At 42.8% G+C, this 59,626-nt stretch overlaps 6 protein-coding genes across 7 annotated transcripts in view; 2 read left to right on the top strand and 4 right to left on the bottom strand.

Annotated features, from left to right (window-relative positions):
• gabbr1a (gamma-aminobutyric acid (GABA) B receptor, 1a) overlaps positions 1-14,446 on the top strand; it is a 65,418-nt gene extending 50,972 nt beyond the window's left edge. Inside the window, 8 exon segments of the mRNA XM_053433012.1 lie at positions 2,956-3,088; positions 5,325-5,441; positions 6,470-6,580; positions 7,516-7,609; positions 8,770-8,897; positions 10,904-11,032; positions 12,352-12,495; positions 14,162-14,446. Of these exon segments, the coding sequence (XP_053288987.1) occupies positions 2,956-3,088; positions 5,325-5,441; positions 6,470-6,580; positions 7,516-7,609; positions 8,770-8,897; positions 10,904-11,032; positions 12,352-12,495; positions 14,162-14,446 (1,141 nt within the window).
• Positions 14,447-18,062: 3,616 nt separating this feature from the next.
• tnfb (tumor necrosis factor b (TNF superfamily, member 2)) lies at positions 18,063-20,063 on the bottom strand. Its single transcript, XM_053432674.1, has 4 exons — positions 19,499-20,063; positions 19,333-19,387; positions 19,164-19,220; positions 18,063-18,884 (listed from the first exon to the last, which is right to left on the bottom strand). Exons 1-4 carry the CDS (start codon positions 19,682-19,684, stop codon positions 18,415-18,417), a joined length of 768 nt encoding a protein of 255 aa, XP_053288649.1. The 5' UTR covers positions 19,685-20,063; the 3' UTR covers positions 18,063-18,414.
• Positions 20,064-31,839: 11,776 nt separating this feature from the next.
• Positions 31,840-38,872, bottom strand: LOC128449274 (uncharacterized). The gene is made up of 6 exons (XM_053432347.1): positions 38,603-38,872; positions 36,777-36,900; positions 35,486-35,528; positions 35,336-35,374; positions 35,208-35,240; positions 31,840-33,360 (listed from the first exon to the last, which is right to left on the bottom strand). The coding sequence occupies exons 1-6, from the start codon at positions 38,644-38,646 to the stop codon at positions 33,014-33,016; spliced, it is 630 nt and encodes a 209-aa protein (XP_053288322.1). The 5' UTR covers positions 38,647-38,872; the 3' UTR covers positions 31,840-33,013.
• Positions 38,873-41,922: 3,050 nt separating this feature from the next.
• Positions 41,923-45,075, bottom strand: apom (apolipoprotein M). Its single transcript, XM_053432346.1, has 7 exons — positions 44,840-45,075; positions 44,384-44,523; positions 43,686-43,756; positions 42,998-43,132; positions 42,493-42,591; positions 42,362-42,389; positions 41,923-42,269 (listed from the first exon to the last, which is right to left on the bottom strand). Exons 1-6 carry the CDS (start codon positions 44,951-44,953, stop codon positions 42,376-42,378), a joined length of 573 nt encoding a protein of 190 aa, XP_053288321.1. The 5' UTR covers positions 44,954-45,075; the 3' UTR covers positions 41,923-42,269; positions 42,362-42,375.
• A 1,287-nt stretch (positions 45,076-46,362) lies between these two features.
• Positions 46,363-47,831, bottom strand: glrx3 (glutaredoxin 3). The gene has a single exon (XM_053432345.1). The coding sequence runs from the start codon at positions 47,776-47,778 to the stop codon at positions 46,801-46,803; it is 978 nt and encodes a 325-aa protein (XP_053288320.1). The 5' UTR covers positions 47,779-47,831; the 3' UTR covers positions 46,363-46,800.
• bag6 (BCL2 associated athanogene 6) lies at positions 47,787-59,148 on the top strand. Of its 2 annotated transcripts, none has more exons than XM_053432344.1 (25): positions 47,787-47,946; positions 49,586-49,673; positions 49,769-49,886; positions 50,244-50,458; positions 50,578-50,640; positions 50,723-50,845; positions 50,939-51,177; positions 51,352-51,484; positions 51,985-52,185; positions 52,274-52,364; positions 52,793-52,843; positions 53,137-53,483; positions 53,582-53,654; positions 53,785-54,152; positions 54,358-54,616; positions 54,698-54,867; positions 54,960-55,013; positions 55,266-55,374; positions 55,617-55,741; positions 56,181-56,315; positions 56,638-56,694; positions 56,804-57,028; positions 57,808-57,915; positions 58,008-58,154; positions 58,585-59,148. In XM_053432344.1, the coding sequence occupies exons 2-25, from the start codon at positions 49,593-49,595 to the stop codon at positions 58,678-58,680; spliced, it is 3,588 nt and encodes a 1,195-aa protein (XP_053288319.1). In that variant the 5' UTR covers positions 47,787-47,946; positions 49,586-49,592; the 3' UTR covers positions 58,681-59,148. The 2 variants fall into 2 exon arrangements, with proteins under 2 accessions (XP_053288319.1, XP_053288318.1); XM_053432343.1 differs by having other exon boundaries at positions 52,274-52,496.
• Positions 59,149-59,626: the final 478 nt, after the last annotated feature.

Raw genomic sequence — 59,626 nt, 5'->3', positions numbered from 1 at the left:
TTCGTGGGAGCCCAGTAAAGAAATCAGTCACGACCGGCAGTGAAGGCAAAAGCTCGTAAACACTGTGAGTCAAAGTCCCAACAAGTAAATAAATACCTGCTCTCACTCTCCACCATGGTTCCCCATTGAGTAAACGATCTGCTTCCTGTTTACACCGGCCCGCACATGCCCTGTGCACGTGATCGGTCACATGATGTGCCTTTTCAGGTGCGTTGGTATGGACGGAGATTATAACTGATTTGGTATTATCAGATTGTTTTAGTTTTAAAATAACGATTTGTTTATTATTAGTATGGATGCAGGCTGAATTTGAATATTGGTGTTATTTGTGGGACAGTTGATGGTTAGTGGCTCTGAAGGTTCTGGATTCTAACCTGATGGTCGACTGGGGTCTTTCTGTGGGGGGGGGGGGGAGTGAACATGTTCTCCTCGTATCTGCCTGGGTTTGCTCCGGCTTCATCCCCCAGTCCAGAGACATGATGGTTCGAGTCACTGGAGACTCTTAATGTCCAGTAGATGTGAGTGTGAGTGTGAATGGTTTGATGTCTTTGTGTGTTCGGGGTTCCTGGGATTGGCTGCATCCGCCCAACGACCCACAGAGGATAAGCTGTGTATAGATAATGATGCATGTGAGTGGGAGGGGAAAGAAACTTGCATGTTTAATGCAGTGAGAAAGCTGAATGGCTCTTCTACCTGTTAAGTTAGTGTTACTTCCTTTCTGGTTTCATTGTCACTGCCCTGGAATATAAATCCTTCCTTTTAAACTGTGTCTTTTGATTGAGGTTTTTCCAGCTTAATACACACGTCTGTGAACCGAGCACAGCTCTGATGTCCTGACACCGGGTCAAACGGATATAAATGAGCTTATCATTTTGTGCAGAAAGCAGCCGAGGTGTGTTCCTCTGTGGACCTCGGGCTCCTGTTTGCTGCTCAGACCTCCTCCGGCTCTGATTATATTTCAAACACAATTGCACCGAAGGCTCCTCTCAGCAGCCGGAACTCCGAGTCAGTTCAAATCTAATCACATTTATTCATCAAGAGATTTCTTTTACGAAACAAGTTGGCTAGCAGCTGCCTGGCTCGGAGGTAAAATACTCAAATACAAACAGGAAAGAGTCAAACTGTGGAAACAGAAACACACTGACACTTAAAATATCGGCTGTTGCAGAATATCAAATCAAGTTTTATTTGAATAGCCCATATTCACAAATCACAATTTTTAACAGGGAAAAGGTAGAAACCTCAGAGATGCCACATGTAAAGGAGAACATCAGAGAGATCTGAGTGTTTGCAGAATTGATTAGAACAGACAGTTTGTAGCATAGTGGAAGTTCAAGAATTGATGGATTATTGTCAGTAACGGTTGAGTATCTAAGGAGACATATTATATATCAAGCTGTTGTGATCACAGTCCACCATCATGATCCACTGCCGCCATCAGGATCCACCATCAGCTGCCACCTCCATCATGTTCCATCACCACTATCAGGCTCCAACACCATACAGGATCCGCCATTACTATCACGATCTCTGATTCATCATAATCCATGATGTGGCCACAGTTTTCATTCAGATGTGTTGAAATTATGCCAGGGAGCTAATTAACTATGTTTGAAACGTTTATTTTTTGGAGGCGCTGTGGAGTCTAATGTTTATCTTAATGAGTTTACAGAGCTTTCGCCAAGATGGTCGATCTCAGTGGAGCTCGGGTTTTTAAAGAATAACGGTTTAAATATAATTGGAAATATTTCCTTAAATTTAGCTACGGCACTTTCAGGTTTACATCTAGAACATTAGTTTTTTTTATAGGTGGCATGTATTCTGATAATGACAAATCAAAGGTTATTAAATTATGATCTCATAGAATCGGATTATGTTGACTAGATGCATAGTAATGTGAGAAAGAAGCAGAAAACGCCCCGTGCAGCAGAATGAACATCACATCACATTCCTGGTGTGTAACGACATTTAAGATTCGTCAGAGGTTGAGGTGGGGCAGTGTGTTTATGTTAATGTGTGTTTGTATGCAGAGTGGGTGTCTGCTGTACAGTAAATAAGCAGTGTGGCCTCAGGGCAACACAAGGGCACGATGAAACAAACAAAGACACACCTCCTCCTGCAGCGGGGGGGGGGGGGGGGGGATCTGGGTGCTGGCTGGGTGGGTGGGTGGGTGTTGTGGTTCAGTGCAGATTAAACCAAACAAGTGAAGCTTAACCCTGAAGAATTTAGATTTTCTGTTTATGTACCACATAACCAGGCCATTGTTTGGTCTTTTCTTTTTAGCACAACATTGCTTATATGAACAATCAAGGAACAGGGCGCAAAATCTGATTCGGGAAATTATGTGTTGTTGTTTTTGTCATTCTATAAAAACCACAAAAATGTTCAACAAAGCATTTTGAAAGTTGAAAATGTTAAATACAGGTGGAAAATGTGAAGATATAAGTGTAAAGCTGATGTAACATAAATGTATATACACCTACTAGATATATAAACCTATTAGCAATAGAAAAGCAACTATTTAAAATATCTTAAAAAATGAAACAATTATATATATGAAAAAATACATAAGTACAACCAACTACATAGAACTTGAATAAGAAAGTAGAAGAATCGTTTTACTCAAACTATAAAAACTTCGACAGGTCTTTTGTTTATTGTGTATCCTGTAAAATGAAAGTCTTATATTGATTTGATTGATTGGATAATATAAACGCAGATACCAATATAAGGTACTGAAGACGTTTCACTTATCATCACTGATTACATTAATGACTGTCAGACGCACAATACCATCGATCGTCTGCACCAGTAAATAAAAAGATCCATTAAAACCCAGGATGAGACCAGTAAACAGCGATCGATGATGTTCCTGAGACGACAACAGGCAGATGTGTGTTTTTTCTAACTGTGTTTGTTTTTCTCTCTCTTTGTGAATCCGTCCTTGTTTCTAAGTTACATCCAGAACTCGCAGCCCTACCTCAACAACATGACGGCGGTGGGCTGCATGATGGCGCTGGCCGCAGTCTTCCCTCTGGGGATCGATGGCCACCACGTCCACAGGTCCCAGTTCCCCGTCGTCTGCCAGGTAACAGGGCCGAGGGCTCGGGGGGGGGGGATGGAGTTTCACACATGTCATGCCGACGCTGAAACGGCAGCTTTTACAAGGTCGGAATTCTCAAATCTGAAAGGTGACATTAGTTTTTCATTAGTTTTGTGTCCGTCACAGCAAAAAAATGTATTTAATTTCCCTTTCAAAGGAGACTGGGGTTATGAATGGTTTCAAAAGGGTTGAAATACACAGAGCTTTTTATTTTAGGTGACAACACAAAAACATACCTGGACGGACAACACCTGGATCTGTTCCCTACTGTCTAAGTGCCCCTGAGCAAGGCACCTTACTCCCCCAACACCTGCTCCCCGGGCGCTGTGCATGGCTGCCCACTGCTCTGTGTGTCCTCCTGTGTTCACCAGATGGGACAAAAGCAGAGAACAAATGTCCCCCATTTGCATGTATTGTGTGTGTGCATGTGTGTGGGACCAATAAATGTATCTTATCATCTAAACACAAAAGCAAATCTAGTTTCTCGCAGATCATTTGATTTACAATATGCAGAAAGAAGGTTTTTATGGAATTATTGCTCAATAACTCTTGAGTCTATGTTATCTACCTCAGCTTCACGTCCTATGTCCACGTCTCTGCTCTCAAATCCTAACATTGACTCGTTGTGTTGGATTTGCGTTGCTGCCGGACCTTGCAGTTATTTTCTCTTTACGCTTCACGACTGCAGCTGTCAGATTCACTCACGTCCTCCCCTGCTGGGAAGTTGTGTCCCTACTTTAAGTGAAACACACATCTGGGAGTTGTGACGCCCGCAGAGCCTGTGGCGGGGGGGGGGGGGACGCGAGCAAATCAAGTCCGCGGCTGTTTAAGAGTTTTGATCACGCACATTTAGCAGATGATCAAAGTTTAAACACTGACATTATTCATTATGCAACTGGACCTGTTTTTTAGGGGGGTCTGCTGCCGGTGGTTAGTCTCCAGTAACACAGAGGAAGGGATCCCGACAGTAATGAGGAGTGGGAGGGCTCCTCTGTCAGCCATGTTGAATCTCTGTGTTGTGGAGGCGATGGGGAGATTTTCCATTTCTGTCTTTTCTCTGCTCTTTGTCCCGGCGTCCACTTATTCTCCCTCAGGCTTTGTTCTGTCTCTCGCTCTATTCGGGATATGTTTCATTATTCTCTCCATCTTCCCTAAACTTATCAAAACTTATCTCTCAGCTACTCCTGCTCTGTCTCTCTCTCTCTCGCTCTGTCTCCCTCTCTCCATCCATCCATCATCTCCTCTTCCTCTTACCTCTTATGTGTTTTTCATCCCACACTTCTCTCCTCTCTTCATTATCACGCCTCTCTTCCCCCCTTCTCCTCTATATTTGTCTCTTCACTTACTTGTACTTCTCTCCCCTCTTCTTTCCTCTTTTTCCTCTCCTCTCCTCTCCTCTTTCTCTCCTCTCCTCTCCTCCTTTATTGAACGTGTGACTAAGATAGAAATGGACAAACAGCATGTTTCTATTTTTCTACCTTAATGAAAGTCTGTTTCCCCCCCGTGTGTTTCTTATTCTCCGCTGGAGGAAATATTTAATATCAATAAAAACTTTCCCTCGACCACAAATCGATAACTAGGTAATTAGCTGCGAGTGAAACATGGTGCGTGGGTTCTTGTGCCCTGGGTCTCGCCTCTCAGGCTGCTTGTTGGTGGAGCTTGTCAAAAATGAAAAAGTGCTCCCAGCTCCTCTATGTGGTTTTTATATGAAGTAAAAAAACATTTTTTATTTATTTACAGGGAATATTTTCTTCAAAAATGCTTTTTTATCTGATTTTCTTTCTTTCTTTCAAATGTAATTTCCAGTATTAATCAACATATATAATTAATCACATATTAAGACAGATTCTATATTATTACAATCTATTTTATTATATTTTCATTAATTACCATTTAAACCCCAGTCTGCTAAGAAATTATATTAATAAACATATATTATCAAAACTACTTTACATAGTGTTACAAATAATTTAATAAATGCTTATGAACTGAATGTAGATGCTTGATAAGACGACCTAAAGGAACATGTCTTTATTTACCAGAGAGTTTATTGATAGAATACACAGCTTTTACCTTATGTGCCCCCCCTCCCCCCTCCCCCCCCCCCCCCCCCCCCCAAAACTCAGGCTACACGTCTGAGGACAAAAAGGTTTTTTAAATGAATCTTCTTCTCTCCTCTTATTTCATCTATTTCTTCTATTTCCTTTCCTCCCTGCTTCAGTTCCGCCTATGGCTCCTCGGCCTCGGCTTCAGCCTGGCGTACGGCAGCATGTTCACCAAGATCTGGTGGGTCCACACCCTCTTCACAAAGAAAGAAGAGAAGAAGGAGAAGAAGAAGGTAAGGAGGGCGAGTGGGAGAAAGGGAGGGAGGGAGGGATAAGCCTCTCAGGAGGTGGGAGAGAAGGAAGAGGGAGGCCAGGCCAGGCAGCGTGTGTGGCACTGGCTGATAAAAAAAATAAAGTTAGAAATGTCTGAGTTCATAGTAACATAAGCTTCTCAGCGGCCGGCTCGGCATCGCTCACTGTGGCCGGGTGGTAGTGAGGGGGTGTGGAGATAAAGGTTTCGGACACACACTGACATACATAGTCTACTTTAACACACAAACATGCTAAGCACATGTTCCTACACACATATCTGGGAACATGCAGATTTTGGACGCGCAAAAACTATGTCATCAGATTTATTTGCCTGCTGGTCTGTGTGTGTCTGTGTGTGTGAGACAGAGAGAGAGACAGGGTGTGTGTGTGTGTGTGTGTGTGTGTGTGTGTGTGTGTGTGTGTGTGTGTGTGTGTGTGTGTGTGAGACAGAGAGAGAGAGACAGTACAAATACAAAAAGAAAAAAACGTGTGGAAGGACGGGAGGGGAGCTCGGGCAGGGCTCACTGGTGCTGCTGGTTTTCTGTTACGGGTGAACGGCTTCCATTACAGCTTCAGTTAAGAATAATGGAGTTGATATCAAGTGGCTTTGGAAGCCGTCCACACAAAAGCAGAATCATCTCAGTTTGTATAAACAATGCTTTCAGGTGGCTGCATAAATATAGCCACTGCTGTCCTGTGTGTTTTGCTCGCAGACAGACAGACACACAAACACACAAACACACTCACACGCTAACTCCCGCTGCTCCTAAAATACACTTGTACACACACACACACACACACACGCGCTCAGGTGAGACACAGTGAGAAAGACAATTCGTGCCCAGTCACGCAGAAATCACAAGGACGCCTGTCGGATTATTTGTCCTGGTTGTTTGTCTTTGTTTGCTCACCGGCTCACGGTGCCCTTGGATAGCGATGACTTGTTGTTGCATGTGTGTGTGTTTCATTCATTTTCTCGTTGTGTTCTTTGCCCCCGGAACTCACACAGCAACACTTGGAGCCGTGGAAACTCTACGCAACAGTTGGAGTGCTGCTGGCTATCGACTTCCTGTCACTCATGATTTGGCAGATCGTGGATCCTCTGCACATCACGGTCGAGGTAGAGTCTACGAGAGACGGATGAGATAATTTGTGTGTCATCACCCGTTTGCAGGGAGCGCGCGGCCGCCGTCATCAGTCAGCCGCGCGGTAACGAGACACCGAGCCTCGTCTGCAGAGCTGCTCCTTCATTTTGATTCATCTCACACTTACAATCTCAAACAAGGATAGATACGGTGTCATTTCACGAGGCACAGATGAGGAGCAGCGCTATAACCGTGACATTTATGGCCCGAAGAGTTATATGTGTTTGTGTGATAACGTTTGATTGAGCCCTGAGCACTGGTTAAGGCCCCCCCCCCGTCCCCCCCACCCCCCTGTGGCATTCGTGCAATAAGCAAACATCTCCTCTAATTAAGCATTCGTCAAACAGCCGGGGCCAACGTGTTAAATGAACTTCCTGCTTCGTAAAACCCTTCAGATGTCCATTAAAACTTTGCGTTTGACTTAATCAAAACTGCATTAATCAGTATTTTCATTAATAACATTCAATTTGAGCTCAAAGTGCAGAAAACACAGATTTATCCAACGAAACCCTGTTTGGTGCGTTTCAGCCTCTCAGAGCTCGTGGTTTCTTTTTGTCATACAGACCCTGTAGGAAGCAGAGCTAGATGTTGTTACCTCTCCAGCAGTCACAGCCTTATGTCGAATTTTAAATAGCCCTATTTCATATTTATTGGACATCTGATAGTCTGTTAGTTCAGTCGTGTGTATCTCCGTCTTGTCGGGGGGGCCTATTTACCCGCGGGGATCAATGCCTGTGCTCACTGTGGAGGTTTGCCTCGTTCTCCGCTGTGCACCGCTCATCCTCTCATCCTCTCTTGTTATCTCCCCCCCTCCTCTGTCTATTTCTCCCTCTCCCCCGTCCCTCGATCTCTTTTATCCCCCCCACCCCCCACCCCCCATCCCTCTTTCTCCCGTCTGCCGTGTGAGTAGAAGTTCACCAAGGAGGCCCCGAAAGAAGACTTGGATGTCCTGATTCAGCCCCTGCTGGAGCACTGCAGCTCAGAGAAGATGAACACATGGCTCGGTATCTGAAGTCTCTTCTGTTCTCGGGTTTCTCAGTCTGTCGCTTTTTAACCCTTCGCCGTGCTCTGGTTCTGGATGTCTTTGTCGCACACTTGGACATATGCACACACATATGCGTACAGACACACACACACACAGACACAGACACACATGTCCCCGCCAATCGCTCTGAATTAAACAACCTCCCTCGTCCCTCGCCGCCCCCTTACAATTGATTCCTCTTTCTCTTCCTCTGCTTCTCGCTTCTCCTCTTTTTTGTCGGCCCACGCAGTCCCCTTTCTCTCTCTCTCTCTCTCTCTCTCTCTCTCTCTCTCCCTCTCTCTCTCTCCCTCTCTTGCTGTCTGTCTCTCTGCTGTCTTCCTCAGCGTGGCAGCTCTTATGAAAGTATAATGGTGCTGAAATTCAAATAATGTGGGTCATAAACTGGGCCATTGCCCCATAGCATTTCCTCTCCCGGAGAAGAAGAGATGGCGCTTTGATATCGTGTAAAGAAACAATGGCCAGTCTGAAGAAGTGTCAAACTCTCAGCTCTCTTATCTTTTTCTCCGAAATGCCTTTCTACATATTCAACCTTTTACGCTCGATACTAGGAACATTTTTGGGTTTTATACCTGAACCCACTCATACTCCACTCTAGTCTTTAATAGATTATATCTATGTTATAACCCGTGTCAAAGGTTAACTTGAGATTTCTGTAGCAATAAATTAAAGCTGACTTGCAAGAGAAAGAGTAGAAAGACACATACGTTTTTTGCATGTGACAAAAATGACGTGATTAGTGTTAACACATGCAAAGTGATCTGATCTTCATTATCCTGATAGACACGTGAATGTCGGGATCAAAACTTCACTCCAGTCCAAACTCCAAATGTAAACCTCTCTGGTAGGAGAGGAAAGGTCGGGGGGTCAACCACAGTCGGGGCGGTTCATTGTGTGGGATCCGTGAAAGACCAAGACAACACACACAATAGTTGTTGAGATATTTCACCACAGACCAAAGCACACACAAAGACATCCAGTTTCAAAGAACACCCCATTTTCTTATTGTTTTGCCTTGTACAATTTTTACCCCATTACTTTGAATTACCTCCCTCTCACACGTCTCCGCCGCCATTCACTCCTTTATTCCTTTTTCTCTCTCTCCGGCTGTTTCTCCCACAGGTGTGGTTTACGGCTACAAGGGTCTGCTGCTGCTGCTCGGCATATTCCTGGCTTACGAGACCAAGTCCGTCTCCACAGAGAAGATCAATGACCACCGCGCCGTGGGGATGGCTATTTACAACGTCGCTGTGAGTCACAAGAAAGAAGCCATCAAGCCCGAACTCGGCTTTCTGGGTGTTTCTGTCTGCGGCCGTCTGAATAGCATTAAATTAGCAATAAGTATGATTTTTATTGCCCCGTAGCACAGAATGATCGTAATCTATCTGCGGGGGTCAATCGATGGCGGCGCCCTCGTGATTACCGGGTCTGGCGTTGAGATTTCTGAGCTCAGCTTCCCTGCTTATATCAGAACAAAGAGCAGGCGACCGACAGAAGCCTGGTTCTCAAAGGGGAGCTGGTTGCACTTGCTGCACGTCGTTTATGAAAGTTAATGGAGTTCACAGATAACTTAACGCTCCTTTTAATGCCCCTGCACAGCATCATCTCTTATTTGAGTAGATAACTGCCTCAAGGTTCACTCATTTCCCATCAATCCTCCAAACTCCCAGTGAGAAGAAGTCAGCTGAGGGCCCAGCAGGAGTAGAAACGTTCCCTCTCAAAACGACCTCTGGGGCCTGAGCAGCACAGGATTGATGATGTAGTCTAGAAAAGTACACGCCCGTGTGATGATTGGCTGAAACAATACGAGACAATACGAGGCGTGTTTATAAAATATTCACGTTTTTTCCACAAGTACGTCTTGAGGATTTAATTCTCTTAAAAGCAGATCTCTGGACGCATTCTGTCCAAATGATAATACTGCCGGTGAAAACTGCTTCCTCGTATGAATCATAAATCTGGATGCCTGTGGAGCAGCGATAGTAGCGCTCGGATCTCAGGTCTCTTTTGTCAAATGAAAACCCGCTGGAGCTTCCTGCTGGAATATATGTTAACTTAAATCAATAAAACACCAAAGGTTGCAACTCAAACTTTTATATTTCTCTTTAGGTCTGTAGTAGCTCTATGTCCCTTAGCTGGAGTGTATACATGCACATCGTAGCACAGTGTGGGTTGTGCATCTTCTTTGTGTTGCGTTGCACAGAGCTTTGTACGCAGATGCTCCCCCGTCCTATGATGGGAACAGGTTCAAATGTACTTTGCAGCCATTGGTCATAAAACATTTTTCAGTGGCTGCTAATGGCGAGTGAATCATCTCAAACGGCGGCACCTTGGATGCACATTACACCAAAATAGCTGCCATTATGTTCACTTTAGGCACTTTAGACAAATACTCGCTGCCATTTCCTGACACTCTTGACACTGGGAAACTTTTGAAATGGATGTAAAATGTCTGGTTTAAAGTGGTTCCTGTCACTTCAACTGCCAGAGGAGTTTCTCTGTTTTGATCAAAAGCCGGCAAAACATTTGTTCACTTTTTCTTTTTTTTTTTTTTTCCTTTTTCAAAACTGCCATTTCACTGAATTTCCTGTCCTTGCTCCGATCCCCCATTAATACATAAGAGAGGAGGCGTCCTAACGAGCAGCGGAGCGCTTATCAACTCGTACTTTGTGGATATGTAATTAATAACTGGATTGATCTCGCCTCTTCCATCAAGGGGAGAAGTTATCATTGATCTATCATTCATGGTTATTTATGACGGCTTTAAAAAGTAGCTTGCAGCTCATTTCATCACGAGCCTCTCTCATAACGCCAGACAAGTCCAATGTTATTATTTCATGTTATGATATTCTCATTTTGGTTTTATGATGATGTCAATAGTTAATGTTGTCTGCAGAGGGACCTCCTTCCTCTCTGCTGAGCCGCGAGCTTCAGGCCCTGATGAGATGACAATGTGGTGATTGTCAGATCGCTGCCGCTGCAGTCATGACTTTTTAATGCTGTGTTCACATGGGAGCCCCCCCCCCTGGAATCATAAACAGATGCCTAATGCTTTTATGGATGTGATTTTTTTTCTTCCCTTCTCCTTCTCTCCCCCGCTCCGACTCGACTTCATCCTCCACCTTCTCTCCTTGAACACCGCTCTGCCTCCTGCTTTCTCTTTACTTAAACCTCACCTCTACTTTCCTTTGTTTCCACCCCTCTTTCTGCCCCCCCCCCCCCACCTCTCCCTCTTTCTGTCTCTCTCTCCCTGCAGGTGTTGTGCCTGATCACGGCTCCGGTGACCATGATCTTGTCTTCGCAGCAGGACGCCTCCTTTGCCTTTGCCTCTCTGGCAGTCGTCTTCTCGGCCTACATCACCCTGGTGGTGCTTTTCGTACCCAAGGTGCTGTGACTCATGACCGACACCTTTTTAGTAACTGCCGCTGCACACACACACACACACACACACACACACACACACACCGACAATCACACTCCAAAGGTCAAACGTGTTAGTCTCAGTGACTTTAGGGAAGAGATTCCAACCCGGGCTGCACGGTGTCTGGAGGTCTGTCGCTTTTCAAAGTCACCTGAACACACGTCGAGTGCTGCAACACTAGATATGAAGGCTACTTAAATATGTTTGAATATGTTTTGGCCATAAAGATAATTATAAATTAATTAAACAATTATTTTAGCAAAATCATTTGAAGTTTATAGATGTTATTTTTGTTTATTAGAGCCCGACAGATACATCAGTTGGACAAACAACAACATTATGATTGATGATATGAAAACGAAAAAAAGATTGATGATTTTGTTTTACAGATTGAACTATGCGGGAAAGATGCAATTATGTTAATTAAAAATAGGTTTACTGTATTTTTTTTATAGAGTTTATGGTTAAGCTATAAAACAGCAATCATCCATACATGTATTTGTCCAATGACATCTTTGGAATCATTGCCAATTTTATTTATTTACATGTCAGGTGATTTATCCTCATCAGAAATGTTTTACTCCCTAATATCGACAATGGCTCCCAAATCGGTCCGTCTCTATAATTTCCATTTTTCCAAGAGAGGAAAATCTTGTGTCACACACAAAGTGAAACGCTGAACATCTCTTTATTTTATTCACAACAATATTTCTCTTGTACACAATATTGCTCTGTGCTGTTTGATATATCTGCTGCCATGTTCCAAAAAACAAATGACTTCCAGGGGGGGGGGGGCTCTGAGCTATATAAATAAAACGTATAACTGTTGTTATTATTACATGTCTGGGAGCTATTACATTGATTTGTTTGTGATAAACAGACGAGGAGCCGGGCGGAAGGCTCGTGAGCACTGGTGCAGACAGAGGAGAAGAGCACCACCTACAGAAACTCAAACTTTATTAATTGTGAAAACACACAATCACATTATCATCTGCACTGTTTGATAGTCGAGAAGCTTCTGGCAGCGCGGTGCAGACACGGCCCGGCGGTGAGATCTCAGCCCCCGAAGAAGTCCAAAGAAAATAAACAACACTTAAGATAAACTTCAGTGATAAAAAAACAAAACATTTCTGAGCCTCCGGTAAAGGATGAGAGGTTTGGCTGCAAATATTGAAGCCGCGCTCTCATTAGGTGTCCGCTGCAGATGCATTATTCATCCGGCGCGGTGCCGTCTCAGGACCGACTTTGTTCTTTATTGACTTCCTGCCCCCGGTGTGCTCCAGATGCGGCGCCTCATCACCCGTGGCGAGTGGCAGTCGGAGCAACAGGACACGCTGAAGACCGGCTCGTCCACAAACAACAACGACGAGGAGAAGTCCCGGCAGCTGGAGCGAGAGAACCGGGAGCTGCAGAAGATCATCCAGGAGGTGGAGACATCCCACAAACACACTTTTATCATTATTATTTATCATGTGCATCCACACGCACACGCACACACTGCACATTTCCATATCATTAACATTTTGTCCCGGAGACAGACGCTGTATTATACATATATTCATGGGCTTATTGATAATACATGTTCATGTGCTGTATCTACATGCAGATAGTATGTAAACTGTTGATTTTTGAACATACATATGTGAATTATACAAACCTCTGGACATGCAACGCTGCATATTATGAGGAAATGGAGACGCGATACAATCTTATCACGCTTCCTCTGCAGTTGTGGGTTTATCTGTTGTAGGATTTTCTTGAAATGGCACAAAATTCTTTTTTGTCCGATAACATGTGATGTTTCACCAACAGTCTGTTTATCTGTTGATCCTCACGGGGTCACAGGGGAGCTGGATTATGTTTAAAACAGCAAATCACCACATTTGAGGAGCTAGGAGATCATATTTTGGCAGCTAAAAAGTGACTGTTTATTCAATTCTGTAAAAAAAATGTATTTGTGTAGCACCAAATCAAAAATAGTTGTTTCTAGTCAGTGCTTTTGGTCCATAAATCATCTGTAAAAATAAGTTTTGGGTATTTTACATTCAGGAGAAGATTATCCAGGGTTAATATCGATATGTCCCTCGAGGTAAGAGCCGGGCTGATGCTCTTCAGAATCATTAATGAAGTCAAAGAGTCCTCGTAGTGGACTTTCAGGAAGCTGGAGGCCGACTGGAGGCCATGATGATTTATGTATTGTGGAATCGAGCTAAAGTCCAGGAATTCATGTCGTCTCATTCATTCCTTCAGTTCATTCTGTTCAATTCCTTATCTGTTTAAATATTAGCTTCTACAGTTCTTAAAGGTGTCTACAGTAGGAGGTATAGTTTAGCATTAATGAAAACCTTTATGTGTTTTAATATACGGACCAGACTCTGCTTACAGCTAAGTTAGGGTGCATTATGAAACATTTGTTAAATCTTTAATTACTGCTTGTAAATGATAAATAGGGGGCGGTAGAGTTTAGTGTTACAGTCGCCAGAAATAGAAAATGGAAAGTACAGCCAGAATTACACACTACATATATTACCAAGACCAACAGTCCCTTTATGAAACCACATTTAAATCTGCTAAATCAAGATATTTATTTAGATCTGCACAAATTTGTATCCCACACACTCCAGAACATCAGTCCCCCTCAAGATAACCGATTTTTTTCTTTCATAATTCAAGATTCATGAATTATTCTTTGAGAAACTGAGGAAAATATTGAAAATAGCCCTTTGGCGGAGGTAATAAACTCAAGGATACGAGATTTGATCTTGTGAGTGAATTTTGATCATTTTAAAATATTGAACGAGGTATACATTTACAAAGAAAGAGCAGGATTGGAAGATATGACAAAGATATATGAATATGTCAGTCAAAGTCAACTTTATTATAAATTCTGACATGGAAATGCGGTTTCTCTCTGATCCCAGGTTTAAACATACAAGTAGACAGAACATATCAAGTACTCAAAACATAGCACAACATAGTCTGCAGTCAAAAATACATTTCTCAATTACTGAGCTTTTAAATCTGATTCCTGTTTAATAAAGGAAAGTTGAAGTCCATTGTTAAGTGATCACTCTCCCTTCGTTGTGTTTTCAGAAAGAGGAGCGGGTCTCGGCGCTCCGCAACCAGCTGGCTGAGCGACAGTCCCTCCGCAACCGCCGCCCCCCTACCACGGGCCAGAACCAGAACCACAACGCTCCGCCGCCCTCCTCCCAGCCGGACCCCAAGTCCCTGCTTCCCCCGCCCGGCTACCCCAACCCGGCCACGGACAATCACGCGCTCCCGCCCTCCTTCTCCAACTCGTCCAGCCTCTACCCGGCGGACAGCAAGATGAGCCGCAACCACTGTCACAACAGCCAGATCCCACTGCTGTACAAGTAGGGGGCGAGGCCCGGGGCGGGGGGTGGAGGTGGGTGAGGGGGGCGGGTGTGTGTGGGGGGGGGGGGAGGCAGTCACACGGTGCACACAGGGGACACAAAACACACGGAGACACTGGGACCATCACTTGTTGACTTGAGCACGGCGGTGTGGTGACACCGTTTTGAAATGAAGAACACAGGGGCACTTCACACCTGGCTGCCTCGGTGGTGGTGGTGGTGGTGGTGGTGGTGGGGGGGGGGAGGGGGAGGGGGGGTCCACGCAGGTAACACCCGTCCTCACGCTTTTGATCTCACTGCGTTCAACTCAGCAACCAGGCACCCGAGGTCCTCTGCAGAGGTCACGTGAAAGGACAGATCTTCTTCTTCTTCGTCCCGCTGTGGAGGATCACATCAAAGGAAACATTTGTGTTTGTGTCTTTGCGATGTCGTCTCCATCTTTTGTCTTTCAAGTTCGTGGACTAGACAAGCACATGCAGTAGTGGTTTATATCGTTCTGTAATATCTGATCCGTCTTTTCCGTCATGGAGTCGTCGTTTTTTCCAATGATTTGTTTACTTTTACCGGAGAGCGTTGTGCAAACTGAGATTTTACAAGAAGGGACAAAGCAATGTACAGTTTTCTTTCCTCCGACGTTTCCTCTGAACGATGGCTGAGCTCGACCGTGTTTCCCCGACGAGTGAGAACGTGCATTGTTAAACAGCCATAATTTAGAAGGGCCGAGGAGCTCAGCATGTTTAGATGTTTGTTGTCTGGACGGTGCATTCGAGTTCAGCCTCTCAAACACTGAGTCGTCTGCTGATGTGTGAATATTAGGCCAATTTGAAAGGAGGACGAGATCAAAGCCTGCTGACGTACAAGGACAATTTTGATAGTTTTGCCATTTGAAATGATGTTTGTATTTTTCGAGATTTGTGTTGTATCTCCTCAGCAGTAAAATACAGTTCTAGTCATCGAAGAACTCCCTCATCCGGCACCAAAAAAATCCAAATCTACGAAATACCCAAACTCGGCAGAAGAATACTTTCTACTTCCTGCCTCCAGAAAAAGAAAAATCCTGTTTATATTTGTACAGCAGCGGTGTGTTGAGATGCGAGGCTTCTACGATGACTTTTTCCGTTCAGATTCAGAGAAAGCACAGTTTTTTATACGTGTGAATTTGTTACGTGTTTTTTTTATTTATGAAAAAAAAAAAAGGAAGACAGGATGTCGTTTTATGTTTTTTCCCATAACGGACAATCTGGATGGATGCTCTTTTTATTTTCTACTTTTCTTTCTCATCTTGCCTTTGATCTGTACATGTATCGAAGTGGGATTGAAGTGATGTGACGCACTGTATTTATTCAGCAGTTAATCTGGATATTCTATTTCATTTCTGAGCTATGAGCAAAGGTTTTGAAGGTTTTTAAAAATACTCAGTATGTACTTCAGTGTGCACTTTAAGTAAAACAAACTTCTCACGCTGTCGTTGATAAACATGGTAGCTCAGGGTCCACGGAGCGGGACACTCATAGGTGAATGAAATAGGCCGTATTTATTAACTGTGCAGTTCATGGATCACACAGTGTAACATATGAATGCAGAGATAAACTAGGAAATGTTCTATTATATTGCACATATATGAAAATATACATGGATTTTGGGATATTTGTATTCACTATATCTAAGATCTCTAAATGTTAATATATTTCAGAGTATGTGTATGCAGATATATGGATAGAGTAAATAAAGTAATTGTTTTTTCCACGTGGTGTTATTGCTTTCGCTCAGAGAACACTCACCTCCAGGAACGCCCGAGCTCGCCGTGTGGGCGAAGGGAAATCTCGGCTACACCTGTTCTACCAGATCTGCTGCAAACTTTAACGTGTTGTTTCTTGGGTGGTGCCCCCCCCACACCCACACACACACACACACACACACACACACACAATATTGCAAAGCAAACAGACAACAAGGTACAGACCACCACCGAGAGCCAACTGTCTCCTTAAATTAAATCAAGCTGCAAAGATAAATGATTCTCTGAGAAATGTCACAATAGTGGAAAAGAACATTCCCGGATCCCCCCACTTTGTCCAGATCCACACCGAAACTCTCAGGATTTCTTTTATCCCAATACTTCCTCCAAGTTGCATGGAAATCTGTTGTGTAAAAGTTACATCATCCTGCTCACAGACAAATCAACAAGGCGCTCGGTAAACACGTACCTCTGCCAAGGGTAACGCCCGATCGCGCCATGTTAAAACGAAAGTAAATTCCTGGATCCGCCCATTTATCCGGATCTTCTGCAAACAACTTGTATCGGCACTTTCTTGGCTCATGAAAACAATCAAACAAACGTCAGTGAAAAAACTAGAGTTTCCCTCAGAAGCAGTCTTAGCTCCGCCGAGGCCCAACAGCCACATTACATTCAATCAGGCTGCAGCAAAGGGCTGATCCCTTTTTTTATATCAAGGTCCATGAATGGAAGAGTCGGTGAGAATGTCACTAAAACACCTCATTTCATAACGTTAGTAACCATAACATTCCCGATTCTGCTGCTTTGTCCATTTGGCATTTAGGCCTAAAACATGTCACCGCTTCGGGCCGAGTTTGACTGTCGAGGCTTCTCCGGGGGAACTCTTTCCCTTTAAGCGTCGTTAAATTCAAAATGACATTTTCAAGCATGTTTTTATAAACCTCTTCATTAGACAGCTTCCTAATTATCACAACTCAAGTCTCAACATCCTGTGGCTTGTTTTTCTAAACGCATCCTCCACTAGATGTCACCAGTTGTTGTTGTTGCCTTCACGGCTCCTCTAAGCAGTGAACTCCCGTCAGGTTGAATAATAAACTCCATCATCTTCACCAGGTTGACCCGTGGGAAGTGGGAGGTAGTTTGAGACACGAGCTCCAGCTGCTGGGGCCGGTGGGAACCTCCTCACCCAGACAATGAGTGGAAGTTTGAAGACAAATGAAACAAAAGTTGACAAATTGCTCCGGAGTCAATGTGGATGATGTGCGTTTTTGGATGATGACAATGTCACAAAAACCAGCTGTGGTGCAGTCCCATGACCCCAAAGCACACACAAACACACACACACACACACAAACACACACACACAAACACACAACACACACACACACTCGCTCCCATGTCATGTCTCTTTCCAGCCGACTGAAGATGAAGTATGTGGTAACACAGGGAAAGTGGTTGGCGGTACGGAGGAGGAGGAGGAGGGAGGTTGTAGGGTGCATGTGGGTGAGTGTGTGTCTGTGTGTGTGATTGTGCAAGGGTGGGGGTGTCGGTGGGGAAAACCCGCTCTGGGCTGAGGCTTCTGTGGGCCTCCACCTGACACAGCGCTCAGCGAGACTCACCAGAAAAAGTAGGAAATTCCCCTTGTCTTGTCTGATCTAACAAAGGAAGTATTTGCTGGCTGTGTAGGAATTTCATCTTGACTTTTGCCAAATAATAGACCAGGTCCTCTGTGTGTGTTTGTGTGTGTGTCTGTGTGTGTGTGTGTGTGTGTGTGTGTGTGTGAGCTCCGTCTGGCTGGAGCTCTTTGCCAACTCAGCTGCAACCTTTTCTCTTCGGTATTTCAGCAATGAAATTAGTTCACATTCATTGTTCGGACACAAAATTACAATTCTCTTTCTTTTTAATCAAATTTAATTGAACAAAAAGCATATAAATATAATAATTAACACATAACCCCACCATTTTAAATATAAATAAATATTAATAAATACGGATTGTAATAGATATTATTGTCAGGAGCGTAAACCTCGTAAGCCTGCTGGACGTCTGGTCCACTACAATCTCAGGTCAACATAAATAACATAGAACAAAAAGTGCTTGAAATTCAAATAAGGTTTCAAACTGTTACAGTTCATAGGGATTTAAAAAAAAATCTTCAATAAGTTTGATCTCAATTGAGATTTCGACGTTTCACCCTGAAGATGAATAGTAATAAAGTCTGTGAAGTCTTTTTTTTAAAGTGCAAACACACCGAAGAAGGTCTTGCCGTCTTCGGTCTCCAGCTCCGCGAACATGTTGGTCTCCGTCCACAGTTTGTCTCCTTGGTTCAGCCGGAACACGGCGCCCAGGTAGATGGCGTTGTACCAGCCCTGTCCGTCTCTGAAGGCGTTATCCTGAGTCGGGCCGACATGGCACGCCGACCTCACCGCACTCATCAGGGAGTCTTTGACGCCCATGGATTCAGCGTACCGCCAAATCCTGTGGCTGACAGACGTGAGTCTCCCCCGTGCATCCTTGCCCTCGGCGTCGTCGTCGCTGCAGGAGACACTGAACGACGCCTGGCTGTAGACGAAGTAGAGGCCGGTCTCTGGGATGATGATCTGGTTGTCCACCAGTTCGAAGCCGCCCTGAGCGAACGCTTGGCCTACGTTGTACTTCCACTCCAGCTTCTCTTTGGAGCTCTTGGTCTTTGCCTGGTGGCTACCTGGAAAGACAAGAGGAGGTGGAGGAGTTAGAGCCTTGAAGACTTCAGGGTTCTTCTCTCCAGGGGGTTTAATGGAGGAGTTAAACATTAACAGGTGCTTTATCAGGAGAGTGGAATGAATTACTAGTGCAACAACTTCCTCATCGTGCCCCAGGCTATCACACTTCTGAGAGGAAGCGACACATATCACACAAGTGGAAGACAAGCGGCTGAAAGGCTGTTTGGAAAGCTGAGAAGTTGAGCTCATTGTTTGCTGAGAGCCCAGTGGAGGTGACTCACCTACTAAATGGATGGCCTTGGCTTTGCTGCTGATCTGCTTCAGTGTTTTGTGGTGATCTGAAAAGAGGAGGACACAAGTTAGTTTTTGTCAAATAAAGGATTCAGACTTAAAGACTTAAATTAACACCCTGAGATGGTTTTTAAAACAAGCAGCCGTGTGGGTAATCACCTGTTTTCTCATCGGCTTCCGTCTTGGTCAGAGCTGCTGTTTGACCTGATTTCAGCTGGAAGGGGGGGGGGGGGGACCGATTAGTGGTGCAAACGCAGACATTTGACTTTGCTGGAGTTTTAAAAAAATACTTCTTATCATATTCAGAAAGAGTGCTTCTCCTTACCATGCTTTCAGATCTGTTCCAGTAAAAAGAAAGCATCATGACGCCTCCTAAACAAAGGGCCACGATGAACAGGCCCCCCAGCACCTTGCCCATCCACCCAGTGGACGAGGGCTTCTCCACCAGAACCACCGTCTTCTCAACCAGGCCCGACTCCACGTCAGCCGGTGCACTTGTGTAATTCGCCATCTTGGAAAGTGTAAAAACTCTTGGCTGGATAATGAGTCTCAAAGTGGCTGCAGTGTGGTGGTGCTCCTCTCTTTGTGTTGCTATTCTGTCAGAATGAAGCAGGAGCCTGTAGTATTTATGCAGCGGCAGCCGATTCAGCAGAAGGGAAACTCCAGTGATGTCACAGTGTAAGTGGAGACAGCGGCAGCGGCAGCAGCGAGTGAAACAAACCGGGAGGGAAAGAGAAGTCACAGAACTTTCAGTGGAGTTTTGCCAGAGAGTGGAACAGGGGTTTCGAGGTTTCGGGATTGGAAAGTGGTGGGGTTCTACTTTTGGTTTGAAAAAAAATTAATAAACCACTGTGTTGTAACACACACACACACACACACACACACACACACACACACACACACACTACATGGTTCATTTATTCATACCTCAATTATGTCGATTTATTTTCAGGTATTTTTCACTTTTACTGACATAATGCAATACTACATCAGCAACTATGCGTACTTTCAACTCAGCTATATTTAATTGTGTTACACAGCGTTGCATGTTACATGTTTACATATTTCTCAGAGTAATCAGATTCAGTCAGAGTGAGGTGGTCAGGACTCCTGCAGCCGCCGGTGAAGAAACATCTCGATCAGATTCAGAAGACGAGTCTCAGCCACAATGATGAGGTGATACAACGTCGCATCAGGAGATGTAGTACTTTTAAAAGTACTTTTACTTTTAATGCTTTAGGTCTATTTAAAAGTCCTTGCTTTCTTTTACTCAGGTAGAAAAGTTAATCTGGTATTTTTAACTTTTCCCTCGTACATTTTTGTTTATTAATTTATTTACATAAAGTGATTGACAACTTCCTTCCCTGACACACACTTGTGTTTCCATGACTTCAGAGGACATTACATTGACTCACATTGATTACCTCACACAAACCTTAAACCTAAACTTTACCTGCACATCACCTTAACTTAACTTAACCTGAATCTGAACATTTTGTGATTTACATGATGCAATCTTGCTTTTTTGTCCCTGTAGGGAAGTCAAGTGCCCATAATGTGACTGTGAACAGACTTAGGTCCCCACGAGTAAAACCTGGACCACACACACTCTCTCTCTCACACACACACAAAAACACACACACACACACACACACACACACAGTGTTTAATCCATGAAAAACAAACAGTGTACACACAGACACACACACACACACACACACACACACACACACACACAAACACACACAGTGTTAAATCCATGAAAAACAAACAGTGTACACACAGACACACACACACACACACACGAACACACACACACACACACACACGAACACACATACACACGCACACACACACACAGTCACAGTGTTAAATCCATGAAAAACAAACAGTGTACACACACACACACACACACACACACAGACACATAAACACAATGAGTTCATTAAAGAGCCACCGACAGAATGTGAGCAGCTGAGGTTTTCACTCAAAGCCGAAGCTCCCCAACATTCTGAGGTCACTTCTGACCAGATGTTGAAACGCCACAAAAATGTGAAATCATGGAAACGGTCCAACTCGTTCAGCAGCTATTTAAATCACACTCGACTCCCCCGCCCCCCCGCCCCCCCCCCCCCCCCCCAACCTCCCAACCTCCCCCACGGATAATGACACTTTGAGTGTTTACTAATGTGCAGCATTTGTCAACAATGATAATTTCTCCCATTACATCATTAGTAATGTTTTACTATTTGTCATTCATCATTTGTTTGTGTGGCGTCTGTCTCGAGTGGCTGCTCTCAGGAAACGAATGCTGATCATCTGCTTATAGATGTTATCATCGTGTGTTATCAACGTACACACAGTTAAAGTGCTGCAGCTTTTTTAATCTACTTTTCACCATTTACATAACAAGCAGAATTCAGTAGCCAGAAAAAAACACAAACTCAATCATCTCTTATTCACATGACATGATTTTATATATATATACAAATATTAACCATAACCCTAATTTATCCGAAGAGCCCGTGGAGAGATCACAGCTGATTGTTTCAAATGTCAGTCTGAAAAGAGAAAACTGTGTTAAAGGGAAAACAAAGTTTCAAAGCTCCTCTTTCTGTTTCAGAACTGGGAAAGATGCAAACCGACAAACTGGTTCTTTACACTCGTCTCTGCCTCAGTTCCCCCTTTTTACTTTCTCTCTTGACCTCGTGTGGCGGAGACGGAACTCGCTCGCCCGGGCTTTTCATCACACATGCCTGAAATATCCTCGCAGTTCTGTTCTCATGTCTATAAAGGGAACTCGCCCATCTCCTTCTCATTGGCCTTCACTGATTCCTCATTTGAATTGAAGGGGGACAGGTGCATTTGAAAAAGACGACTGATAAATGTGTTTGCATATTAAATCATATAATGAAAAGTAATGTTTTGTGCCGCTTTGAAGTCATGTGGTCTCTTTTCAGGGTCATCGCTTATGTCTTAAGAATCATTTCTGTCTCTACGTGCTTGCATAGTGTGTCTTATGGTAATTTGTTTATATCTTTGTGTCAATTTATTGTACTCGAGTGATGGTTTTGTGTGTCTGTCGTTGTTTTCTCTCTTTTTTTGGGCTTTTAGGGGCGTCTCTGGATTTTGTCTCTGCTTATTTCTGATCGTTTGTGGTGATTTTTTGTCTCTTCATGGCCATATTGTGTGTCCGATTTAAGTTGTTGTGTCGCCTGGGGCCATTTTATGTCTCTTTACAGATATTCTCTTCCGTATTTGTATGTATTTTATCTTTGTTCTCTTTTTCATCCCTGAGGGATTTTGTTGCCTTGTAGTCATTTGTGTGTCTTTTAGTAATCTCTGTGTGTTTGTGATTTTTTTTTGTATCTTTGTGGTCCCCCTGTGCGTCCTATGGTTCCATTGCAGTGTTAAGCGGATGTTGTGGTGTGGGAGATAAAGTCACACCTCTCGGTTGGTCATGCAATGCATTCCAGGATGCAAATAAAAACCAACCTCAAGTTGTTGCAAGATGACTTCACTGTCACCGTCATCAGATGCCCCCACATGACACACAGACACACACACCTAATTAACACATTACCTCTGTCCAGTTCCTCCTTCTCACTAACCTACTCTTGATTATTCATATGACAGCTCATCAAACCAGCTCATCCGGTGTGTTCAGACAGGAAGCTCATATATGGGCTACGTTCCCAACTGTAATGTTTCACCTTTTATCATAGTAATAATTCCAGTATCAGTCAATTTCATCTATAACATTGTTAATTGTGTGTTTTATAAAAAAAAAAAAATTGCTAATTAATTTGATTTATAATCAAAACACAAGTTGCTTTACAGGTTAGAAATCAATCAATCAATCATTTAATCCAATTTTATTTGTAAAGCCCATATTCACAAATCACAATTCATCACATAGGGTTTGATAATCTGCACAAGGTAACACAATCCTTCGTCCCTCTCCCAGGACGGACAGCAGTGCAGGAGAGGCCGTGTGCAGCCGAGCACAACAACAACACAACACTCATGAAATATCATTCATGAGAAAAGACCGTGTCCAACACCAGAGTCAGAAAGGAAAATGAAGAATTGAAGGTTGAACAATAGGAAACAGTTGAAGGCTATTTACAGCTCACAGGACGGTAGAGAAAAAACACTCAGGAACGAAAACGTAACAGAAAATAAAACGTTTAAAGATGATCGAAATAGTAAGATCAAGAATTAGATTAAACATTAATAACAACATATGTATAAAAGAGTTGAAAGTGAATTCAGACCCCGAGTCGTTTAAAAATGGAATAGAATGACAGATGAGGCCCCGGTCACCTGTGGTCCTCAGGTGTGTCCTAACCTTTTTATTTTTAATCATACCTCACTTTTAAAACAAATCCAAAACAGCCATCTTCAAATTCTATTACTGGCCATATTTTGTGAGGGTGTATCTGCTGCTTGTACAAACATGAAGTTTCTAAAGACAGAATGTTGTTTTAAGAGCAGATCTGTATCACGATAAAATCTGCTTGCTGCAAAAAACAGTGATAACTCAGAACTGGTGTCAAAGGAACTTCAATAAGTTATTTGATGGAATATCTGACATTTTCCTTGAGGAATAAAATGGAAACCCTTCCCGGGAAATGTGAGAAAAAGATATTATGCTGTTAATCACCACACCTGATATTCTGTCTTATCAAGCTGTAGAATCTGTTGAAGACGGCTGAGCTGTATTTTCCAAGTCAGAGGTCGTGTGTAATGTGTAAGTCACAAACTCCCACTGGATTCCTCCAAGAGACAAATGCCTCTTTTCATGAGGTGGGGGAAACTAAACCTCCCTCAGTTTGAGCTCTCATATCTCCGTGGCCTTTCCCCTTCCCCGTGTGCCTGGGGCTCCGCGAGTCCTCCTCTAATCGCATGCTGACATATTCCCCCCACATGTAACTCCCCCTGCAATGAAAGCTTTTGTTCTCCAGCCGAATTTTAGTTGTTTTTTTTTTGCACACGGATTGCATCATTAAATCCCAGGATTGTGTGGTCATCACGCAGCGGAGCTCTGCCACTCTGCTGACGAAGGTCCCCTCGGGGGGGCAGGAAGGAAAGGATTGGAGGAAGGAGGGTCGGGGGGGGGGGGGGGCAAGGACGGAGGAAGCGGAGGAAGGAAGCCATCGTAGGCGATTCAGATGTCCTGTTTAGGCGAAGGGCTCTGTTTTCAGATTGTGACACAATCACAGGTGCAGCTTTTTGTGTATATCACAAAGTGTATATCAATCCACATCAGAGGGTTTGGTTTCGCTCTCAATCGTTAGCTCTTTTTAGTGAAACCATGTGAGGGAGTTGATGTGTGACAGATTAAACTAGGACGGAATGAGGTTTCACCACAAAGGTGGCTTCCGCTGCAGCTACTGTGGAGTCTGGTGGCCCACAAGCCTCCAGCACGTCCCCAGTACGTTACAGTTTACCCACTGTAGGTGTTTCACCTTCTCATTTTCCAACCTGAATTGATTTGAAACCCAGAAGTTTTGTATTTAGATTTTATTTAAATTTTGATTCTGTTTTTTTTTTTATTATCTTTTAGCCATGGAGTGAAGGGATACCAAACTCGGGGGGCGTGTTTACAGCATCAAGAAATCAATTTGACTAAGTTATACCAAATATATATCTGCTGCTGGATTTAGCAGGAGGAAATGCCTCAGAGAAAAAAAGATAATAAGTTAGAAGAGGTTAGAAAGTCGTGTGTGTGTGTTTGAGTGTGTAAGTGCGTCTGTCTGTGTGTGTGTGTGTGTATGTGTGTGTGTATGTTTGTGTGTGTGTATGTTTGTGTGTGTGTGTGTGTGTGTGTGTGTATGTGTGTGTGTACTAACTGAACGTTGCCCGTGAGGCTAATTTGAACTTCCACATCACTTGAGCTGTTACATTTCGGTGGCAGGATGTGAACAAATTCAAATTTAAACTGTGCCTGAATAACTAGGACACATTTTTTAAGAGCAGAAAGTTTTCAAACACAATTTCAAGAACAGACACAAAAGCTTTTGTGAGACCAAAGAAAACCAGACAACAGTCTCCTGTAATTTAAAGATTTTCTTTTTGAATTTGTGTCTTAGCTTTTTAGTTCCTGTCTTTATCTTGTCAGTAATTATAACACTTAATTTATAAATAACACGGTTTCAAGTCAGAGGTTTTAACCGCTCTATTAATATCTCTCTGTAGATCATAGCCATAGATTGTAAATAAAGATGCTTCTCCACTCTGGGTCCTGTCCCCTCTGCTAACATGGAGGAGGGGGGATTCATGAGCTGTGCTGCAGCCGGCCACCAAGCAGTGATCAAGATGCTTTGGCTTCACTTCAGAGGAGAAGTCATGTCATCATGCCTGGTATTTTTAAACTCCACTATCTGACTAGATCAGTGGAGTGAACCGCCCACGAGGGCGTCTCCTGAACACAACACTGATATCATCACATCACCTTATACAGAGGTTTTTGTGAATGTGTATTGTGAATCAGCACTTAGCTGTTCACACAAACAACACAAAGCAACATTTATCTGGATTAATGCTTCAGGACACACGACAAAAGTCCAATAGTCACTTTTCTTTTGGGGATTAAATAAATGCTAAATATTAATCATTAAAATAAATAAGAGAAGTCAAACTATATATGTTATGCATTTCAATCTAATTTCTGAATCTTTTCTGTTGGATGTTGTACCGACAAATAATCTCTTCTTTAAGTTAAAGTTAAACAAATAAATAAAAATCACTTCTCTTATGTCTTTGCCACCTTCCTTACAAAACCTTTCACACTCTTGTTCTTGTACAGTCTGTGAGACAGTAATTGAATTTTGAATCTAGGAGAAGCGTCTTACCTGTGAATCAGTGATTGGTCCCTTTCAGCACAGTTACAGGTGACCCAGGCTACACTCTGGCTGCTGATTGGTCGACTGTGGCTAATGACTTGGTGGCTCCTGTTTTCTTGGGGAGAGAAAAAAAAAACGTGGCTAAATGGATTTTCTGCAAGTCACCGGAAATGTACGATCTGGAAGGCGAAGGGCGGGTGAAGCAGTGGAGGTCATGGAGGTCATAGAGGTCATTGAGGTCATAGAGGTCATGGAGGTCATGGAGGTCGGTTCCAAACCCATACAAAGCCGCGGCTGCAAGACGTCGGTCAGACGTGAACACACAGTGACGAGACACATATTTATAGATTCTGTGTAATTTACCCTTTCCTAAGATACGATTATATCCAATGTCCAATGTTAAATTGAGATATTTATATATTTTTCTGCTGTTTTTATATATATACATTTTATATTTGATTGTACTATCCAATCCCTTCACTGGCTATACTAGCCCCATGCACAGACTGTACCACTACATATTCTTATATATTTAAATATTTATATATATATATAGTTTTCTGCTGTTTTTATATATATATACATTTGATATATCATTGTACTATCCACTCCAGCAGCACAAGAACACTTTTCTACTGGACACTGACACAATCACATCATTGCATTCCATTCCTGTAGCTGTAAATTTGTTCTCAGTGTGTGATTAATGTTTGTATGTCAGTGATGTGTTAAGTGTACAAGCTACTGGATGATCTGAATTTCCCACGGGATTAATAAAGTATCCATCTATCTATCTATCCATCTAAATAAATGTCAATAAACTTAGAAGAGAGACGCTCATGATGAAAATTTAGATAATAATTCAAACCTTACTTTTAATCATCACATTTTGAAATTTTCAAAGTAGTATAGGATACTTTAACGAGCATAGTGTTACGGTTTTTCAGAAGAACTGATGAATTTAATTATCTCTTTGGTTATATTCAGTTCTATGTAAAAAAAATATCCCTTTTAATTTCAATTGTTTTTCACATGTGTCTTACAAAGTCACATTAACTAGAAGTTTTATTTGGAATATACATTATACAAGATGTGATACTTTTCACCAAAATTATTATACTGATAACTAAATAAAATAAAATGATGACGAATGCATTAGTTGTTTATGAAGTCATCCAACCGATACAAATGCTTTAATCAGGGAACTTGATTATTACTTCACAGCCTCTGCAGAATATGATGTATTGATAACTTCAGTCATGTTTCGCACGACTGAGACGAGTAGTATTTACAGAAGTCATTTAAATTCCCTTTAAAATTCCGACTTGTTACTTCCTCTTTCCGTCACTGTCATGCTTCCGGCGTTGTTACTCATGGTCACATTATTCATCAGTGATGTAAAGTGTTGATCAGAGTTTAACATCAATACGAGAGCAGCAGACTCACGATGCAGCACAGAGCGCCCTCGATGCAGATGAGGCTGAGCGGGAGGATTTCAGTTTGTTCGGATGGAGGCTGCTCAGACATGCTGTGACTGTAGGGTTTAAAAAACTCTTCTTCAGTTTCACTTCCATTGTTGGTCTTTTTTAGCAGAAGTCAAAGGAAAAGAACTTTGCTCAAGGACAACAGGACACTGACCGTATTGTTTTCAGATTTTCACATTTGCTGATAATTCAAATTTTTTGGTTTCCAGCCCGAGGTCACTTCTGTAATCTTTAGGCCCGTGTTCTGACACAGTTTGACCCTTTTGTTGCAGCGAAGCAACAACACAAGTTTGTTGACTTTGTGTTTGCAAACAATGGCTGAAATGAGTGAAACTATATCCACATTTCTTCTTCCTTCATCACACTGGAAAATCTAAATATGTAGCTACCTGCTCTCAGACCGTTCAGAGAATCACATGATTCGGCGTCAGCACCCACATGTGACTAAAACTCTACAAAACATAAATATATTTAGAAAAAACACACGGGATTATGGAAAGTACGTCAACATGACTTGAAGTCAGGGGACTGATCTTCACTGACAAGACAGAGGAAGTGATAATTATCGTATTCCCCCCATTTTTACAAGCATAAAGAAAAGCCTTTTCTTTTCTTTTCATTTCCCCATTTATTGGTGGTTTGCATTAAACAGGAAGTGTGAGTGACAGCCTGATTTAGTTATTTATAAATCGTGGGACTTGGTATTTTTCTCTAAATTTTTTTAGGGGAGTTAATGTGACTTGGCTCATAATGTCCTTCACCAAGCAGGTAATGTCGCCCATAGATATATATATAAAGGCTAGATGTCTCGTCCGCGTTGCCGGCCAACGGAGTCGAGTGTCCGCACATGGCGGCCATCTTGCCACAGGCGGCTCGCCCACCCATAACATTGTGTTGGTAGGGGAACATGTACTTTTTAAATCAAATGAAATAAAATAATTCTTGATATTTGTAAAGGGAAATCTTGTACCTATAGAGAACATTATTCTATTTTTTTGAAAATAACATAATTATTCATAGGTTTGCAGTGTCATAACTACATCTCTGACGTTTATAACAAACTAAAAATTGAGCAAGTTATGGTTATTTAAAAAGTACGAACCACCTCCAACACAATGTTATGGGTGAGCGAGCTGACTGTGGCAAGATGGCCGCCATGTGCGGACGTTCGACGCGGTTGGCCGAGACATCTAGCCTTTATATATATATATCTATGATGTCCCCCCCCCCCCCCCCCATCCATTTGTTAACAGGATTACACAAACCATGGTGGAGAGAAGCAGAACGGGTCAGAGAACGTTTTTTGTTTGGATCGGGATCAGAGGGCAGATCCACGATTTATCTTTCACTTTCTTTAACATTACAAAAAAGAACATTTCCATCAAATTTCCCAAAAAATCTGGCAAATCCCACTGATTCATGAGTGTGAGTAATTAGATGAGGCTTGATAGTGTTTAAGTGACTGTTTGTCCTCGGCGGAGGTTTCTGCTCTAATGACTGACCGTCTTGTTTTCCTTTGGGATTAATTAATTGCTCTTCTTTCTACCTAAAAAGACTTTATATACGCATTTACATACACACATAGATTTACATGAGTCGTTAAAATAATGTAAATAACTTACAAAGAGCGATAGTGCTGGAATAGCTATATTTGCTTATGTAATGAAATGCTTAATTTAACATAATGATCTTATAAATGATTAGTTTATTTTTATAAATTAAATCACACAACCGAATGAAAATATTTTTTGGTTGATTGTATAATTCAGTACAATGACACTCTGGTGAGTACTGTTAGGATTTTGTTCTAAAGTATTTGTACCTCGTTATGGATGTGCAACTTTTGAAGTTTCAGTTTATTTTGTTTTGCTGTAAGGAAGTGTTGTGGCTTCTAGCATAGTTAACAGTGTAACGAGTCACAATATTTTGGTGTATAATGTCTAATTTTATGTATGTGTGTATATATATATTTATATATGTACAAGGGCATCTTTACTATCAGACTATTTTGTAAAACACAGATCGACGTAATCATTTACAACAGAAAGTGTTGCTGAATGATTGACACAACATGGAATTATCCCAAGAATTGTTTTATTTTCATACATTACACAATGAATGGGTAATCCTCGTCTCCCACACGAGGAGTGTCTGAACTCGTTTCCCTCTTTTCCCCCTGGCACCTTCCGTGTGTGTTTCCATGGTCTGACTAAGAAGCCGGCAGAAATGACAAACCCCGAAACGACGCCCACATAGTGTAAAGACATGCGAGAACAGAAAACCCCAAGAGAGATCAAGAGTCTGAAGAAGTCAGCCGCTTCAGACACCTGTTCGATTCCTGCTTTCCTCTAAGTGCTGATCTTCAGGGGGCTCACTAGCCCACAGGTGGTGTGCACACTAACAAGGCGAAGGGCAGCCGTGGGCCTTACACAGAGGAAAGGTGTAGCACAAAGTGGAGCCAGTGCTATTTATAAAGTATTGGTAACAAGGTGGATAAATCACTTTTACAGTTAATGAGGTGCCTCTGCATTTCCCACCTGTACTTTATTTGTCCTGACCTCCGGACTTTGCAGATGAGTCTGAACCGAAATACCAGGTGAATGTGAAAGGTGCCTCAGACCACTGTCCAGACCGAGGGACTGAAAGGAAATGCATGAACAAAAATAAATGCTCTCAGTCTGTTCTTCAAGGACCAATTTGCGGGAGGTTGAGAAGGCATTAAACAATAAACAATAAAAGAAGTAGTGTGTCTGATGTTGTAATAATAGAATTTTGAGGACGTAAATTTTTCTAATAAGTACGGCCATAACGATATAACTCGTGACATGGGGCCTTATTATGGAGTTTCTAACCGTGGTGTCTTTGCCGTCTCCTGTACAAAGCCAATAATAGAATTTAACAGGGTTGTCACAGGGGCCTATCTCACTTTGGGCGCCCCAGGAAATTCCCTCTTTGCAGAACTGGTTTCCACGCTCCTGCAGTGTTGCAGGGAGTGGAGCCATTCAATTTGTTTTTTTTACTTCGCTCTCTCCTTCTCCTTCTCCTTTTCTTTTTGTTTTCACATTCACATTTGGTTATGATTTGGTGTGAGAGTGGACTTGACCCCGGGGACTTTTTGATGTGGATAAAAACGAGAACTGTAAGAGCATCAAGTTGAAGCTTCATTCTTTGGAAACTCAAGAGGCTGATCTGTGACTTTCAGTGAAATACCATAATATTGCTTGTATTCACTGCCAAATTGGGACAAACATTCATGCACCTCTCAGGATTGATGTCAAACACTTATTACCCTTAAAAGGTAATTAGACTTAAGTCGGACGTACAGACAGAGAAGTACATCAGCACTGTATATGACGAGCTAGAAGAAGAGCATGAGCTCTGATTGTGTGGGTAGAAGTGAACCGCCCCCGGGGTATCAGTCTGATGACAGCGTTTCACATGTGTGTGTGGATCTGTTGTAAAAAGGGGAAGTATTGTGACGCTGCAGTGAGATGTTGCAACCAATGTGTAGCTTCCTGTTTGTTCTTGTTGAACACAAATGTACAGTATCACCTTGTGTGTGTTTAAACAGTTTGAGCCTCGGGCCTCAGACATGAGTAACACATCACTTTGTGTTGAGCTTTGTCCGGCATCAGTGATTCAGTTTGTTTGAGTTGATCAGGTTTGGTCACAAGTGACGTGTGACAGTGATGCTGAGAGTCGATCTGACAGGAACGTGTGCTGCTGCAGGTGAAGAAGGAAGACAGCACCACCATGTGGTCAAGGTGCGAATCGTAAGTTAAGAAATTGACTCAGAGGATTTTTAAATACATTTATTACAGGCCACACCTCAGAGATAAACCATCACATTATAATATCACATTTCATAAGTTAAACACATAGCAGTCACACATTAAACCGTTACAATCACAGTATTCCATTCATTGAAACGCAGACATCTTAGAAAACTACAATAGCACACAAATCTCAACACTGGGAACCAGCAGGTAAAAGTAACGGCTCTGCTAACGTTGCACAGATCCGGTTAATTTCTTTTTAAAGAGGTTTTCATCCAAAGCCCAGAGGATGTGAAGATGTGACCTTGTGTAAAAAGATCTCAGGTTACATCCATGATACTCTCTGTTCGTTTGAAAACGGCATTTTAACACCAAGACTGTCCTCTTGAGTGTTTTGATTTAAGGCACAGTCACACACAAGCCAATATAAAAGGGAATGTCATGGGAGGTGTTGTCTGTGTGTGTGTGTGTGTCTGTGAAGATGTTTATGGAACTGTACTCTAAACAAATGGAGGAGGGTGGGGGGGGGGGGGGGCAGGGGCAGATTGGTCTGAATAAGTGGGAAATACGTGGCCCTCACATAGTTAACTTTTAGTAAACTTTGCTCCTTGGTGTTAATCTTGAAGTTGGTTAAAATGTGTGTGCGTCACATCGCTGCTCAATCTTGCACCTGTCTGATGATGCCTGTTGTGGTAACTTTGAATCTGTTACATTCAATACACTGCACTTTAACTTGTTCTCATGTATAACTTTTTTTTAGATTGCGCATGTTTACTGAAGACTCACAAAGCGTCGGCCGACACAAAAATCTTTTTCTCAAAACACAAAACCTTTTTATCACAACACAAAACCTTTTTCTCCAAACACAAAATCGCACTGTCATGATATGAAGATTTTCCCGGCTAACGGTCGAAGGAGCGGCGCCTCGTCATTCCCTGATTCGAACCCGGGATGATGGTTCTGCGCTCGATTCCCTTTGTTATTGATCAATCCTGTTCTACCTACTGTTATGAAAGATTACAAACGCTGTCCGTTCTGCTGTTTATCAGTGGCCATAGCTATGCTGTTGACTTTTCATTGCTTCTTAATAAATACTTGTTGAATTAGACCAGACCGGCTCTTCTCATATTTGGGATAAACGAACACGTTGACAGAGGCGAAGGTTTGCCTCTGATGCTTTGGCGTTTCTGTGACCGGGCCCTAGTTCACATAACACAGGATTGATCACTCATTGGGTATGTGTGTGGCCCTGTAAATAGGAATTGCTTGAATGATAGCTCGTCTCTGACACTCGTAAACAACAGGCTTAGTAACGCTTATCATTTATTTTCCATGTTGCGTTCTAGCCCAGGCTCATGCCCGTTGTTTTTCTTCAGCGAAGGCTACGACCACGTCTGGAGTAAAACGTAATATATGGATCTAGCCTTAGATAGAGCGCAAACCTCCTGCAACCTGCCTGATGGAGCTTTTTAGCATTTTAGTGTTTCAGATGATTAAAAGGCGTAACTTCCCTGTAAAAATAAGATTCACATATTGTTGAACATGACAGAATTCTGTGATTTTGCGTATTTTCTGGTATAAAAGTTAAGTTAAATAACGAAGTAATTAAATAAAAAATCCAGGTGATGATCCACTCCTGTTGATAAATGCTGGTATAGGCCTACGATCATCACACCAGTCCAAGGAAGAATATTTCCTCTTGTATAGTAGCAGACTCAAGAGACCTGCAGTGCTAATGGAGTTGATAAGCTCCCCAGAATGTGCTGTCTCGTCGATAATTCTCTGGGATGTCTAAGCTCACTCTGTCTCCCTTCTTGAGATTGACAATCTTGGCCACCCACACAGAACCCTCTGTCGTGCTGGGGAAGGTTCCCTCCACCAGTTTCCTCATGTTCCTACCGAACCTGGCGTCTCTTTTCAAAATCACAGACTGGGCCTGAGTTTTGATTTGGCGCTCGCTGAAGGTGACCTGGGCGTAGATGAGGTAGAGGCTGTCTTTCTCGCAGTGGATGGAGCCGTTGCTGAGGACGAGCGAGCAGGACACACATCCAGGGGATTCCTCCCAAGAATCGCTCAGAGCTGTAGGAGAGACGTCCAACTTTAGTCTCACAGAAGCCTTTTCAACTCATGCATGAAACTTTAGACAGTGATCGATGAGACCTCCAGGATATAAACTGAAGGCGATCTATTATATTCAGGTGCTATTACTTCTAAAGGTTTCCTCACACTGTCATTGCTACAGCTCCTCTTTTCAGCCTCTGTCTAAAACACTGTGTCGCAGCTGCCGTCTCTTTAAGGCCCCCCATCCCTATGAAGCCCACTCTGCTCTGATTGGCCAGCTGGCTCACTCTGCTGTGATTGGTTGACGCTTCCCACCCGTGTAGGAAGTGTCAGCCTTTTGCTAGTGGGCGTGCAAGACTAGCTGCGTAGTTTGCATTATGCAAATTATGTACATATCTGTGATTAGAGCCCAAAGAAGTTGAAGATACATTTATTTAATTAAAGTGAAATATATTGATGCATTCATTTCATTGATGAACCATTAGGGCCTTTGAAACGTTCACACTCAGATGATCGTCACAGGTTGAATAAACAGTTGATCCTCCAAATAACAGCTCGCTTCAGTCCCCTGACTCTCTGAGGCTGTTTGTTTCCATGGGACTGTAATTCTAACCCAAAGCCTCCGTAAGCCACATCACAGCTCTGCCGCTCGTCAGTTGTGGCTGAAGGAACCCGCTTCACACAGGAAAAGTCAGAGTGGGAGGAACACAGCATGAGACTGGAAACATGACAGCGTTCTGTGTGTCTCGGATGAGGCAGTGGTTCAAACTGGGTGGGCTCTCATACTTACACATTAGAGATGTTCCGTGACATTTTCCCTTTCCCGATACCAATTCAGATACAAGTGCTGTTCTGATACCGGTGCATTTCAAAAAGATAACTTGTGCGACTAACCCTGAGCGGAGGTGATGATTGCAATCATTGTTATTTGGCCGGGCTCAAGATAAACCCTGTACATACAGACAGTGAATGCCACAGAACTGTGTTAATAATCTAGTCTGACAGTCAGAACTGAAGCAGAACAAATAAATAATGTAATACACTGGCTACACCCATTGAGGTCCATTTTGGTCGGGGGACTTTCCGGCGTGACAAATAGCCAATATGCTGACATTTAAGTTAGACCGGGCTAACATTCACGACCGGAAACCACCTCTTCTTCACCGCTCTCAAACCACTACTTGCCGGTGGCAGCACAGTGCAACTGCAGTTTTACAGCAGAAGCATGAAGAAAAGAGCAAGAGGCATCAGTCTCAGTGTCTTTTTGTATAACGGTTATAACGGTATAACGAGCTGAATCAATGTCTGTGTAAAAGGGAAAGTATAGGACAAGGCACCAACGCTGTTTCTCACACGTAATGTGCTGTGATTCTGGCCCATTATATAAAAATCACACATGGGGGGGTGGTCTTGTTTAAAGCGATACACTGGATAGATTTATTTTATGATTCCAAACTGAGAAATTTAAATTATAGCAGGATCCCCCAAACTCTGAAACTGCATTTATTTTCCTTCTTAAAAAGCTTAATCTACGTGTGGTTGTAACTTCTTTTAAATCCAATTATTGTTATTATGAGGTACTAAAGTTTATGATTATGATGATGATGATGATTATTATTACATTCGATAAATTAGAGAAAGTCTGACATTGAAGGTTGATGTTTTACAAAAATTATATTGTTCAGTCTCCCCCTGGAAATATGTCAATTTTTTAATGCTTGAGCAGGTTCTCACAGAATCAAACAAAATACAGCGTTGGGAGTTACAGTCTCATCTATAATCAAATCCAAAGGCCTTGCTGCGTCATCAATTTACAACACAAGAAGAAAATGAATCTGAGTATTAATCAGTATAGCTCTACTTACACTTGATCAGCTGGATGAATGAGGGAGAAGATCCTGAAAAACCAAAAATCATTTGTTTGAAGTAAACTCGTATAAAGGTTTGGAAAACTTGCGTCACTGGCAATAAAGTCATTAAATGAATGTCTTACCGACAGACTTCAAAGGGGCTTCTAAAGGTGAAGTGTTGACTGCAAAACAAAAAGAGTTAAATCCAGTTTCATTCGTACCAATGTGTTTTTAACAAAACGCTACAACAAGGCATCGTTTGAAGTGAACACAGTAAAATCTGCTCGACGTACCTGTCGGCATGACGTTGTCTGGCTTCATTGTCGAGACTGTGTCCTGAAGAAGAGAGAAATCCAACCTTCATCATCATGTACATCATTCCTGTTGTACACCGAGTTCAGATCCACAGACTTCTCTCAAAACTTTCAGGCGTGAGGGAAGTTTGTGTTTTGTGACAGAGGAGATTAGAGGAACTTCCTTATTTTTTATTTAATTTACCGGACAACAGTTCTGCGGTAAATGACAATTTGTAATGCTTCTACAGTAAATCTATCGATCCCATCACCAAGAGTCGTACATCGTTGTGAGTTGCATTACATTGTGTCCATGTTGTGTTCTTTTAATCAGCACGTATGTGTACATGTATTCAAACACTGAAGAACGTGTGAGCCATTATGCTGCTGCCACCCAGGGATGCTAAATGGGAGTCTGCACTTGATACAATGAGGTAAAGACCGGAGACGAAAGATGGATGACATGTGTGCTCCTCTTAAGTGAAGCCAGAACATCTCACCTGGAGTTCCTCCTCCTCCATGTTGGTGGATGGGTCATGGGTCAAAGTAAAAGTCAAATTACATGTTAGATACTGTGGAGGAAAAAACTTCCACAGACCATCGCTAAGGTTGTGGAAATCCCCTGACTAGGTGTCTCTCTGCTGTGATATTGGCGAACAGGGTGTTTCCTTCAGTGGACGGACACAGCAGATAGACACAGAGGAGGATTTCATGTCTTTTTTCTCATTACGTTTTATGAAGCACCTCTTTTATAAGTCCTGGCTTTTTTGAACTTGCAGACAGTTGTTCCATTTTGAGCAACCGTGCTTGTTGTGTAACCTCTGCAGAGCTTATTATTATAAAGACTCAACGCCAGTCTGAGAATTTCTTTATTTCAAAGCTCAAGATGAATTTCCATCACAATACCTTTTTTTTTTATCGAATATATATTTAGCGAGTTCTTATCACACAGATTTATGTGGCTGTTTACAGTGAGCTTGGTTTAATTGTTTATTTGACTTTTTAATTTGGTCCATGACCCGTCAACTAACATGGAGGACGTAGGGTTGTATACAGTCTACGATAATGACAGAGATAAGGCAGGAGCTGCTCGGTGTTAGCACTGACACAAAGCATGTAGTGTGACTGCTATTTTCACACGCACAAACTCTATGAGCACAGGTGATGGATTGAGTAAACAATGGCACGTTTACAACATCACGTAATTTCTTGTGTCAGGTGTCAGAGTGAGTTCCGTGTTGGCTGACAGGGATCTGTGAACGTGGATCTGTTTGGAAACAGGGGAACTGACCTCGGGGGACTTTGATTTGATCGACGACAGAAACGCGGCCATGACCACCACAGCCACCGTGAGGAGACCACACCACACCTGGAGCAGCAGGTACTTGTGAGAGGACCTCGAGTGACCCTCCATCCTGTCACACACACACACACACATTGATTACTCATATGGCTTTGGCAGTGATAGAAAGTATACTGGTACATTTGTTGGACAAAAGTCTAAAGCTGGATATACATTTTTTGTTTGGCAAAGCTTAGTTTTTGTTCTTTTAATGAATCATCTCACATCCTTTTAGATTTTTCTCAGATTAATCAGCTTGAATCACAAGGGATTTTTTCTGCCGAACAAGTGCTTTTATTATGATGAATAATGTTTATTTAGCTGAATATACTTTCAGACATGAGTGTGACTTGTAATTGAGTATATCTTCTATTGTGAGGACTTGGATATTTGTGCTGTTTCTCTGATAAAGGATCTTGATACTTCCTCCATCGATGCCATTAGGGCAACAAACACAAAGTCAGTCAGGTGTAAACAGAAATCCCTCCGTTTTTTCTCATTATTTAAACAACATATTTAAAAGAGTAGACAAAGGAGTTCTAAAGTGTAAAGCCCCAGATTGGCTTCAGCCACCACTGTGCTGCGTCTCAGGGATTTCACCTGAGTGGGGGGGTTTGTGGTACTGCAGAGCGGGTGACATGCCTTGGTACACTTTGTGGTTTGGTTGGTAATTTATTCTGACAGAGACTGAAACTTAGAGATTGACATCTATAACACCGCTGACCAGGAACTACGAGAAGTAAAAGGCAGTCAAAGGTGATATGTACCAAAGTACTTTTACTGAGCTACCGTACTTAATTACATTTTGTCATGCATCTGTACTTTACTTAGGTAGACTTAATTTCAGGTACTTTTACTCCACTACATATATCAGCAAACGCGTGTACTTTCTAGGCACATTTTTTCGTCAACAGCCCCTAGATATTTTGGGGGTGAGGATGTTAAACAGCAGTGACTCATTTGGGAGGACACTAATGAGCTTCACGCTCTGATGCAGTAAAAGATATGCTGTGTACACAATGTAGTACGAGTGAATTTACTCACACTGAAGTACTTGATGCCCAGAATGTGTCTGTCAATCCCACACCAGTAGAACAGGAATGTTAAGAGAGTCTAAGCGTAATTTCCGCGAGCACACTTTGTACCTGGTCCAGGCTCTTTGTTCTGATTTACAAATACAGTGCGTGTGATAAGCAGCAGGTGTAATTCAGCTCCAAATAAACTGTGAATTTAGCATTAGCAGCAAGTTTAACCCACAGTCTATACTTATATAAAATTACAAATATGCTGAAATTATATGAAGAAATCCAAATGCGACACTCATCTTCAGGCATGCAGGCAGGAAAAACCTGAACAGGGTTTATTTGATCTTAACGGACTGCAGCACATCATGAGTGACTCGTATTTCCTCATCTATTTTGTTTCTAAACATCCAAGGACACCCGAGTATATGTCACATGAAAATACAATTGAAAATACATGAATAATCAAAGTAAAACCAAACGTTAGAATCAGATTGGGAGACACAAACCCCTGTCATTGCAAAATGTGTGACACAAGAAGAATTAAGAGTTTTTGAAATCAGACAATTCAAACTGATTCAAAAAGCCTGAAAATGTCACTATGGGTTTTGTTTAAAACATGTTGTTATTTCTGTTTGACAGTGAACCACAGAAAAAACAAGAATATTCTCAGAGCTATCACAGGAATATAAAACAATGTTTTGACAGATGTGTAAGAGAAGAACCAATTTCCCTCTCTGAGTCCTGACTCACCCGCCGTGTGTTGCACCCTCAGAGTCCAGATTCATCTGCTGCATCTCTCTGAGAGACAGGTCAGGTTGACAGGGTTTTCCCTTTCTCTTGGGCTCACAGTGAAGATGAGATGACTTGATCTGTGTGGTTATAGAGAGGAGGGAGGAGGCTGCAGCGTAGGTGGCTCAACATGTGGACAACAATGTTCATTGCAGGTTTGGATGAAACTAAGCAGCACCACAGACCTGTGTGAAACATTGAAGTGATTCACAAAACCAACATTTAGTTTCATATGATTTGGCCCAACATTTTTTTTTGGGGGGGGGGGGGGCAAGCTTTCTCCGACTTTTACCGAAATCCTGAGGGAAGTTGCTGTTTGTAAAATGAAAGCTTGGTCTGAAAACAGTAGCGAGAGTTGATATTTGGTTTAGAAGAATGCCTGAGTGAGACAGACAGAGAGACGAGAGACGAGAGAGAGAGTGAGAGGGTCAATTTCCTTTTTCGTTTTACTGGTTCTGGTTTCACAATCCACGCATGGTAGGGGCATCCCCAACCAACTAGCCTGTGCTCCTGGATACTGTAAATGTCACCAGCTCTCTCCCACCTCATTTCTATCAAGCACACATGCACAAACAAGCACACACACACACAAACACACACACACACACACACGCACACACCCACATACATGGCAAGAGAGGTAGAAGGCTAGATGTGGGCTGTGGGGTGCTGTCCCCACAGGACGATAAGGGAACAAAGACATTTTCACTGTTGTGAAAATGCCCGAACAGGATCGCAAGATTATCTCTGGGTGTCAGCATGATGGCTGTGAAGAAAAAGACTTGTACAACAAATTTACAATAACCTAAATTATCTGTAGCAGGGATGAGATCTGCTTTAGAATGGATATTATTGAGACCAGCAATCCCCTTGAATTCAATGAAGCAGCACCACATTGTTAACTCATAGGTTTCCATGAGTTATTCCCCTTTGGAAATTGCTGAAAATGTAAAAAACAAAAACTACCTTGCAATGTGAAAGAAAGTGAATGGATCCGCCTCCTGATCCGCACTGAGCTTTGTTGTTTTCTGAAACATGTGTTTCATCAAGTTTCATGATAATCTGTACAAAAGGTTTTGTGCAATCCTGCTAAAATTCAAACAACATGGTCTCCGGTCAGAGGGGGAGTCAGGGCGGGGGGGGGGGGGGGGGGGGTGCATCATGTTCCGTAACGACTTCATGAAATACACTCACAAAACAGTTGTGTGCACCGGCCTGGCTCTACTGGTGGGTCGCGACTCCAAAAGGTTCAGAACCAATGGAATTTAATTCCAAATTCAAACAGCAACAACAGTCAAATGCTGCTTTCACATTGGTGTATTATTATCATCAATCCAAAATGTCGTATATGATGTATTTTTGCGTAGATCTTGTTGATATGACTTCTGCATTAATACTACATCAGGAGGGTTGAATGTTTACTCATTTCTTTATATATTATGGTTCTGGTAAAAAGATCTGGATCAGTTCAGTTTGAATCCAAACAGTGAATGTACATAAGGATCCCTTGACACTGTAGCAAGACCAATGAAGTGAAACCAGTCTGACAAAAAGAGACAGGGGATTTCATAATTCTGTTTTCTGTTGTTCTGCTGTCATGCATTTGATTTTTTATCTCCATAAGAATGTCCTGCCCTTTAGCTTACCTGCCAAATAATTGTGTTGCTATGTGACCAAGCTTTATTTACGACAGCTCGGTGTGAGTGTACGGGAATGCCACAATCATGCCGACTCGGCACAAAGTGGCGGGGAAAGGAAGTTAAAAGTGACTGGGATATTAGTTACTATGTAAAACAACAAAGGTGTTGTTGGTGAGATGATGAAATATTCATTCTAAGTGAGCTGATGTTGCTCTTGAAATTCAACACTCCCTCAGCGGGAGAGACATTTTTTCTGGAAATACTAATTAGAAACTAAAGCCCTTTATTCATATGAAACAGATCAGTGAGTTACTTAATAAAGCCACTTTCATTTGTTATGTTTCTTTGAGGGTTTGTATGGAAACTCCAGCAGATTGAGTGTAGCTGAGTTTGTTAATGAGAGGACATCATTCATCATCATTCACAAAGGAATCTGTCCTGTTTGTTCTGTTCAGTGGCATCATGGGAAACCATGGGGGATATTTAGAATTAGCTATACTTCAACGGCAAAATGCATTTGTATTATAAATTAAACAGTGTCGAAGTTGACACTACACACAGCAGCTGAGTGCCTGCACTGAGTCTTTTGCTTATGATACTTCAAGTAAGTGATAATACTTCTATACCACATTAGGATACTGAATTTTATTAAACGTTTATTGTAGTAGACGGATGGATGGACAGAGAGAAGAATGGAAGGACGGACTGACTTTATTGAGTCCCCTGCCTCAGTAAAGGATCTGAACACTTCCTCATCACAGGTGGACCCACACGTCCAAACAGTGCATGTAGACAAGGATCAGATGAGACTGAGTTCAGATCACCAAGCAGAGACCAACTAAGGGAAACCAGTCTGAACAGGGAAGTTCACTTTCTGATTTCTGATGTCATCTGTTGGACTGTTTTCACCTCCATGAGAATGTCTTTCCTTTTAGCTTTCCTGACAAATAGTTGTGTTGCTAAGTGATCAAGTTGTGTTTGTCAATACGACATCGGTTGAGATGTGTTATCGTGACGAGACAAAGCAGAAAGTAAACACAACACTCACGCTGTGCTTTTTACAAAGAGTTACAAAGAGGATAGTGGAATGTTAGACACTGTTTAAACAGCTGGATGAACACAAACCTGCTGCTGGTCACCTGATTTTATATTTACCACCTGTCACTCCCTGTGAGTAAATCTGTACGAGGAACAAGTGATGAGAAACTGCGTGAGGAAGAATCAAAATCTGTAATATATCAAATAAAATCACAAGGTTGCAAAAATGATTGATGTTTATGGACCTGATCCTTACTTTCACATGAGTCTCAATGAGCCAATACTTTTCTTGGCAGAGGAAAAAGGAAAACATCTGAGTGTGTTGTTGAATACACAATCATTAATGAATAATCCTTTATGTGAACGGGTACTTCTGTTCAGTGGCCTGATGGGAAATCCCCGATCTTTACTGTGGGGAGGTGGCTGATTCCTCAGTCACAAAGATATGTGTCTTCAGTCAGCTCAAGCCACATGTGCTTCTTCGTACTGACATTGAAAAGGGTAATGTAAAGGTGACCAAAGGTCATTACCTCATATCACTGGTGTTTTATTAGGTTTTTTCTCATATATAGGAAGTGTTTTAAAATGAATAACCAAAACATCTCCAGAGGGGGAAGAATGTCTGTATTCTGTATTTTTACGTTTTTCATTACATTTATTTAACAAGAAATATCAATCAATCAATCAATCAAATTTTATTTGTATAGCCCATATTCACAAATTACAATTCATCTCATAGGGCTTTAACAGGGTGTGACATCCTCTGTCCTTAACCCTCAGCAAGAGTAAGGAAAAACTACTAAAAACCCTTTTAACAGGGTAAAAATACGTAGAAACCTCAGAGAGAGCCACATGTGAGGGATCCCTCTACCAGGACGGACAGAAGGGCAATAGATGCCACGTGAAATAAACGTATTAATATCCTGGGTGTCCGAGGCCACAGCAACATCCTGTAAGAGATTGAAGAGACTGGATTGTAATTTCTGTGATTCCCGAGGAAGGTATGTAAGGTATGAAAGATCATTAACATGCCGATTCTTACCTCAGTGTTAATATTTAGGTGCAAAACTCTGTAAAAAAAAAGATAAAAGTGACGGATTTAAAGAGACATCTTGAGATTCAGAGACATCAACAAATAGGCAGAAATTTGGAAAAACTGTCAAAGTGCCGAACCTTTTGTTTGAGGTAGTATGACATTCGCCAACTGGTTATGACAAGCTGAATTTTTCAGAAATGTCTTCACAACCTCAGGCTCCACATCATTTTGCCGAGCTGCCGTGTAAAGTAATCGACAAAGGTTGGTTTAGTGCAATAATAAGACAGATAACTGACCAAACTACAGCCAATAGGACAGATAACTGATCAAACTACAGGCAATAAGACAGATAACTGATCAAACTACAGCCAATAAGACAGATAACTGACCAAACTACAGCCAATAAGACAGATAACTGATCAAACTACAGCCAATAAGACAGATAACTGATCAAACTACAGCCAATAGGACAGATAACTGATCAAACTACAGCCAATAGGACAGATAGCTGATCAAACTACTGCCAATAAGACAGATAACTGACCGAACCCTGGTGAAACATGAGCTGGGGTTTTAATGTGACAGTTTTATAGAGGGCTTATTGATAGTTCTTGGGTGAGTGATTCCTTGGAGGCTTCTCACCATAAAGCATGAATCTGCAGAGGGAGTCCTCTGTGTCTGTTTCCTGCAGCGGTGGCTCCAGTTCCTGGAAAATGATGCAGTCGGCACAGTTGGCCCACTTGCCGCTCCAGAGCAGGCTCCTCCGCTGCGGCCTTCCTGGATCAAAACCACAAGTCACCAGCAGGGCAGCGGTACTGGTCAAGGTTACATTTATTTTACACATGCGTTTGGAGAGATGAGATAAATGATATATACTGAGATAAGCTTTGTTGCATGTTCCCAAATTAATTGGTTGAGTAAAATGGTCTTTGTTGTAGAGTCATTATAAAATGTGTCACTTCAGCATTACTTCAATCACACCCCATTGAAAATTCTCTTAGTTTATTTGACCTGAATTTATTCACAGGCCTTTAAAGATGTAATCCCAACCAACAGTACCAAGGGTAGAGGGTGGGTACATCTGTAAAGATTGTAAAGCCTCTCAAGGCAAATTTGTGATATCAGGCTGTATAAATAAAAATTGACTCCGTTGGAATAACAGAAATGCCTCAGAGGTTTTTTCAAATTCGCCATAAAACTTTGGTAAAAACTACTGAATCCCTTTAAACTTGCATAAAATTCCCATCTTCGCTGTCTCTTATAAAACAGGATTAGCTCTGGCCTTCAGGAACTTGAAAGCATCTATGGATGCAGATGGTGCCACAGTTACCCTCCAGTTTCAAATCGACCCGATCAGGATGTAGATGATAGGTCCAGGTCTGATTTATGCAGTTGTCCCCCCTAAAAAACACAGTAAGAAAACCTACATTGAACTTGAAGCAGGTTTATATTGTAAATGAATCTGCAAGAAACACTCAGGACTTTCACTTTTGAAACATTTACACACAACTTCTTCATTGTCACTTCCCTAATTCCATTTTCTATTTAAAATGTTGGGTTTTCTTGGTTCCCGTGCCCCTGACTTGTTTTGACCCCGGCTTCTATAAACCAGTGTAATAAGAAATGTGACATATTATTAGAACAGTCATTGATTGTATAACTAAGCCTTGCTCACATAAAGAAAAATGGGGTAGTAGTGAAGGATTAATGTACCTCCACCACTAGCTATTATAAATTGATAAAAGTATTACTCAATCCAGACTGGGACATGTTATGTGCTCAAATAATTACATAAAATGTAGCATATAAAATAACGGCTATCATGTTACTAACTAATCACCATTGTGTCAAAGCCTCAGATGTAGAGATGATCATGAACGAAATAACGAAATACTTTAATTTCCTTTTTCATTTCACGTCATCTTCATTGGACTTCCAGATGGTGGGATATATATATATTGTGTGTGTGTGTGTGTGTGTGTGTGTGTGTGTGTGTGTGTGTGTGTGTGTGTCTGTTCGCTTCCTCACATGCGCATACGTCCGCTCAGAAGCAGCGTGTCATTGGCCGGCTCCTCCATGGTGAACAAAATGTTGTCAAGTGCTTTGAACTTCTGGATGTCAGCTTCTTTTCGACTGACTGCTGCTATAAAGAACCATTTTCCAAGATACTGAAACACACAGAGATACACAGAGAGGTGGGCTGCGGCTAAAATTCAGTTACTGCACCGAAGCTGCAAGCCCACGACTTGTGACGAAGACCACTGATGGAAAGAACAGAGGCAGTGGAAAGTGTGTGTTGCAGCGTTGATTGTGCACGAAGGTTTAAGTGGGACACTTCTACAGTCAAAAGAAACTCGCTGGTAAAAAAAAAAAAAACGCACACAATAATCGCTGTGAAAAGAAAATTCTAACCCTAACCCAAAATATCATCCATATCGTACCTTTTGCATTATCATAAAAGATAAGCCTAATTTTGTCTCTCACCTGCTCACGGTTGACAGCGTTGGCCGGCAGCAGCTCGGGGGCTGAGCAGGGAGCGACGGCCTGATACAACAAACCGTATAAATAGAGAAAATACGACAGGGCTTCATTCAACATAACTGCCACCGTGGAGTCGACACTTGAAATCCAACCTGATCAAAATGCCTGTTAATCCTACGGGACACTGAATTTGTTTAATGGTTCAACGTGTCACTTGAGAGGAGAGTGGGTGTAAGTGAATGATTAACCTGTTTAGCTGTGATAGCCCCTGACCTACAGATGAGGTGAGTGATAGGCTACATGTGGGATTTCTGCCTCCGTCAATTTAAAGATATAGACTGATAGTCAAATGAATCTTTTTACTCATGTTCCAAAATCAGCTTTTAGGGGAAACTCAGTGAAAATCCATCTCGCTGACTGAGTCACCATCAAATGTAGGAAGTTGTGGTTTCTTTTCTGTTTTTATTAAACAAAGCAGATAATTATAGGAAATCTTAAATTACCCTCAAATACTTAAAGGAACCCGTTAGAAATAGAGCACTGATCATTTGTTTTGAGTCATATCCTTGCTGAATGACAAAGTTCCACACTCTCTGTCAACATTAACCAACTGGAAATCATTAACCACATGTTTGAAGGTAACTGGACTTTTCTTTTTCAACCTACACCTGCTTGTTTGTGTTCTGTGTGGTTTTCAGATTTTAAGAGAAATGTATAAGCACTATCATACAACACTGTTAAAAACAACACTCGTGACAAATACAGTCATGTGAGCACTGCACCTTGAACCCGTTTTCTAACCTGAAGACAATATGTTGTATAATTTGTATGATTTTGAATATGTGATGTACTGTTTATAGTTTGGTCGGTTGTTTGCTTTTGATAGTTGTGTTGAACTGTATTGGCTGTAATATATGATCCTGTCCAGGGACTGCAGATGAAATCAGAAAGGCCCTCAGTAGAGTGCATCTCTCCGCCGAGTCCCAACAGTTCCATTTTAAACTACATTCAAATTCACTAGATCCTGATTTGGATATACACCAAATTCCACAAACTCATAAATATCAGTTCCCTAAACATGCCATGAATTGTTCCCTGGGACGGTGAAAATGTTGTAAATGCATAGAAATTGAACGGGTTCTTCCCTGACCCAAACTACACCCTTCAACCAAGTTTTGTAACAATTTGTTGAGCCTTTATCTGATTTAACTCCACTTAGGGGTTTAAGGCACTGTCGGAGCATTGTTGTGTTAGAAGTTTTGTGTATGTTTGTGTCCACTCCCTGTTTCTATCGCCATTTTGCCAAATTTGAATTAAATGACAGGACTTGTGGATGTTCTGTAATTAAGATTCAGTCCGGACACAGCAAATATTCTTGTTTGTTATAAAATGAGCGCAGTTTCTAAATCCCTCCTCCTTAAATATTCAAAATTCTTTCAGTGTTTGTTTTCATTTTTCTTTGTGCATTCTTAAGTCATGTTTTAAACATTTAACTTTGTATAAGTATGACCATCAACAACAGGATCTGATGTTTTTTTTAACTTTTTAATCATAATGTTAGTGATGAACAAACGAGTGCATGTGGACTTTGCATTTAAACCTAAACCAGAGGGCCACATACACAACATAAACCCGTTGTTAAGTGCGAGGCTTGACAATATCAACTGAAGTCGTCGGTTTCCCCAGTGACTGACAGAAAGGGATTTATAAAACAAGGCCAAGCGCCGCCACCACTCGAGTGTCAGTTTAAACATTTCTCAAAATGTGTTTTAGAATTACTCCAAGTCACATCTCTGCCACACTAGTTAAGTTACGTGAGTAATCTCTTTATTCACTACTGGTATCTCTATTATATAAATTGTCTCTCTCTTCCTGGTGCTCCTGTAGTTTGGCCTCAGTGACAGGAGGCCGGTGTGTGGGCCTCCGTGGTGACCTCTTCTTCTCGCCCTCTGCCTGATGCCATCCTAGGACTCCCCCTTCAGCACCGACACCAGCTCCCCGCTCTCCTTCAGCTCCTTGACTATGTCCAAGCCTCCGATCAGCTCTCCCTTCACGTAGAGCTGGGGGTAGGTGGGCCAGTTGGAATAAGTCTTCAGACCCTGGCGCACCTCCTCGTCCTGCAGGATATCGAAGGTGTCATACTCCACCCCGGCGCCGTTCATGAGCTCCAGGATCTGCCTGCTGAAGCCACACCGGGCCTCCTCCTTGTTGCCCTTCATGAACAGCATCACCGGGCTCTGGTTGATGACGCTCTTGAGCCGGTGCTCCGGGGTGGCGGCCTTGGGGCAGGTGTTCTCCAGCTCCCCAGACTCGGCCAGCTCCTTCACGATGTCCAGTCCTCCCACCAGCTCCCCGTTCGCGTACAGTTGAGGGAAGGTGGGCCAGTTGGAGAAGATCTTCAGCCCCTGTCGCACCTCCTCGTCGGACAGGATGTCGAAGCTGCTGAACTGGACGTTGTGGGTCTTCAGCAGGCCCACGATCTGCCGGCTGAAGCCGCAGCGGGGCTCCTGCGAGGACCCCTTCATGAAGAGCATGCAGGGCGCTGCGTTGATCAGCTTCTTCAGCCGCTGGTTCAGGTCCGCGGGGCCGCTCTCCACCGCCCCGGCCTGGCTCCCGCTCACCGCCAGGCGCTGCACCTTCTTGGTGAGCTCCGGAGCGTGGGCCCCGTCCAGGCTGTCCACCCGCTCCCCTGCCTTGAAGAACAGGAACGTGGGCACCGAGGAGATCTCATACTTCTCCGACACCTCCGGCACCGCTTCCGCCTCCAGCTTCACGAACGTGGTGTGCGCGTGCTCCTTGGCCAGCTCGGCCATCACCTCGTTCATGTGGACGCACTGCGGGGCCCACGCCGCCTGGAAGTGCACCACGGTCAGACATTTCCCCGCTTTGGCGAGAATGTCTTCAAACTGCCGCTGGCTGGTCGCCTCCACGAAGTTCGCCATTTTTCTTTCCCTTAGCACTTCCGGTATCACCTCTACGTCACATCCGCCGTGCAGCCTGGTAGCTTCCAGGTAGCAGAGCTCGTACCAGGAAGTGAATTGCGTCTAATTTAGTGATAAGAAACCCGCTGCTGACGCTGGATAAGCCCGAAAGCTAGTGCGACTGCTAAGGTACAGTTCATGCTAAAGAGAACCCAAAGACCCGCTGCCGCCGGCACGATAAGCTAATTGTACCGGGTCGTTATGTTAGCATTAGCGTAGCCCGCTCGGCCACACCGAGGACGTTTGTAAAGCTTAGCTAACCCCCTGCTAACAAGGGCTAGCGGCAACTAACGGTAGCGGGCTAACGCTAGCCGACGAACGTCCGCGTTACATGTTATAAAGTGTGTAGTTAATGTTCGCGCGAACGACTCCGAGATACAGACACGACAACGTAATATCACCGACGCGAAGCTAACAGCAGCGGCCACCAGGCTAGCGTCGGTGGTCACCATTTTCACATTTATCAAACCTGTTTATAGACGATTATGGGAAAACAAAACAAACAGCAAGACGCGCTAATTAGCCGACGGGTTCCCATCGAGTCCCCATCACATCAGGGTTAGTTTTAAAACCTCTATGGTTCGATTCCCGTTATTAGACTGTACTGACAGTGAGAGTGCAGAGGCCTGTGTCCAAGCCTTTGTTTGATTTGGGTAAATATCAAAAGGGAGATTTAATCGCCTTTGTCACGCCTGAACCTGGCATCTAATTAAAACATCTAACTTAAATAGATGTATAGTTTTGAATTGTTTCTGCTGTGCCCACATTTGGACCAGATCTAGATCCACAGTACACTATGACTTGTCATGTCTCTACTCGATCACCAGGATCTTCCTTGTTTTGTCCATCCAAACATCAGACGAGGACTAGATATAGAACCACTGAAATAACAGGGAGAATGTGTTTTATAAAGGGTTTTTAGATTTGCAAAACCTCTATTTTATTTATGAAAAGGGTGATTAAAAACATTTTATTTAGACTCTCCAGACCTGTACTGTACTCACATTTAATAAAAATACAGTTTTTAAATTGAGTAAATATGTCATGTACTTGTGAAAAGGCAGAAGACTGTAATATCCCTGTTTTTCTCACATGTTGACCAGATCTTGATCCACAATAAACTTTAATCTAGATTTGTAACGTCTTTACTCTGTTAGTAAAAACAGGATTTTTCCAGCTATTTGTCTGTCCAAACTTCCTCAGAGCAATTTTCGATAAAAAAGAGTATATTTAAATATTCTGTTTGTTAAAACCTGTTTTTTTCCCCCATCTAGACCTCATAACAGATCTAGTTAAAAAAATTGTTGGTTTAATCTGGATCACATTTATCCAGAGGAGCCTCATCACATTCAGATTTGAGACATTTTAAACCAGAATCTGCAGCCATCTCCTTTATATTTGGCACATGGTTATTTTCTTTAGGTATTTTAATAACTACTCTGTTTGTTCATACTGTTGATTCTAGTTTCCCATTAAGCAAAACATGCTGAACTTTCACTGGTCTCTGTTTTCATTAGTGTTAATTTAGTATTTTTGAAGATAAACACTTGCTGATTAGTCAGTTATTTAACATAAAAATGAACAGATCAATAAAGCAATAACAATTAGTCAAGGTTGCAGCAATGATTGTGATTATTGGATGAGTTACACATACTTTGATTGGGGTAATGTTTAAATGGTTGACAGGTTTATATTTTAACTGCAAAATGCCTTGCTTGGTGTATCCTAATCCAAATTGTTTAATTCTATTCATGTTTTTATGATACAGTAACACCATGGAGGAACAAACTGCAGAGATAGAAGTGACAGTCAAAACCTTAGACTCACAGAGCAGGACCTACACTGTTGGCGGTCAGGTAAATTCTTCAATTCCTACTGAATCTGGAGAGCATTCTCATTTCCAGTCAGCCTCTGAAGTCGTTTAACTCAGGTCTCTTCCACCCTTTTGTAGTTGACAGTGAAAGAATTCAAGGACCATATTGCTCCCTCAGTGGGTATCCCTGTGGACAAACAGAGACTGATCTACCAGGGCAGAGTGCTACAGGATGAGCGAACTCTGGCAGACTACAGTAAGTACTTCATTAATTGTGATTTAATCTTGTTTTAAAGGGATTTTTAGGTTTCTCTCTGTACTACTTCCCGTGTTGGTTAGTTTCAGTGTAACACCAGTTCTCTAAAAAACGGTCCCTTATTTATTTATAATTTCAGCAAAACTTGTCAGCAAATAAGTAGAGTAGAGTTTACTTTGAGGTTTTCTGTTATTGTGAAATTTGCTGAAATCATCAGCATCTATCTTGAGAAATTATGTTTATTTTTTTATTATTAGATTTATCTTGGAGCTCACCAACCCATGTCTTAAAATAAATACTGTGAAGTTAAACTGTCTTCTGTGCACAGATGTAACTGTAGTGCTCTTGTTGTCCCAGATGTGGGTGGCAAGGTGATACACCTTGTGGAGCGGGCGCCTCCTCCGCCCTCTCAGCCTGGCTCAGGGTCAGGAGGCACTTCGGCTGACAGTGGCCCCTCCTCGTCCTCCCAAGGAACATCCCAAGTTCCTCCACATGATCGCAACGCTAACAGCTACGTGATGCTGGGCACCTTCAACCTTCCTGTCAACATAATGGACCCCCAGCAGATACAGGTACATGTTTTATCATGTTTCATTTCATTACAGCCACGACTAACACAGAAGGTTACTCTTGAGTGTTAACTGTGGATTCCAAAGGTTTGTTAATTCAGTGTGTGGCTCTTCTCGTGTAGATGTCAGTCCAGCAGATGGTAGGGGAGAGTGCCAGAAATGCCAGGGTCACAACCAGCACTGGGGTAAGATACAGAGTCTGCTTATTCTACACAAAGCCACATGACATCACCCCGTTTCGTTAATTGTCACTTTTTTCCGTTTCAGAGCAACGGGTCTGTGAATGTGCACATTGATATGGACCAAGCGGTGCAGAGCGAGCCGAGGCTGAGGCTGGTGCTGGCTGAAAACCTACTGAGGGACGTCAATGATGTCATCCAGCGAATGGAGGTGAGAGCTCAACTTTCAAATTATTCCTTCGGCAAAGCTCCAGAGAAACCGCCGCCTTATCAGTAACTAATTCTGTCTTGTGTCTGTTTTTAGACTCGGCCGAGTGACGCAGCCTCCCAAACTGAGACAGCATCTGCTGCAGCTGCTGCTGCTGCTGCCGCCGCTCCTCCTACTACTGCTGCTGCTGCTCCCCCTCCTCTCTCCTCTTCTTCTACCTCCTCCACTCCATCTCCTTCCCAGCCCATGGACACCTCCCCACCTCCAACAACTCCCCCACCTGCACCCGCTGCTTCAGGACAGTCTGAGGGACCAACCCCCCAACCAGGACCCAAGTGAGACTTATGATTTTAACTTATCCCGCATATTATACTTTTGTGAGAATCAACACAAGCAATTCAGTTTTTTTTTATCAAGGGTAAATTTGAAAGCATCCTTAAATTTGTTGGCATATAATCAATGGAATGTGTTTGAATGTGTCACACGTTTTGATTGCTTTCCTTCTCTAGTCATCCCAGCCCATCAGATCTGGCAGAGATGTTGTCCGAGCTAAGGAGGGTAGAGGAGAGACTCCAGCCCTTCCTCCAGAGAGCTCACACCATCCTGGAGACAGCCACCACCACAGAATACAACAACAATACAGTAGGATTCAAACAGACACATAATAATTCACTGCTCATCTCTGGTGTATACTGAAACCAAAGACTCGTACATGGCCTTGATAATACGATGAGTTTTGTTGAGGGTGGACACGCATGTTCGTTTTTATAATCTTTGTTTCTGTCTTGCTTAATAACGTGTGTATATATTTTGGAATGGTTATTTATAAATATCTCCGGCCTCAGTTAATTAGACAGGTAGCCCAATTGAATTAATAACCACTTTGTAGCTGCAGAGGGCGCTGTTGCTTCGTTGATCTTTTATATGTCATATTTTAACTGAAAATCCATTCAGATTATGTGATTAGGATTTCAAATGAAATGTGTATATATTATACAACTGTGGAGAGTTTGTTCATATGATTGGTTGGATGGATGAATTGTCCGAATTTGCAGGAATCCTCGTCTATATTAATGTATATTTTTGTAAACTATTTATAGTCAATATCATTTTTAAGCTGATATATATATTGTCTGTTACAGGAGAGAGAGGAGGACCAGCGAACTCTCGTCTTGACAATGGAGTGTCTCCGGCTCCTTGGTAACGCCCTTGTGGCCCTCAGTGACCTGCGACTGAACCTCATGAGCCCTGTGCCACGCCACCTGCACGTGGTCCGTCCTTTCTCCCACTATTCCACCCCGGCAAATATGCCTGGAGCCGTACACCACCACATCCCAGTGCAAGTAAGAGAACACAAATACATTTTAGACAGATGGTGATGTGACCCTTCAGTTTGATTTGACTTGACTGTTCTCGCATCTTCACCAACAGATGAACATGGGCGCCACAGTGACTGTTGGGGCTAACAGCACTGAGGGAACGACCACGACCACCCAGTCGGCCAGCCAGTCGGAGCAGGCAGGTCAGGGACAGACCTTTCCCCCACAGACTTCCGCGTCCAATCAGCAGGCGGGACAGGGACAGGCTGGCCCCCGGGTCATCAGAATCAGCCACCAGGCAGTCCCGGTGGTCATGATGCAGATGAACACGGATGGTGTGTTGTCCCGTATCCGTCACTGATTGAATGCTCCACTTCATTAAAGGCGTTTGTCTGTCACGTTGCTGGGCGGCAGTGCATTGGAATAGAATGACTGCACATATGGCGCCACTTCATCCTCCATGCCCTGCTGCCACGAGCGTTGGCCGACTGGTCTGAAGAATTTAATGATTTATAGGCTTAAATCTTATCAGTCTTTTGTTTGTTGATGTTATTGCAAATGCACTTCTTTGGAGTGTAACATACTATTACACGGGAGGTTAAACAATTTTTTGTGTTGTGTTTGTGTGCAGGCCAAGGTGCAAACCCTGCAGCAGCTGGTCAGCAAATGCCCGGACAACCAGGTAAAGGCCAGTTTAAAGAGGATTAATCAATAAATTAATCAATTGACAGGCAAGTTATCAGCAATGTCAAATATTAGATAAAATATTGATATAATTTAAACAAACAAAGTCGACTTTGGCTTCAGGAAACAATGTAGGAAAATGATAATGATATTAATCATTGATAATGAAAGGTTTTAGCTGAGGCTATAAATCCTTAATTTAGTGACATTAAATAATTCGTCTTATTTTCTTCTGATCACAAAAACAAGAACTCACATTGTTCTGATTCCCTGCTCGGTTTCTGCCTCCAGGTGTCCTCCCCCCCGACTTTATGAGGAACCTCATGCAACAGATCAGCCAATACGCCGCTGCTGTAGCTACTAGTGCTGCCACCGCCGCTGCCACCGGCCAGCCAGTCCCACCACAGCCCACCCCTCCCGGCTACAACTCCACAGCCAACTCTTCGACTACCACCACGGGTCCTAACACACCCACCACCACCCCTACTGCTCCCCCACCACCTCCCCACACTGGACCCCAGGCCAGGGTTGTATTCACCCGACCCCCATTTGCACCCAACATGCCCCCTCCGGCGTTTGGCACTAGGGGAACCACCATCAATGTGAGGGCTGCCATGCCAGGTCAACAGCCAGGACAGGTGTGAATACTGTTTTCAGATTTGAGACCTGTGTGATTGTTGAGGCTGATTGTCAACAAATTCAGTATTTGAGACAAATACAAAATCTTCCCCCACAGGCTTTCAACCCTGCTGCTCTCAACCAGATGATTAGTGGACTAGTCGGACAGCTTCTGCTGCCGGGACAAATGGGTAAGATCATCCGTTCGTTCAATTTAGATTCAGACTATTAACAGCATTTCTGTCATTATGGGATTCATTTACTTAAAAGAGATTGGTAATCCATTGCTGTTAATTAATATTTCAATCTGTTTTTCCACAGCTGGTCAAACTGTCACATCCTCATCCTCCTCATCCACATCCACACCTTCCTCCACCTCCTTCCCCCCCTCTCAAACTAGCACCTCTTCCTCCTCCTCCTCCTCCTCTTCCTCCTCCTCCTTTTCTTTCTCCACCTCTGGACCAACACCTCCACCCACTGCAAACAATACTAGTTCAATGAGCCAGAATGAGCCCAACCCCAATGAGCCCCAGTCCCAGGAGATGCCCCCAGACCTCAGCCAGCTCCTGGGTTCCCTCCTGGGTGCAGCTGGTGCAGCTGGTGTCGGCCCCGGAGGAGCCCCTTCCATCACGGTCACCACATCTGGTGTTCCAGCCTTCATCCAGGGAGTCAGCGAGTTCATGCAGCAGGTGAGAGTTTGAAAGTGTGGCACTTAGTTTGTGGGTTACTTTTATTACACAGGATTTCATCAATAAACTGTTTTTATATAATCATATTGCAAATAAAATTGTATTTTATTTAGTAAATGACTCACAGTGTATGTGTGGACAAATTTGTATCTAATAAAACAAATTACTGTGTGTTAATGTTAACAAATCCTCATTTCCTCTCCAGGCCCAGCCCATCTTTACTCCACCCCCACCTCCCTCTGGTAATGCTCCAGCTCCTGGTTCAGGGCCCAACCCGATGCCTAATCCCACTGGAGCGGCTGAAGCCCTCAACCCAGAGTTATTCACAGGTATCGTCCGTGGTGTTCTCAGCACCATGATGGGCTCACTGGGCCAAACCCAGAACGACACAGAGAGCATCGCTCAGTTTATGCAGAGGCTGTCGCAGGCAACCAACATCTTCATCAGTCCCGAGGATCCTACCGGTAAAGAACAGCACAAAATGTAGTGAATGAGCATTATCTGTTTTTCCTTCCTTTATTTTTTGGTTTATTTGTGGTTCACAGGGTTTTTCGGCGAGCTGCTGATGTTGGTGTGCCAGACGTTCACCATGTCAGACCTGGTGATGCTTCTTCACGGCCAGCACCAACCCCTTGGTCGCATCCAGCCTCAGCTGTCCCAGTTCTTCACCCAGAACTACCTCAATGGCAGAGAGCCCACCGACCAGAATATTGCTGTTAGTACGACTCACCAGGAATTCTCACTCATATTTCTCTTTTGTGTAATTGACCGGTAAATGTTTTATTTTTCCTTCCTCCCGTAACACAGGAGGCTGCAGAGAGCCTTGTTAACGAACTGGAGGAGTACATCACCGAGAGCTTTGTAAGTCCCTGAAATCCTCTCCTCATCCAATAAAATACAAAATAGTAACTATTGAAATGTGATCAAATCATTTCTTACACTATAAGATATTAATTTATGAAAGCTAAGATGATCAAAGAAGTTGTGATAAGATGCCTTCAAGGATTTCTCTTTAGTCCATCTACTCGTTAAGGCTTTACTGAAGAAATGTTGGAGCCGATTTAGTGACCTTCGAGTAATTTTTTGCACCTTCTTTACTTTCAACCCCCTCAGAGAGAGTCTTCAGTCACCGTGCTGGACGGCGTTGATGTTACTCAGACCAACATGTCCTTCTTCAGACAGCAGCTGACTCGTATCGCAACACATATTCTGCGCTGCAATGGTAAAAGAGACTATTTCTCTTTGTCTAGTGTTCTAGTTTGTGTTTTCTCCATTTGTGTTGTGTGGGTTGTAGCACTAAAGATTATGCTTTTTGAATTACTAATCAGGGATCCTGAAGAAAAAATGACCAAATTAAAGTAAAAGTGTCTCTGTAGCAAATGTACAGCCTCTGCTAACAAAATACATTTTTCGTGCAATGTTTTTCTATATTATTATTCAATTTCAATATTTCTTCTCATCCAGATGAGTTGTTTGGCCCCCGGTTGCTGCTGATGTGTAACCAGGCTCTGTTCGAGTGTCTGGCCCTCAACCTGCACTGCCTGAGAGGAGACCAGAGAGCTCTGACTGCAGTCATCAACCACAGAATAGTTAGTACACTCACGGGAAATGGAAATCTGTATTCTCTAAAATGACCAGCAGATGGCGACTCCAGTTCTTGCAAAAAGAAATGAAGTCAGTTTCTATAGACATCTGTAAAAACTGACTCAACTTTTCTCTTTATTTTATAACGTCAGTAATCCATTTTCTAAGGTGTTTATGGTCTCAAACTCAAATTTTAAGTCTTCTTCATACAGCATGATGTTCATTTCATAAATGATGGGCCCTTTTAGAATCAATTACATGATTAAGCATGTGTGATTGACTTTGATAGTGACTCAACATGAACAAGCATCACTTGGACAAGAGTGGAGATTTCTTTGGTGGTCACACAATTTAAAGCTTTAATCAATCCAGAGAGAAAAATACCAAAAATAAACAACACATCAGCTGCTGTGAAGTAAAAACTGAACTTCCTTGTGGTTGCAGCGAAGGATGTCAAGTGACATCAGCCCCAGCCTGGTCAACTGGATGACCAGCATGATGACGATGAGGCTGCAGGTGATTCTGGAGCACATCCCGATCACACAGGAGCAGATCCAGAACTACATCGTTCACACACAGGTAACGCATCAAACACACAGCCTGTTTTATTTGATTCATGTGTTAGTGGCTGTTAGGGTTGGTGGCTCTCTTATGTTACCTCTCAGTGTTCAGTTACTTACAGGTTGTTAAAAGTTTGATGTTTTCTCCTTTCTGTATCTATATTTGATTTTCTGAGTTTAACATTTGTATCAGTTTCCTTCCCAACTGAACACATGAACTCAGGTATATGCAAATAGAGTAGCGTGCGAATAAAGCCGTCCGTCTGATGGCTCTTACATATCGTGTTTCTTTAGACTGCACGTCTGAAATGGCTAATAAATATTAGATGCCCTTCTTTCAGCGAGATCAGTCTCCTGCAGCTGGCACACAAGAGCCTGAACGAGCACAAAGTGCAACGGTAAGCATGGTGTGTCTTTGAGAATCCTCCGTGGATCAACCTTAATATGACATTTCAGGCTCCGCTTTGACTTTCGGTTTCCTCACTTCACTCTTCTCTCCCTCTGAAGGTCTTGGACACCCTCTCACCAGCTGCAGCAACCACAGCGGAGGAGGCCATGTCCGTGTCACACGACACAAGGGCAACGTCACGGGAGACGAGGGTGTTGCCTGGAGACCTGGGGGCCGCAGGAGGGGCCGCCCCGTTAGGAGGCGACATGGCAGCAGCGGGAGCAGAGGGAGGGAGCGAGGATTCTGCTGGAGAGTCAGAGGCCTGGGCGGCTGCTGTTCCCCCTGTAAGAGAACACACAGTTTGTTCACTGTTTTTAATAACACGTCATTTTGGTTGTGTGTAAATGTGAAACAAATTGCAACAAAGCAGGAGGTCAGGACATTCGGCTCCTGGACATGTTCCCCTGTTAATCTGGAGGATCAGACAGTTTTTATAGGAACTGTTTCTGCTGTAGAAATGTTTCCAGTGAAAACTGTTCTAAAGTTCTCAGAGTAGCAGGGACATTGTTTCTGGAAATACAAACTGACTGAGATCGTCTTTAAACTACACTCAGATGTCCTTTAATACACTAAAAAGTGTTTGGGTCCCAGGATAAGAGATGGGAGATAAATTCCAAAGCTAAAGTTAAAGTTAATGAAGCCTCTGAAGTCTGTGTTTGTCTAATCAAGTGTCTCCTTACCGAGCTGCGGTGGAAGACAGAGGCTTTGATGCTTTTGATCCATAGTTTAAAATAAACTTGAAAACTTTTTAATATCACTCTAAATGAAGCTATGTCCATTAGACTCTTTGTAAGAACTTTTCCTGGCACATTAACCACCACTCACCTTTCACCCATATATAAATTAACTTGCATGCAGACTAGAACAGAATTAGTTACCAGAAACTGACCAACGATTCAGCTAATTGGATGAAGTTACGTGCCTAAAAAACTTATATCACTTATATTTTTTAAGACCTTTGATTTGTAAAATTGTATTTAAGACATTTTATTGCCTCCTGAGGACCCGCGGTCACCCTGGATACCCCTGGTTACCCATAACCCTCCTTGTGTTTGTGGTGTAGGAGTGGGTGCCCATCATCAGGTGTGATATGATGACCCAGAGGAAGATGAAGGCCCAGCCGCCGCTGTCTGACGCCTATTTGCATGGAATGCCAGCGAAACGCAGAAAGGTGACCAGGTCGTTTCCAGCTTCACTCTTCACATTATCAGCTTCACATGTCATCACCTAATTGACCATGTTTGTACGTGTGTGTGTTTTCAGACCGGACAGGGTGGTGCCAGCCTCCTCTCCCTCTCTGACGCAGTGAGTCAAGCAGCCAGGACGGCCGGAGTCAGGCCCATCACCTCCACTGAGCGACTACAGGACGATCTGGAGACACAGGAGACAAAGGAAGCGTACGCAGAACAGGTAACTGCTCATCGTGTTGGCTACTAACGACCTCAGCATTGATTTGTGTTAGGTTTCTGTTGACTTTTCATTTGCTAGTTACAAAGCTGAGCATCAGGGTTTTGAAGATGTTCAGTCACGTTTGCAAGCAGCTTCACAACAAACTACATATTTCCAGTGTCTTCAACCTTGTTTTCAGTTTGATAAACCTTGAATTGAAACAGTTGGCCCTGGGATAAAGGGATTTATCCACAGAATAACAGTTTTCCTTTATTTGTAAACTTGTTGACCTTTTAGTTTATTCATTTATGATTTAAACGATCATTTAATTAATCTAAAAATACAGTTGTATAACATAGAAACACTGCAAACGTCACAAAGTCACATTTGGACAAAGTGCCTCTTTCTTCCACCTCAATCTTGACCGTTTCTCTTCTTCTTCTCCTCTCAGGTCAAAGCCGACATCAAGAAACGAGTGAGAGAAGACCCGGATTTCAACTCTCAGCAGTTCCCCAACTCGCATAGAGCCTTCTCATCAGACTCATAATCAGCTGCAGCCCACCAGCGCTCTAGCTGTCTTCTTCTGTGTTCATTTCTCGGATCATCGTTTAACTCCCCCGACCACTCGCTGAAGCTTCTCCCAACTGTGTGTTCCGTTTTTAAGCAGTTAGCAGCTCTCCCGTCTAATTTCCTATTGCTAATGTGACTGCTTCCCCAGTGCCTATTTATTACTTAGTGTTTATTTAGGTCAAAACCTTTGCTGAGAGAATGTTCCTGATCCAAAAGATGATATATTAGATTTAAGTTTCACTAAACCTGGTGACTTTAATTCTGTCTGGTTCCCTTGTGTCCGTCGGTTTTTCTTTTGCTCTCTTATCCTCGTGTAGCTTTGTTAATATTGAGCCTGAGTTCTAGTTATGTAGTGGACTTTTGCCTTCCTCTCGATCAAGCGCAAGAGTAAACTTTCATGTGATGAACATGCTGTACAGTAAGCTTAATAAAAATCTTGATACAATGGAGCTTTATCTTTTTGTATGTGTGTGTGTGGGGGGGGGGGGGGGGGGGGGGGTGCTGCCTTTTAGAGGAGAAGTTGTGTTTTGAATGTGATTTATTGGGAATATTCAAATTGAATTTCATTGCATCAGGCAGATGCTGCGCTGAGCTCATGGATAGATTTTCCTGGTCAAAGGTCATTTCATCTTATCTCAAGTCTGCCTCTGCCTGTGAATTTTGACCAGATGTCACTTGTACTCTATGTGCGTTCTACTTGGACTGATTGGGTCTGACTTGATCCTGAAGGGGAGGAGTAAAACAAACCGGTACAAAGAGGTTTGCCTTTTAACACCTGACATGTATAGATATACTGAAGTCTATTGTAAACACTCGAGGGGGGGAAATGGGATATATTTTTTCAGAATTTAAGGCTCATTTATCCTGTTAATTCAAAAGAATAATGATAATCTTCTTTTTTTCTTAAAAAAAAAAAAAAATCC

Source organism: Pleuronectes platessa, chromosome 10, assembly GCF_947347685.1.
Source record: "Pleuronectes platessa chromosome 10, fPlePla1.1, whole genome shotgun sequence".
NCBI lineage: Eukaryota > Metazoa > Chordata > Actinopteri > Pleuronectiformes > Pleuronectidae > Pleuronectes > Pleuronectes platessa.
The sequence above is the reverse complement of the archived record's forward strand: the minus strand, read 5'-3'. Positions and strand labels throughout refer to the sequence as shown.

Bases quoted from the DNA above. Each gene is read 5' to 3' on its own strand.
- tnfb (XM_053432674.1), bottom strand. From the start codon at position 19,684: ATGGCGAATTACACAAGTGCACCGGCTGACGTGGAGTCGGGCCTGGTT. The intron at 19,221-19,332 runs GTGATTACCCAC...TCCTCTTTTCAG, and splicing joins GGAAGCCGATGAGAAAACAG to ATCACCACAAAACACTGAAG. The intron at 18,885-19,163 runs GTGAGTCACCTC...TTGTCTTTCCAG, and splicing joins CAAGGCCATCCATTTAGTAG to GTAGCCACCAGGCAAAGACC.
- LOC128449274 (XM_053432347.1), bottom strand. From the start codon at position 38,646: ATGCAGCAGATGAATCTGGACTCTGAGGGTGCAACACACGGCGG. The intron at 36,901-38,602 runs GTGAGTCAGGAC...TGTGTGTGACAG, and splicing joins GAGGGTGCAACACACGGCGG to GATGGAGGGTCACTCGAGGT. The intron at 35,241-35,335 runs GTAAGACATTCA...TTGGTTTTTCAG, and splicing joins AGCCCCTTTGAAGTCTGTCG to GATCTTCTCCCTCATTCATC.
- apom (XM_053432346.1), bottom strand. From the start codon at position 44,953: ATGTTGAATGAAGCCCTGTCGTATTTTCTCTATTTATACGGTTTGTTG. The intron at 43,757-44,383 runs GTGAGGAAGCGA...TGTGTTTTTTAG, and splicing joins CTGAGCGGACGTATGCGCAT to GGGGGACAACTGCATAAATC. The intron at 43,133-43,685 runs GTAACTGTGGCA...GTTTTGATCCAG, and splicing joins GGTCGATTTGAAACTGGAGG to GAAGGCCGCAGCGGAGGAGC.
- glrx3 (XM_053432345.1), bottom strand. From the start codon at position 47,778: ATGGCGAACTTCGTGGAGGCGACCAGCCAGCGGCAGTTTGAAGACATT.
- bag6 (XM_053432343.1), top strand. From the start codon at position 49,593: ATGGAGGAACAAACTGCAGAGATAGAAGTGACAGTCAAAACCTTAGAC. The intron at 56,316-56,637 runs GTAACGCATCAA...CCCTTCTTTCAG, and splicing joins ACTACATCGTTCACACACAG to CGAGATCAGTCTCCTGCAGC. The intron at 56,695-56,803 runs GTAAGCATGGTG...CTCCCTCTGAAG, and splicing joins AACGAGCACAAAGTGCAACG to GTCTTGGACACCCTCTCACC.